The following is a 71,676-nucleotide window of genomic DNA, read 5'->3' as shown; positions in this document are numbered from 1 at the left end:
GGTCAGGACGGCGTTGGCTATGCACTGGGGGGAGGGGGGGGGGGGGAGCAGGAAAATGGTCCCATGGCTATGGTAACGTCCCGCATTAAACTTCGACATCGCATGTTAACATGAAGTGAGAGCTGCACTCGTTCCAGCCCATATATGAGGCCGTTCCCACTGCACTGGACCAGACAGCAGCCACTAGGTGGGTATGTCCGGCCACCAGGGGGGTATTCCCAGCCGCCAGGCGGGTGTGCCCGGTCACTAGGCGGGTATGTCCGGTCAATAGACGGGTATGTCCGGCCACTAGGCGGATATGTCCGACCACTAGGTATGTCCGGCCACTAGGCCGGTATGTCCGGCCACCGGGCGGGTATTCCCGGCCACAAGGTGGGTGTGCCCGGCCACTAGGCGGGTATGTCCGGTCACTAGGCGGGTATGTCCGGTCACTAGGCGGGTATGTCCGGTCAATAGGCGGAAATGTCCAGCCACTAGGCGGATATGTCCGGTCGATAGGCGGGTATGTCCAGCCACTAGGCGGGTACGTACGGCCACTAGGCGGGTACGTACGGCCACTAGGCGGGTATGTCCGGTCAATAGGCGGGTATGTCCAGCCACTAGGCGGGTACGTACAGCCACTAGACGGGTATGTCCGGGTCAATAGGCAGGTATGTCCGGTCAATAGGTGGGTATGTCCGGCCACTAGGGCGGGTACGTCCGGTCAATAGGCGGGTGTCCGGCCACTACGCGAGCGTGTCCAGTCAATAGGCGGGTATGACCGGCCACTAGGCGGGTATGTCCGGCCACTAGGCGGGTACGTCCGGTCAATAGGCGGGTGTCCGGCCACTACGCGGGCGTGTCCGGTCAATAGGCGGGTATGTCCGGCCACTAGGCGGGTATGTCCGGTAATAGGCGGGTACACCCAGCCGCTGCCGATGGTCATATCACGCGCCTGCCAGCGCAGCGCAGGGTTTTGGAGTTGGGCACAGCTGGTACACGAATACCAATATAAAAATTGCCGCTCATTTGTCAGCTAATGCGTTGTATGGCTGCAGGGACACATCGCTGGATTGCCCTTGAGCCGCAGCAACATGAATGCGCCCTACGTCGTGTTATTTCACCTTAATGGATGCTGCTCTGCAACCCATGCTTTTCGCCACATTTTTAGTTCAAAACAACAAAAAAACTATGTTACCATTACACATGCAAATAAATGTGCATGCAAATGCGTTGCACTCAGAGATACCACAAGCCGCAGAATACATTCCTTTCATTTGATGTCATCGGGAGTAAACTGACACCGGCCCCGCAAGACAGATGGCCAACAGGTGAAAAACGGTGTTTTCTATTTAATATCATATGCCATCCGTCTTACACCGGCATGCATCGTCCATATATGAAACAGCGCTGGTGTGCCGGTGTCAGGGTCTGAACCTGAGCAAATATACTGGGATGAGCTGAAAATACTGAAAGAATATTCCGCGCGATTTTCATCTGGCGTCACGTTGCTTCCTGGGATGAAATACACATTCTTTAGGTTGGTTAGTCACTGCTCTATTCAAACGCAGCATTTTTAGGCACCTGAAACGCATCAGCGTTCAAACGTACGTTGGCTGCCAGAGACGCGCCCGACGGTAATACGTGACGTTCTCTTAGATCCGGCAGAAAGCACGATACAAAGCCGGCGAGATAAGAGGGGAGCCTGACGTTGACTGACGGTGGGAACGGCACACCTGCCCGCTAGTCCCGACGTCCGGCCTTCGGACCGGCGCACTGAGCGCGGCGGCGGCTGAACACGTCTTTGAGCATAAGTTAGGACCGAAGGCGGCAAATACGACCCTTCCCGCGATCTGGCCACTATTATGGCTGATGTATTGCACGCAGTGAGCCCTCCCGCGGTTTCCGAATGTTTAGACTCCGCGCCGCTACCCTCTGACTAACTCCGGAGGAGGCCAGCTGACACCGCCTTCGGCCCGGAGCAGGACACAGGTCCACCGGCGGCGCACGGACCGGCGGGCACCAGCTGACACCGCCTCCAGCCCGGAGCAGGACACAGGTCCACCGGCGGCGCGCGGGCCGGCGGGCACCAGCTGACACCGCCTCCGGCCCGGAGCAGGACACGGGTCCACCGGCGGCGCACGGACCGGCGGGACACCAGTTGACACCGGCACCGGCCCGGAGCAGTGCACAGGTCCACCGGCGGCGCGCGGGCCGGCGGGACACCAGCTGACACCGCCTCCAGCCCGCAGCAGGACACAGGTCCACCGGCGGCGCACGGACCGGCGGGACACCAGTTGACACCGGCACCGGCCCGGAGCAGGACACAGGTCCACCGGCGGCGCACGGACCGGCGGGGCACCAGTGTTCCCCCAGGAATACCGCCGGCGGTCGCGGAGAGACGCCATGGTGGCTTCCACCGGGCAGGGGACAGTACAGACCGCGCGGCGTGATGGTGATATCTAGCTATACAAGGCGTGGTGACAATTCGGCAGCTACCGTGATCCGTGGCGAACAGACACCTACTGGAAATACGGCTTCGTATCTGTGCGATTTGCGAGGCAAGGTTATTGAGCATATCTACGACGAAGCGAGGTTATTGAGCATATATTATACTAGTGCAGCCGTGCAAGGACCATTTGTAGCAGTCAGGGTGGGTAGCAGTCCCATCGTTCTACTCTTTCGGTTAGCGTGGAAAGAACAAAGTGAGCATAGTTATCGATGCGAACTGGACGTGTTGCGCCAGTGCATGAGCATGGGTACATACAGTATAGGTGAAGGCGAAAGAAACAAAGGACAGAAACACGAACAGTTAGATGATAGGTCAAACAGAACAACTCACTTTGAAATTTCTTGCTAGGGATGGGGTCTGTAACACCAATGACGTCCATTACTGAGGCAATCCGCACATGGCACTGTTCCCAGTCCTCCGAGACAGCCGAAAGACATTGAAAACGACATTTTTACGCACAGATGCATGATAATATGCTGTGACTGAGGCAGGCCTTACAGTGTAATTGCATCCGACTATTACGTACGATACTGAATTCCGCGCGCCATGTGCTAAAGTTGTGTTGGCATGAGGTCAACCCTTCTTGTATTATAGCCTGTGATCACTGCTTTCGACTTATCACGGAAAGGACGTTTATGGTGACAGCACGATTTATGGGTCACACGAACCACAAATTAACGGCATGACTCAGAGGATACCTTAACACACACTGGACGATCACAATGCCGTCATGCTTTCAGCGCGTGCGTAGTGTATGCGTCCACCACCTCGAAGTGTCACAGTGTCGGCGTCCAGTTCTATTAGCCGCTGCGACTCGATCGCCTTCTGCGACTCGCTTCCAGCAGGCGACGCACCGAGCCACCGCTCCAGCGTTAACCGGGTGTCTCGCTCCTCAGCCAGGGCGTCTCCGCTCCCCGGCCGGGGCGTCCCCGCTCCCCAGCTGGGGCATCCCCGCTCCCCGCCCCGGGTGTCTTGCTCTCCGGCCGGGGCGTCCCCGCTCCCCGCCCCGAGTGTCTCGCTCCTCGGCCAGGGCGTCCCCGCTCCCCGGTTGGGGCGTCCCCGCTCCCCGCCCTGGGTGTCCCGCTCCCCGGCCGGGGTGTCCCCGCTCCCCGCCCCGACTGCCTCGCTCCCCGGTGGGGGTTCCCCGCTCTCCGCCCAGGACGTCGCCGACTGACCTTCTGCGAGCCCATGGCCTTCTCAGAGACGCGCTTGGCCTCCAGGCCCAGCTGGACGAACAACTCCAGGAGTCTGACCAGCAGGTCGTGCAGCTCAGCCTCACCCTGCAGCTGGGCCGCGATGTTGGCCAGCGCGTTGATCACCGGCTGGGAGACGTGCCTGGGAGCAAGCAGCGCAGTTCAGGACACTGCGCCGGTCAGTGACTAAGAGACGTGTCCGAGGTCGAGTCATCACACCGGCGAGTGGCTTGAAGACGTGTCTAAGGTCAGGCCATTACACGGGTGAGTGGCTGGGAGACGCGTCTGAGGTCATCGCACGGGTGAGTGGCTGAGAGACGTGTCTGAGGTCAGGTCATCACACACGCGAGCGGTTGAGAGACGCGCCAAGGTCAGGTCATCACACGGAAGAGTGGCTGGGAGACGCGTCTGAGATCACCACACGTGTGAGTGGCTGGGATATGTGTCTGAGCTCAGGTCATGTCGCGGGTGAGTGGCTGGGAGATGTATGTGGTCAGGTCATCACACGAAAGAGTGGCTGAGACGCGTCTGAGGTCATTCATCACACGGGCGAACGGTTGGGAGATGCGTCTAACCTAAGAGAGATCTAGGGTCAGGTCATCACACAAAAAGTGGCTCAGGTCATCATACGTGTGAGTGGCTGGAAGACGTGTCTGAGCTCAGGTCATATCGCGGGTGAGTGGCTGGGAGACACGTTGAGGTCAGGTCATCACACGCGCCAACGGCTAAGAGACGGGGCTGATGGTACCAGGGCAGATCGGTGTCTGCGGCGTCCGTATCATGGTTCCAGCGGTTGGAGAACACAGATGCACACATCACGGCCAATGACGACCATGGAGCAAATCTGGGAGGTCAGGACATTGGCGGGCAACGCGTGGCCAGCTGATAACGATACCTCCATCCGGCTCCGTAACTTTACGAGCAGCGAAAAGAGAACCATACGGCACAATATCTCCGCAAGTGACTGAATACCGGGGAGATCATGGAATCTAAACCATGAAGATAAAACGCGCAAAACTGGTCGATAGTCATCCTTCCAGTGTCCGGGCCAATCAACAGCACGGTAGTTGACTAGCCGGCAAACGGGAGTGGAAGGTCGGAGTTACGCATTGATGGGAAGCTTTTTTAAACGCCCTTCGTGGACTTAAACGGACCTCGCCACCGGATGTGGCCGCAGCGCTCGGCCGACACGCCCGTGCGTCAGCGGGTGATGGCCTGCGGCGGCGCGCCGTGACCTCCACCGGCCGCTATCTGGCGGCCGTTCCGAGCCGGCCTCACACCCCACCTGCCGCCTCTCACGCGCGTGCGTGCCGCAGTCTTCAAAAAGGCGGCGGACAGCGCAGCGCGCCAGTGGAGCGCCATGCGTGCCGTTCGTGCGTACGCCGTTCTCCTGCTGGCGGCGGCGTCGGCCCGCGCCACGGCCGACACGTGCGGCACTGCCGCCGACCCGCTCTGCGTGCGCAGCTGCGCCTTCTCGCGCGTCAACGACTGGGACCAGGGCTTCTCTGGCGACTTGCACCTGCACTTCGCCACCACCGCCGACACGTGGGAGGCGGACGTCGCGTTCGACCACCCGCTGCAGAGCTTCCAGACCTGGGCGTGCCCCAGCACGAGTACCGACCAGATGACGTTCACACTGTCCAACAACCCGTGGGACGGCCACCACAACGCCAACTACACGCTCACGATCAGCTTCAACGCCCACTATGAGGGCAAGAACGAGCCGCAGGTGCAGAGCATCAAACTGAACGGCCAGGAGCAGTGCGTGATGCCGTGATCCGGCGGCGGAGGCGGCGGCGGCAGCGGCAGCGGCAGCGGCAGCGGCGGCGGCGGCGACGCTCGGAGCGGGCGAGCACGGCGCCGCGAGCGTTCGCCGGACAGCGGCGCTCGCGGCAGGCGGACGGTGGGCCGAAGGAGCAGCACGCTGTATCGCAGCGAATGTGGAAGCAGACTTACGGCTGATGCACACTGGACCCGGATACCGCTGCATATTAGATAAAACTCGATGGCCGCGCTGGGCACGGTCCGCCAGCGATGCTCTTCGCGGGGGAAACGTGGAGCACAGTACGCGTGTTTAAATGAACAGGAGTGTAAATAAACCATACAAGGAGACGAACACATTGATGTGGCATAAATTGGTGCAAATGCGCCACATGTGTGTAAAACGCTGCGATCGAGAGGCGATACCAGAGTTTTTGACCGAGTTTCTCTATTGATCAAAGAAACGTCTGCCGAAAACGCTCTTAACCGTCTGAGAAAAGAGCATGACGGGAGGCTGCTCACTGCACAGAATGCACAGTAATCCAAATACACCGTTTCAACAGTAAAGTTAACTGTGAAGCACTCCCAGAGCTCACCAGCCGACCACTAGAACTAGTGACGTCATCGCGAGACAGCGGCGAGCGAAGTGTGCCGCTTGAAGACACGTTAGAAGCTGAGTTGGCACAGAGCCAGCTTCAATGGCTTTACTTCCATGCGTATGGGCGATGATGGTATGAGCAAATGATGACGTTCGGTGCCGAAAGTGTGCGAAGGCACAGGAAACGAAACTTCCGTACCCCTCTCGCCGTCGATGAAAAGGCACCAGATGCTAACCCTGGGTTTGAACCCACGCCATGTACAAATACAACACCGACGCCCAGAACACACAGTGGACGGCCGGTCCGAGAACCCTCGTAGTAAGCGCCGTAACACGCCCGAGTATACGCCGTCACAGCACCGGCACAAACACCGCAGACCGTGACGCCAGATCCGACGTCACACCGCGACTCCTCACCATCGGGCCGGAGCCCAATTAGTGCCGTGATTCACCACCGCGTCATGAGACCGACCAGAAAGGTGCGGCGTGGGGCGAGCGAGACCATAACACGTGAGAAAGGCGCCAGCTGTTATGGATAGATGGCGCCGAAGCCGAGACGGTGACACCTTTGATAACCGACACCAACAGCCTTCGTTAATCCATTGTTAAGTCTATCAGTCATTGCAATTTTCGTGACCGATACCATTTCATCAATCCGTTGTAATTCGGTTTTTGCCATCTCTCAATTTCCTCACTGATGCCATGCCATGATTGCAGCAATTGCCAATGTGGCACACGTATTGCAAAAATACAACGCAAATATGTTGGGCGGCTATTGTCTATAACAAACAAGGCTGTACGTCGGTTAAGTTTGCACCACCAAACCTCTCAATGTTCTGACCATAGCGTCTTGTATTCCAGCTCTGTTTCGGAAAAGGTAGCATTGGCCACTTTCCGGTCAATGATTGCCCACCCCACGGACCTGACAGTTTTGAGCTGCAACCCCTTGTCTGCCTACGCTGCGAGGCTGGTTTCACGTTTTTCCTTATTCTTATCGCTGCGCTCTGAAACAAATCCCTTAAAAAATCCTAGAACGGGTGGATTCACGGCACCCGTACGAGAGCGCGAAACAGTCTACACTTTTTGGACGTTTGGACGACTTCCACGCGCAATTAAAAAATTTGGTCTTTTCTAGGTCAGTGTAACGGCGGCGATGAAAACGTAGTGATACTGCAAGGTTGCAAAAAAGCTGCCCGCCCAGACAGTGCGCATCCAAGCATCAACCATTCGCAGAAAACAGCTGTCAAGATTGGGGCTCTTTGTCCCTGGAAACTGAATGCACCTGTCACAAATGGCTCCAGATACATCATTTTCTACACAGCGTGGCGACTGGCGCGGGTCGGGATGCTCATGTTACAACCTTAAGTAAAAACATCGTACCAAAGTACAGTGCAACTAAACCTCATGCGGCTCGCGGCCTCGCGTGTGATCACGCAGAGCTTGCAACTGGGACTCAATGCGATTCATTTCCAAACGTGTCCACTATCTGTGTGTCCGCTGCCATGTGTCCACAGCCAGACGCGCCAGCCGGCGCCGTCTCAGGCAGTCGCGGCGCGTCGCGTGGAACGGCCGCCGCCGCCGCTCCCAGCGCCAGCCGCGTACATAAGCGGGTGATGGGGGGGCGCCGCCCCACACCCCTGTCCCGCGCCACCGTCCGCCATGCTCCGCTGCCTGTCGCTGCTGGCGCTGCTCGCCGCCGTCGGAGGCGCCAAACAGTGCGGCGGACCCAGCGACCCGGACTGCATCCGCAGCTGCACAGAGGTGATCATCGAACACTGGGACCTGGGCTTCAGCATGGACGTGCACCTGACGTTCCCCAAGACGGTGGAATCGTTCCAGGCGACGCTCAAGTTCGACGAGCCTCTGGCCAACTTGGAGACGTGGGCGTCCGTGACGACGACTTCCGACAACCAGACGTACGTCATCAGCAACAATCCGTGGGACGGCCACCACGAGCAAGGCAGCACCGACTACGCTCTTCTTCCTCATCACGTTCGTCGACGTCACCCGGAAGGCCACGTTAAAGAGCGTCGAACTTCTGGGCGACGAGCTGTGCACTATCTGAGCACCGGGTGTCCCGCGCCACTCCAGCGCCGGCGGGGGGGGGGGGGGGCAAATTAGCTAAGTCCATGCATGGACGCGTGAGCCTTGAAAAGACGAAGCACCTGGTGGATTGGAAACAGAACTGGATATTTCGGTTAGAACAGCATGCATAGTGTAAAGGATGCATTCGCCGAGTATCTGAACGTTACGACCTTTTCGCCCAGGGCTCGGAAGGTAAAACTTCATACGATGAAAAGTTGTTTTGCAATGGTCAGTGTTTCCAAGAACTTTAACTTGATGCTGGAAACAACACGACATAATTTTTCAGTTACGCTTGCAACAAACCCGAAGCATGATTTTCGTCCCTCCTCGAAACTTTCGCTAAAATCTGGGTTGGTGTCAGCGTCTGATGGCAGTCGTGAACTGGAGTCAGGGCCTGACCTCGGTGGGTGTCAGTGTCTAACCTCGGCAGGTATCAGTCCCTGACTTCGGCGGGTGTCAGCGCCTGACCTCGGCGGGTGTCAGTGCTTGACCTCGGAGGGTGTCAGCGTCTGACCTCTGGGGGCCTCAGTATCTGACCTAGGCGGGGTCAGTGCCCGACCTCGGCGGTGTCAGTGTCTGACCTGGGCGGGTGTCAGTGCCCGGCCTCGGCGGCTGTCAGTGCCTGACCTCGGCGGGTGTCAGTGTCTGACCTCGGCGGGCGCCAGCGTCTGACCTCTGGGGCGTCAGTATCTGACCTGGGCGGGTGCCAGCGTCTGACCTGGGCGGGTGTCAGTATCTGACCTCGGCGGATGTCAGTGCCTGACCTGGGCGGGTGTCAGTGCTTGACCCCGGCGGGTGTCAGCATCCGATCTCGGCGGTGTCAGTGTTTGACCTTGGTGGGTGTCAGCGTCTGACCTCGGCGGGTGTCAGTCCCTGACTTCGGCGGGTGTCAGCGCCTGACCTCGGCGGGTGTCAGTGCCTGACTTCGGCGGGCGTCAGTGCCAGACCTCCGGGGGTGTCAGTATCTGACCTCGGCGGTGTCAGTGTCCTGACCTGGGCGGGTGTCAGTGCCTGACCTCGGCGGGTGCCAGCATCCGATCTCGGCGGTGTCAGTGTTTGACCATGGTGGGTGTCAGCGTCTGACCTTGGCGGGTGTCAGCGTCTAACCTGTAGTCTTTGCCGCGGTCATCGCCGGTTGACTGATCTGAATACGCTGTGCTGCTCGACTCCACCGTGATCAAGGTGAACACCTTCATCACCTCTTCGTACACACGCGGCTGAAAATACGACCCACAGCCGTCAAAAGCCAGAAGCGGCACCGGGTCGTTTGACAGATGTCATGTGGTGGCGAACCAGACATCTTCGCCATTCCTCCATAGACGCGCGGCTGAGAACACAGGCATTCTTCAGATAATTGATCGCAACACGCGGTCACGTGATAGGACAACAAATCCCCTGCTATCGATCGTCAATTTCAAATTGCAATACAACTATGACCAACAAAATCGCTATGGATTCTGAAGAAGCGACGACAGTGTCCCAATTGTGTGGTATTGGGACAAACGACGGAGCTATGATACACCACGGAAAGACGAGACGAGTGCGTACTATTCACAGACTGGTCAGTTGCGACCCAGCCTGTGGGCTTGGTGCACCCCCTCCCCTCCCCTCCCCCACGCCTCCACCGAGGCCAGCACGTCTCACCTCGCTCCGAGCGAGCACCATGCAGCCCATCTGGTCGACGATCAGCACGTCCACCTCACTGGGTCGGCGGCAGAAGATCTGCATGAAGAACTGCAGGATCGAGTAGGTGGTGTCAGGCGTGTCCTTGAGCGCCACAGCCACATGGCCCAGCGCCATGATCAGGTTGTACGTGATCAGGTTGTAGTCGCTGAAACGGTACGCGGCCGGTGAACCGGGTCAGTGATCGGAAACGGCAGACAGCAACGATGGGATGCAGACGGGAACAAAAAGGCAACGAAGAACGGATAAAGTTAAAGAAAGGTGATGTGAAAGATGACGAAAAGGGAATCCAGAACTCGGAGGCAGGATTCTAAAGCTGGCATGAAGGAAATGGCGGAGTGTGTCCGGGGGGGGGGGGGGGGTCGAACGTTAGGAATCATCCCCTACCAACGCTGAGTGAAAGACGGATACAGAGGCAGAGGACCAGATGGCAGTAAAACCAACTGAAACACAACGCGGCCGATGACCCGCACGCGTAGCCGAAACGAGCAGGGCATCATGACAACAATTAAAACGAGCCAATGCACGATTAAACCACAACGCCGACGTACAGTGTCCGTGATATACCGCAACACCAGTGAGACCTGGGCCGCCGAGCCTCTGGCTCACGTGTCCACACCGGGCCAGCACGCCCCCCCCCCCCCCCCCTCCCGGCTCCGGGCGCCACCCAACCTACTTCGTGCGGTGCGTGGCGGTGAAGAGCCGGTTAGAGACGGACGCCACGAACGCCTTGATGGTGACCTCGTCGTACGTGTGGCCCGCCTTCAGCGCCACGCAGAGGTTCTCGATGGCGGCGTCTCGCAGCTGCCCCAGGGCAGAGTCGGAGCTGCGGCCGGCCCGTGCCGCCGCCGTCGTGTCCGTCACTGACGGCACCGGGCAGGGGGTGGTCAGAGGCCGGCCCAGGACAGGCCTGAAATCGGCTTTTAGCTAGATGGAAAGTGATGCCAGTATTCAGAAAGCGAGGGCGCAAATAACCAAGGCAGCTGAAGCGTCCTTTAACCTTAACAACTAAGTAACTAATTCAGAAAGAGCTAAAAAAACTCAGTTCGTTCTGGCTTATAATGCACGGAACCACACTTACCACTGCTGCATCCACTGTTTGTAGTGCAGCTTTAGCCTTCTTTATCTTATAAAAAGGTGGCGCGGAAAAAAGGGATACCAAAATGATACCTGACACTTGAAGATGCCTGATGGCTGATACCTCATCTATTGAGCAATAGGCCTAATCTTCCTAGCAAAACCATACGCGTGTCAAGAGTGTGGATTTTCACCGCTGATAAGTATTGTTCGCTGCAAGCACCCTACAACTTTAAGTGGATATCGGCACCAGCAAGGATGCTGCAATTGCTTCGGCGCCGATTTCCATCCCGGCCCGGGGTCCCGACTTGCCGCGTGGTGTTCAGACTCCACACGGTGCAAAGTCCCGCTTGCCAGCACGAGGCTCTGGTTCTGTGGGGTGGCGAGCATCGCACGCCGGTATGCTGGTCTGGCTGCACGCAGCGTCTCATGCCGGGCGAGTGGCGCCCCCGGCTCCGGCATCCCAAACGTTAGGGGCGAGTGACGCCCCCGGCTCTGGGGTTTCACTCGCCGGGCCAGTGACGCTCCCGGCTTTGGGGCCCGACCCGAGGGGCCAGTGACGCCCTCAGCTCCGGGGTCCCACCCGCCGGGCCAGCGATACTCCCGGGTCTGGGGTCCCACCCGCCGGGCCAGTGACGCCCCCAGTCCTGAGGTCCCACCTGTCAGCGTGATGCTCTGGCCCGATGGCGTGATGACGTCACTCTGCTGCCGATGCAGCCGGGTCAGGATCGGCGACGGCAGCACCAGGAAGTCTCGCAGGCAGCGGATACAGCTGGAGGCGATCGCTGGGAACCGCTGCGCCAGCTCGCCGAGGCCCTGGGCGGAGTGACGGGCTCAACGTTAGCGGAGACGCAGCCGACACCAACGACAAGGTACCAGCGAGAGCCTAAACGCGACAAACAGAAGGCAAATCTGGGCTCCTGCTACCCGCCCGCTCCCCCTCCCCCGACTGGTGTCCCCCACCATTCACTCATCTGTTCTAAGCCTGGGACTTGATCTCTGTTTATGAGATCAAATAAATCTAGGCCTTGTCGCTGGCAGGACAGCGAGAATGCCCCGATTTAGGGGTACAGGGGTGCCGGAGACTGCGAGCCCGTTAGTCGAGTGCCGAGACCCACCTGCAGACAGACCAGCAGCAGCGGCATGTGGGCCAGCACCATCCGGTGGCCGTGACCCGAGGTCAGCTTCTCCGTCAGCCGGCTGCACAAGCTGTCCGCCCCTGGCAGGGCCAGAGCCGTATATTAATACCGGCACTGCAGGTGTATCCCCCCATCTGGCAAGAAGCTCACCTTCATAAGGGCTGGAAGGGGGATCTCATCACCCACGGGGATTCTCCAACGCTGTACGCAAGCACAAAAATGATCCAAGGACAATGCTTATGATACTATTTACATTTCTGACTGATGTTCACTAGCACCACTGAATTGAAGGGGGGAAGAGCACAAATGCCTTAGAAATGACCCTGGGTGTCATCCTGACAGCAATCCTGTTGTCTTACGGTAGCTAAATCCTAACATCGTTGCTGGATTGCAACCATCGAAACACCTCGCGTGGACAATATCTTAACACATTAATGATGCATATAAGACATTTCTAACCCAGCATGACCACCCAACCCCCGCAAATTAAACCTAGAAAGTACGCATGCATCATTAATTCAATAAGCCCTATCGCTAGGTACTCTCCCCGAGCGTTGTCACCTGGTCATTTTCCCTGGGCCCTATCTTAAGCAGGTGTAGGTGCGGCCGGATCCGTTCCGAGATTGCGCGAAATACACTGCAGACTGTGTCCACCAGCAGACGAGTTCGCACGGCCATGAGGCACATCGGCACACCATGGCACGCGGCCGGGTCTCGGCCCGCGAGCAATGCAGGGGGCGCCTTGAGAGAGGGCGACCTGGGGAGGGACCTACCGGAAGAGGAGTGGCCCTGGGAGAGGGGTGTCAGGGGCGTCCTGGTAGTGGCGTCCTGGGAGATGGGCGTCATGGGAGAGTAACATCCTGGGAGAGGGGCGTTGTGGGAGAGGAGCATCATGGAAGAAAGACGCCATGGGAGAGTGGCATCCTGAGAGAAGGCCTTCTTTGGAGAGGGGAGTCTTGGAAGAGCGACGTCCAGGGAGAGGGCCATCCTGGGAGACGGGCGCCCCGCAGAGGAGTGCCAGGGGCGTCTTGGGGGAGACGTCATGGGAGAGGCACGCACTGGGAGAAGGAGCGCTCCGAGACCGGTACCCACGGACTGGGTACCCTGAGAAGGCCCTATCCCCAGAGAGCTACTCTGGAGCAGATCTACCCGTGAAAGGTCCACCTGCACAGCGATGCCCTGAAAGAGGGGTGCTCAAGCACAGCGCCCTACTGAGAAAACCAACTAGCAAAGTGATCCCTGGGGAGACAGCTTCTTGATGAATGGAGCCTTGTGGGGTGGAGGGTCATGGAGAAAAGCGTCACAGAGGCCGCGGATCGGCGCTTTGAAAAAGGGAACGCCCCGGGGAGTGTGCAACTCTAGGGGGGGGGGGGGTCGCCTGACGAAGGTCACTCTGGACGCAGAGTCGGGGCGGCGTACCAGCCTCGTCCTTGACGGCCCAGACCAGCAGCTCGACGCAGGCGGCGTTCGCCTGGACGTTGAGCTTGTACTTGTTGACGGCCTGGAAGTTGTGTCGACGGTCGGCGGCCTCGGCCTCGTCCTGCTGCCGGCTCTGCAGCTCCGTCTGGCCCGACAGGAACAGGCCCTTGATGAACTCCTGCACGTCGCGGGTGAACGGCGCCGGCAGGTCTGAAACACAGGTACACCGACGCGCGCGTGTGACACAAGGCGGTCAGACAGATGTAACTGTGTCGACGAACGGCCTCACTTTTCTGAAGCAGCTACTTCGCTCGTCTGAGGTATGGCAATTTGCGTGGAGCATGCCACCTTTCAGAAACAAATGTCAGCTCAAATTACGACAGAAAAAAACCGTTAGAACACGAACCATCAACAGAGCATCGTTTGAAACCAGGCCAGTTCTATATCTCATAATTAAACGGCGGATCGTGAACGAAAAACAAAATCACAAGAACTAATCAGAGTTAGCAACAATGAAACGTGGCAGACATAAGCTCGAAGTGAGTATCATTTTACCGCCACGCAGGCAGATTACAGGTTAAAATCGAAACGGTGAAATCACAATGTAACAAGCACAAGCAGCCGAGCACGTCTTCAAACCTATCGCATGACCTGACTAATTGTCTGTACGGACACAGGAGCCGCAGAGTCCGGCGACAGGCCCCCCCCCCCCTCGACCTTGACAATTACATGCTTTAGGACCCGGCTGTGAACCACCCCTATTGAACTTCTCACAGGCAGTCCAACTTAACATCCGAAGCCGATGACAAAGGAACAAGTAAGTCGACTTGCCGGTAAGTATGGCTTTTCTAACCATACCGCTAAACGAGACCTCCCTCTTCTCACCGCCACGACCACTCTCGAAACAAAGCATTATGGAAAGAAGTAAAAAAGTACGCCCTTTGTTTTTGTCTTGCATACATTCAGTTGCAGGACACGTTCGCTCGAGTGATGATGAGTTCAGGGCTTCCGCTTAACACAGCTTTTGACGTGCACGCGGACAGTGCCACGTTCGTCAGCGAACCTTCGGGACGATTGTGCTCGGCGTGCCTGCAAAATACCGCTGAGGCATCTTATCTTTACAAAACCATGCATAATCCTGAAAAAGCTGCCGTAGCAAAGGTTCATTGCTTGTTCCTCCCCTCTTCGGAGGGCTAACCATTGCATGGGGCAAGCAAATCTGTTAAACAAACCTGTACATCCAAATTGTCTTCCATCTGGCTTTATAATAGAGATGTGAACACAAAACATGACCCAACGCCTCTTTGCCGGTCGGAGTGAGGACAGACCGGGGTCGGTCCGGACGGGCTGGGGCCGGGGTTGGGGCCGGGGCCGGGGCCGGGGCCGGGGCCGGGGCCGGGGCCGGGGCCGGGGCCGGGGCCGGGGCCGGGGCCGGGGCCGGGGCCGGGGCCGGGGCCGGGGCCGGGGCCGGGGCCGGGGCCGGGGCCGGGGCCGGGGCCGGGGCCGGGGCCGGTCGGCCGGCCGGGACGAAGCGGGGCCGGTCAGCCGGTCGGCCGGTCGGCACGGGGCGGGAGCGGCTGCCGGCGACGCCTCACCCGTCTGATGCTGCAGCAGCTCCCTCAACAGGGCGGCGATCGTCAGGTTCAGGATCTCGTTGAACGTCTGGTAGGGGAAAATGGCGTTCGGCTCCGACGAGAAGACGTCGGTCGCTTGGTCATCTAGGAAGGTCAGCACGTCCTTCACCAGCAGGTACTTGGCCAGGCTGAGCACTTCCTGTGGAGGGAACATATCCGGCTCTAGCGAGCCCGTAACAAACAAAGAGCGCTTGTCACAAGCCAGTGAGGACAGGAGGAAGACAACGAGCTCCAGCGAGCCATGTCACCACCTCAAGACAATCAATCACCCTGGTCATGGCGGCTCTTCGGTGTCTCACAGTCAGTGCTAAACGTAACTGCCATCTTTAGGGTCCGGAATTCCGCTTGCACTACCGCTGTCACAACCTGCGTCGTGCTACTATACTGACATTGCGGGCTTAACCATTTAAGTGGGTCACTAGAGACACGCTTTCCACTTATGCCAAATGCCACTTATAGCAAGGACCATGCATATAATAGTCTCAAGTACACTAACGACTTTTCCGGGCTGCCTGTAATCACGGTTGGTTACCCTTGTCTAATGGTTTGGAACACACAATTTGCGGGAGCATGAAGCAACCCTCCTCAAAGCCATTTGTTCAAAAAAGCGCAGCAGAAAACCGCGCACTGCGGTCGCATGCGTTTTGGGCAACCGCAAGCCAGATGGGCCACAGACCGCAGACCACAGACCACAAGACCACAACCAGGTCCTCGACAGCCACAGCCGTGAGTGAGGCTTTGCGTACGGATTAAGAGGGTTTAGCAGCGACCGACAGAGCTCAATTAGCAGCGACCGACAGAGCTCAATGAAGCTATGTCGGACAAGGTCCGGCGCAGTGTATGTCCGGCCCCGCTGACAGGAGGGGCGGCCCGTGCGATAGCTTAATAAAGCGATGTCGGACGAGGTCCGACGCAGCGTCTGTCCCGCCCCGCTGACAGGAGGGACGAGGCCGACCGCACCTCCAGCTGCTGCACGGAGAACACGAGCGGGTTCTTGCACTCGCGCTGCCCGGCCACGGCCGGCTGGCTCGGCTGAAAGCTGGAGCCGAACTTGCAGAAGTATTGGTACTGCGGGTCCAGCGGCACCGACGGTTGTGTGGCCAGCATCGGCGGCCGGGAACTGCGGCGGAGGCGCAGCACTCAGCCCAGCTCTCACGCACATCTTCACAGACACAGAGCAGCATCAGCCGTCAGCGGAGGCTGTCGTCCCCTGACAGGACATGCTGGCAGTCAAACGTCGTGGCCAGGCGGGTCAGTGATCTGACGTACTGGACGAGCCAGGAAGTGCGCCTCACAAGGTGACATCAGCGTAGGCCAAGTGGTCACAAAAGCACCGTCATGTCGACGACTGCAACATCTATAGCGGCCGCTGCCCTGAGCGACAGCCAAGCCAGCCCGCTCTCGGACATCACGCCCGCAGCCGGCTCGACGCGCAGCGTCGCCGCCAGACCGCCGAGCGGCCTCCCTGAGCCGAGCCCCGCCCTCACCGGGGGTCGCGTCCCGACGGGCGCGACGTGTCCACCACGCTGAGGTCGGTGCCCGACGGGAAGTTGCTGCTCATGGAACGTGGGATGATGGAGCGGAAGTTGCTGAAGGAGCGCTTGGCCGGCCGGCTGTCGACGGGCGGCGGCGCCGGCGCTGCCGGCGGCGGCACCGGGCGCGGGAAGATACGCAAGAAGAGCGGCGGCTCCTGCACCGACGAGCGGCCGATGGCGCGCGCCAGGCCGATCAGCAGCGGCACCGTCGTCGCGCACAGCTGCACTGAGGACACACGCAGTTGGCGCCGTAACAGACGGCAATGGGACGTTGTGGCGGCGACGCGCAAGCAGTCCAGACGTGCTACACTCGCTACTAGTTCAGCGGTACAACTGTAGCACTTGGGGGGGGGGGGGGGGAGGGGACGGGAGTCGTGGAGAGCCGGTGGAAATAGGTCACCGTTAAAACACCCCGTGGGCGTGGGCGAGATCAAATGGTATTCTCGCCAGCCCCCTAGCGTTTCGGTTATAGTTTTCTTGCGTAGACCGTGGAGGCGAAAGGTCCTCTTTGGCTCGATTTGGTTTGATGCTAATGCCATCCCACATTACTCACACCACATGCTAGGTTAGGGCAGGTTAGGTTAGGTTAGCTTAAGTTAAGTTAAGTTAAGTTAAGTTAAGTTAAGTTAAGTTAAGTTAAGTTAGGCTAGGCTAGGCTAGGCTAGGCTGGGCTAGGCTGGGCTAAGTTAGTTTAGGGCGTAAGGTTACGTAAGGTTGGCTTGGGATGGGTAAGGTTAGGTTAGGTTCCCTCGCGTGTTCCGTACTACCGCAGGCGACATCTGCTCACCTCTGGCGGACATGGGGCCGATGTCGGGGCTGTCGCGGCGCGCGCGCACCGCGCCCACCAAGTCGGCGAACACGCGCACCTGGGCGGCCAGGATGGCCGAGCGCTTGTCGGGCCGCTGCGCCGCCACGTCCGACAGCGCCGTGGCCAGGCAGAACGCGAACCGCTCGCTGGAAGGGTGCCCTGGCGGTGCACGCGACGCCGGCCGTCAGCCACGACGCAACGACGGCATTCGGTGGGACCACTGATCCATGGAATGATACCAATTTCAAGACTAGCATCCGAGATGAGCACACAGTTTGTGAATGGTTCAGAGCCACTGTGCCTTATATTCTTGAGTTGCACTCACAAGACAAGGCAGCATAACTTCTGCTCAGAGACAGCTTATTTCAGTCATATGGAGCAGCAAAGGAGAAATACACAGTGTCTGCTATAAACCCACGCGAGCCGTTGTAATATGACCTTTATAAACCTCACACACAGCCGTGACGGTGACCTTGTGTAATGGCAGTGACGCGGTGAACCCGGTGCTCACGGTCAGAGAGGTGGATGCGGAAGTCCTCGAAGCGCGTGGCACGCGGCAGGGCGCTGAGCAGCTCGAGCAGGCGCGGCAAGATGACGTCCAGGTGCTGCAGGCGCGACTCAAGCAGGAAGATGGCCAGCGCCCAGACGGCCTCCTGGCCGCGTCGGCCCACTTGGAACGGGCCCTCGGCCGGCACCGTCGGCAGCAGGCTGATGAGGCGCGCCACCTGACCAGCAAGGTACACCGACATGTCACAGAGTGCAGAGGATGGCCCTGGCTGTGTCGCTGCTAAGTTCGTCGCCGCAGCACGACATAGTGGACACGAGCAGACTTGGTCTTTGCCACTGTCTGGTCAGTCATTACCGCAGGGCACAGCACAGCATGCACAAGCATGCCTGGGCTGTGCCACTGTCTGGTCAGCAACTATAACAAGGAAGAGCATACACATGCCACCTTTAAATGCCTGGCCAATCACTACTGCAAGGCACAGAGCATACAAGGCCCAGGTGTTTCACTCTTTGCTTAATCTCTACAAAGGAGCTTTGCACTGACAGACATGGCCATCGTATGGCTACTCAATCCCCACGTGCAGAGCAATTATGCGCCAACGTGTCATGTCTGGAGCATGCCAATATGGCTGTGTACATGGCATGACAGTGCATGACATTTGAATAACAATTGTTGAGAAGAAATGGACAAAAAGCATCAGTTATGAGCTGGTAAGCACACAAACTACAGCAATCATACCAGCGCTACTCCGCTCACGCATTCGTTTGACTGAGCCACTGAGAAGCACCTGGAACGAGCGGAAGGGAAAGCAACAAGCCGAGCGGGCGCGTGCTGAACGGTGGAACCGGGGGCAGCTCTGCCCGGTCACCTGCCCAGGCCGGCCGCCTCCCCGTCCAGCTGCCCGGGGATCATAAGCTCGGGAGAAGAAGGCGGTAGGGCGCGGACCGTGACACGGGCGTTCGGCTTCACGGAATTCCGGAGTATCAGCACTATGTGCTTCATGAATGCGGTGTTGCAATGCCTAAGCAACACCCGCGCCCTGCGTGACTACATTCTACGAAGCGAGTGCTCGAGACATCAACACGACCAGCTTCACCATGAAGGATGCTCTCATAAGGGTATTTGCCATGCTAATGTGGGGCCTATGGAAGACCTCAGATGATAGCGGCCAGGTGCTGACCACCTCTTTGTTGAAGATACAGTTACAGTAGTTCACGGCCCGATTCTAAGCCATCAGCGACAGGACGCACGAGAGTTCCCCAGATACCTGCTGGAGGGTTTGTACGAAGACGTAAATCGAGTCAACAACCAACCCAAGCCACAACCGCCCTCATCGATGACAGCCTCAGCGCTAGCCAGAAACTGCTTGAGGCCTGGAAACGCTTCCGGTCCATGAAAAACTCAAAAACAAAAGTTAGTTGGCCTGCTTATCGGACAGCTCAAGTCCGCGTTGCGAAACATGGTGTGCGGCCATGCATCCGTGACATTTGACCTGGTCTGAGACCTGAGCCTGCCAATCCCGTGCATAACGGGCCAGGTACAATTGCAGGACTGCTTGAACCTTTTTACCAAGGAAAATGTGCTTGACAGAGAAAAAAAGCCATCATGCTCCATGTGCCAGAGGCATCAAGCACCAGTGCTCCAAGAACTCCATGATTTACAGGTTCCCGTACATCCTCGTAGTGCACCTGAAAGGGTTCTTGCTGCAGCAGGATCCATACAGAGACAAGCTCCATGCCACTGTGGACTTCTCTGCCAGTAGTCTGGACCTGTCATCATACTCTGCTGTACTGGGAGACTAGAAGTAAAACCTGAATGGCATGACACACCGTTCTGGTGTCATAGTGCACTAGGCCACTACATGGCCCACTATAAACACCACTATTTGGGAGTCTGGTAAATATAATGTATGCATCCATGCTAAAAGCTGTGAAGCATGCATGTTGTTCTTTGAGCTGGACATTGAAGCATGCATGCTGTTCTTTCAGATGGCATGCAGCCAACTCCATAACTTCCTGCATGACCTCTCCCAGTCTACACATCCTACAAATCAAATCATTCACTCCATACCTTATCCATCTTAGCATTCTTCTGCCCTGCTAGTGCCCTGGCCAAGTGTTGTGTGGCCTTCGCAAAGAAGTTCCGCTCTCCATCTACGGTGTTTGCCATTGCAGCTGGACCTGTAATACAATGACAAACTAATTGCACAAAACTTATTTAACAAACAAGATTGACAACACCAGAATGCAGTCATATTTCCCTTGTGCTACCTCATAGGATGTAAAAGCCAGGTGTGAAAGCACAGCACTGGTGTAAGCCTAAGTGATAACTGAAGCTTGGCAAGAAATGTGATTGACATTAAGCACAAGCCTTATCAATTTTGTTTGGAAAAAAGCTGCAAACTAGCTTGATCAATGATGGAGTTAATATTAGAAGTTGAAAGGCAAGAAAATCAATACATTGCAAGGTTTGGGTTTGTACACAGTTTGTAAGTGGCCATGTATGGTAGCACAATAATTCTAAAATCATAGTGACGAAAAATATGACCCACAAATACATTTTTGCTACTCAAACTATGCATGCCATTATTTCCAGCATTTTAGAAGCATCTAAATTAGTACAACTCGTCTGTGGTCGGAAGCAATGCAAAAGAAATTAGAGTTTCACTCCAGCATAATCCCGCCTGAAATGACGACTTGATGCGTATGACTGAGCTAGTTTACTTCAAAACTCAATGCTTCACAGTACCGTAGTTCATGGTTGGCGATATTATGCTCGCAGCATTTTGTAACACTTTTAATTAGCACTACTTCCACTGTTCACGATAACTCCAACTATGGACATATGCCGCCTCTCGGTCGATCATGTACGGATTACGTAGAACGCCCCAAACAAAACACGAATAGAATTCACCACTTTTGTCGCTGCCGCGGCGTTTTGAAGTTATCTGGATATCCGGGGCGGGGAGGATAAATAAAGTGTTAACAAGCTCTGCTAATAGTTCTGCTAAAATAAGCTCCTGAGATTTGTTGACGTGACGAGAGGAAACCTCACATTATGTACTTTAAGTGGTGCAGGCAGGGGGAGGGGCACAACAGGCGCGTGCTCCCCTTAGTTCACGAGGGGCTCAAAAGGCCCCATAGGACCGACGATTACGGTCTTTGAGGGCCCGAAGGACCCGAAGAGATGGCCGAAGGTAGTAATAGAGGTCGCGGTCCGGCAGGCCAGACCCCCCCCCCCCCTTCCCCCAATGACAGCCAGAGGTCCTTTGCGCTGACTGGGGCATCCTGAGCCGATGACGGCCTCTATGTCGGTAAGACACCACTAGTACCGGACAGTCCGCTCCGTATCGGTCTGGACGTGGGGGCCCATTTCCCAAGCAGGGACAAGGCCGGGCCGGCAATTTGCATCGATCGGGGCTCCCCGGGTTAATGAGGGGCCCCTGTGTCAGTCGAGAGACCCACAGTGCCTACAAGAGGGTTCCGTGTTGGTAAGGTGTCACGAGTCGGCCAGAGACAGTGTTCGGGTGGGCCCGAAGAGGCCCCCTCGAACACTGACGAGCGAGGGTCAGATTGGAAGGCTTAAGGGGCTGAGGGTCCCGAACGACTGACTGCAGGTCACATTAAGACTCCCGGTGCGTAGACCGGGACCTTATATGTCAGTCAGGAGCCTCCTCCAGCGACTGAGAACCACCTGGGATAATGCAGTCCCCTATTTCGGCCAGAGGGTACCGACGCCGAGCAGTTGGCTCCGCGTTGTTTTGGGTTCCGCGGACCACTTCCCGAGCAGCAGGAAGACCGGAACCCGCGAGTGGCATTGGTCTGGGTTCTTAAAGCAATGAGGGGCCCCTGGTCGGTCGGGTCTAAAGTGCCTGACAGGTGTTCCTGTGTCGATTAGGGGTCCCGCATGAGCCAGGGGAACATTTGCTGAACGCGGGCAGCGACTGGACCCCGAATGTCAGAGGACCTCTTACGTTGTTTGAGCCCTCTGGAAATGTAATGAAATGTGAGAGCTTATGATGGCTGCGCGGTGAGACAATGGAGGGCCCTGCGGCAGTGAAAGCTTCCAGTACGGAACAGGGCACTTGATCCCATTTTAATTGAGGGCCCGTTGAGCCGAACTGGAGTCTATGTGCCAATGATTTGACCATCTGCGGGCCAGGGGGTGACTAATGTATAATGCCTCCTCCCAAGGGCCTCCAGATCGATCGGGGACCCATGCCTATGTGTCGCCGGAATGGCAGCCGATAGGTATCCCACGCTGGCGAAATGCCCCTTCACACATCCACCGGGAACGAAGACACGTTCCCTTGTGTTTTACCCACGGGCCTCTTGGCCAGAAAAGGTAAGGCTTTTCATTGGAATATGATAGAATGCATCAAAGGGTAGTCAAAAATCAAGAAAAGCCCACCCTATGCTTGCCTATGAACGTCCATCCCTTGGCAAAATCGGCATGCGAGGCAAACTAACCAAACAATTTTGACTGTGCGCGCAACCGATCTTAGGGGCGAGAGCAGCTGGGCAGCTTGCAGTTCCCATGAAACCGGACGGCGTTGGTCGCTGCAGATAAAACAGGCAGCAGGCGGCGGACTCGCGAGAACAACCGTCGTGAAATGATGCTTTCGAAAGCCTTCAAATTCGAGTCGCATTTCATGCCGTTTAAAAGACTTGATCTGAGCGTGCGTTTCACCTTGATAATTTTCAGGTCGTCCTCTGAACAGATTAACAGTTATAGCGACACAAAAAAATAGAGATACGTCCGTTGCCCTCTCAGATCCAACACCAGATTCCAGCACTATTTCGCAGCGCTGTAGATGCTAACCCGTCCCTGTTATCAATCTAAAAATCGCACGGGTGAATATCCTCAAGGACTGCCTTCTAAACGCATGAACTGATTTCATAGAGCGTTCAGAGGAACTTCCTTCAGTTGCTCAGTTAACTCTATTTTGATCTACAGTCAACGTTCACGAAGTCCTCAATGTCTCAGCAGAACCGAGACAACCTATGATAAAGCCTCTGAGGTCTATCGGTTCAGAAACAGTCCACTTAATCGCTGCAAAACACATCGCACCGGCGATCCACTTATTTTAAGGTCATTAAACGCCCACTTCTTTTAGTCTATGGCCTCAAAAGGCGAACAGACTTATTTCTTGTCGTGTGTTTCATGGCTTCTGCTTCAGCTACAGTTAAAACTAAAAATTAAGCGAAAAAACCATGCCAGTTTGAAATCAAGTGAGCTAAATTTGGGGAATTCATTTCGGGGGACATTCTCACCACCAGGTGGCACTTTCTGAGCGCTGTGCCCTCCACGCCACCCCCAGCCAAGGCTCTGGCTGTGCCCCTGTGTGCCTTTGGTATCAATCAAGCAGGAGGAACACGACCAAGCTAGGAAAGATGGGGCGTGGATTACATCGGTTCAAAGGTTATCTAGTCGTCAAATACCGGACAGAATTGAGGGTTTCGAAACGATCAGCGGTCCAAAAACAGCAAAGATTCTGAAACATTTGCAATGATTAACAATATTTTCGACATATTTCAGAGGCCAGGGTGTTCTGGAGACAGTCCATGTGCCCAAAATGGCCAGGACAACCTTGAGGCGAATGATAGTGATGCCACCTTGGTATGACTAACATGGCCATGGGCTCCAGATGGTTAGGTGTTCCGGAGGAGAGGCGGCAGATCCAAGTCCGAAGTCGCCAAGGATGGGCTAAGACGTCTAGAAAATTTGCAAAGCCTGAGACGCATTGCGAAGAGTGGACCCCTCATTAACAAAATGCTGACTTTAAAATAGTTGGTTAAATAGAAAGCGGTAGTGTCCTACCCGTCATTTCACTCCTGGCCCTTCCAGATGTAAGCCGTAGACATGGTCAGCAATTAGAGGGAGTGTCCCACCTTTGGGACATATTTTTAAAAACGCATACTCTAGTAAAACCTCAGAACCAGTTACGTCTGATAATTGCACTGGGTGGTGTCACTGCAGCGCCGTCAAGACATAATAAGGATCTCAGCTTTGATTATCATCGAGTTCAGTTGCGCTGTCAACGCTTTGCAACAACACCACGCTTCCTTCCTGCAAATGTCGCAACCACCGTTGTATAACAAACACCGTGGAATCTCTGCTGGTGCGAATAAAAGAACGTTTGTGTTTGGCTCAGCGGGTAGCAAGGGCCTTTTGCCGAGAAGCGCATTGGTTGAAGTGCATCACTGTGCGCCACTTTGGACCAGTTTGTCACTTGCGACCATGTGATGCTTCCCAAAGACGAAGCGCACCTCGAAAAGAGGCGCGTGGTAAACACCATGAAGGAGAAACCAAAGCCATAGCATAACTCTTCTTTGAATTCGCAGGATAATAGCCTCATGCTCGCATAAATGTTTGTCCAGTGCGTTTGAAATAAACGAGAAGGACGATAAGATGAAAAATAGGACAAAGGACGCATCCCTGTTGACGCAAAATCTGAATCGTTGTCACGTAATGGTAAGGTCATGGTAAAATGGTAAAATGGTTGATGTCAATAAAATTGACCCCCTTTATAGCATGGGACACCGAAATTCAAATGGAATACATAAAACATTTCCATTTAAAGTGTGATCTGTCTAACACTGATCACGGGGCCGAAGCTTAACCAATCTTTGCTCGGCGTGCTGCAGACGAATGTATCCAGCATGGGTTTAGTAAACTTTTCACATTATGCCGAAACAGGCTAAATGTGGCATATCGTTTCAAATGCAAAAGGGTTACCAATTAGCATGCAAACCGCTGGTAAACAGTCAACTTTATTAATACCTCCATCCCGTGCAGAGATCAACACAAAAGTTAAGGCGTCTAAAAATCTGGCGGATTTAATACCGCGCCGGGCGCGTGGCAAGCAACCATATTATTTCTCCATTTCTCATGCCAAGCATCTATATTCATTATGTCATTAAGGGAAACATTTAGGCACCAGCTTGGCATATGGAGCAAGTTAGTCAATTATGAATATTTCAGGGCGCACCATTTATTCATATTATTTCTGCGGTAAAGCCGGGCGCACAGCGGGAGCTCGTATATGAAGCCATTATGCCTCCATAACAAAGTAGCAGCGGTTCATAACGATAAATCCGCGGATCGTCGCCGAAAGCCCCGCAAAGCGATTGGGTAATGATAATGGCGGGCCGTGAGGCTGGCAGGGCGGCGCCAGCACGGAGGCGCGCGCCGGCGTATACCGACACACAGGCGCGCCACCAGTATGCCGACACGGGAGCGTGCTGTTGCCGAGACGTACCACGGCGAATGTCGACAATGAGACACATGTAAAGAGCAGCAGCACGGAGATACATCGTATGGATGACGGCAACGCAGAAACACGTTGGTGAGCGTCGTGGCGGATGCCGACATGATAAATGGTGGTGAATGGTGCCATTCACCACAGGCGAATGCCGATGGCAAATACGAGCACGGATATAGGCCATGGAAAATGTCAACGCCAAGACATGCCATGGCGACTACTGACACAAAGTCACGCCGCAGTCGACACCAACGCGAGACATTAGTACTAGCACACAGACATACCTTCCTGAATGCCGGCACAGAGGCACACCAATCAGCAGACATCGACGCCAAGACGCGCCATGGTGAATACCGACGCAGAAATTTGTCATGGTGGATGCTTGAGATAGACGCTCTTGTTTCTGATGCAGGCAGGGCATGAATTTATATACTTTCGGCGGGGGGGGGGGGGCTGAGTCCGCAATGCCGACTGCAACCTCCCCCTACCAATGCTCATTTCAGCCCTCAATGCATACAAACAAAAGAGAATGCCGGGCCAAAAAAAATCAGAAAAATATATTGATTGTGAATACGCTAGGAACCTAGACACATCGCTCTGAATATCATGCTCATTTTGTACCAAACAGTATCCTATTGGTAACCAATGTGTGTCATTTCAACTCCCTTTCTTCATTTCATCTCATTTTGGTTTTATCAACTCATCCATATGTTGGGCCGGTATGCAAACGTTTGACAAGTTGTTCACATGATTACGTCCGGATGAAGATAGAGAACAAATACTGCACTGTGCGAAAGCTTTTGTAAGTACAGGGTACACGAGATAGAAGTTAATTCATGTTTCTCTCAATAGCGGCAGGTGTATTTGTTGCACAATCGTGACTGTAGTGCCATACGACTACCTATTGCACGGCAAAACACAATCAACGACAGCGGTAGACCTCAGTGATTCCATATTTTTTAGATCGAAAGGACACTGAAGAAGGCCCTCCTCGTGGTTCAGGAGGCGCAGCAGCTGAACCTGCTGCGCTCGTCTGGTCGATTGTCTGCTGCGATGCGTCCCACCCATCACCGCAGATGATGCGTCTTAAGTATGAAGGTGACCTTGGGCTTCTGATGGTTCGCCGGCTTGTCTACGTGGACACGGGTCTTGAGTTTACCCCACAGCATGAATTCCAGAGGCAATAAGTCGGGCAGGTGATGAGCCATAGTATGTGCATCCCATCGAAATGGTCCGCGAGCCAATACACTGAAGCTCGTGCGGTGTCGCTTCGGCCTGGAGAGCCACTTCTCGTCCCCATCGGTCCTGTGAGGCTGCTCCACGGCCGTCCAGAAGGGCATCAGAGCGGTCGCGATGTAGCGGTCTGAGGTGGTTTTGATGGGATAATTGTTTTCGTCCTTAAAAGGACATCCTCTGTAGAGCCATGATTTGAGGAGTGTGAAATCACTGGTGGTTACGTTAATGTTTTTTGGTCTCGTTTTAACAGTGCAGGGTCATTTAAGCCCCATCGCAGCCTCGCTTGTGCAAGAAATACCCTTGTGACGCTGTTAACTAAAGCGTTGGTTAGCTTTTACCTGGGGTACCTTTATGACCGGTAGTTTCGCACAGGCACAGTCTGTTATTTCTCCTTTCTACGACTTCTTTGCGAATATTATGCATTGTTAAACCGAGAACTTGCAGCACAACCGGGGACCTCACTCAGTGTTCCGTATGTCCGTCCTCACGGAAAAGGGGATACTTTAACGCGTCCACGTCCAAACCGCTGAGGATGAGAAGATTACACGCCGGTCTTCCCATTTGTTGATGTAAGACATGGCGGATCAAGAGGACAAGGACACTAGGGGGCACGTGCATCTCTCCCGCTGATCAAAAGGTAAGACATCCCTAGAGGTATTTGCGCCCTTCTATGGCGTCGCTTCTAAAAGTGTGCCCGCCACGGATCGGAAAAGTGGCAAGGTGTTTAATGATCATGAAGACCTAAAGGGTCCGCTGCGTTGGAGGAGGGGAAAAGGCGTCACTAAGGTTAAGAGGGCGCCCATGTCGTAGGAAAATATGTCCAGAAGTCTAGAAGGATGCCCTAAACGTCATAAGCCCCGGACTGGAGGGGCGCTCTCCAAGGACTTATTCGGGCGTACCCGTCGTCTGTGTCCGGAGGGTGAGAAGGACGCCCTTAAAGGAAGCGTTCCACCTTCGCATGGGGGTTCGAACTGAAATGGCCATTGTAGCATGCGGTGCAGAGCATAGCCCTGCATTTCTTAGGACCTAAGCCCTTCTAGTTTCTAAGCTACACGCCCACAAAGATGTTCAGACTATTTCAGGAGACTATTGCAAGGTCACCCAAGCATCCATGGCGTCATCATAACGTCACTAAGATTCGATTTTTTCATAAGCCATGCGGCGATCAAGGCCAATGAAAATACTACTGCGGAGGCGTTCATATCTGGCGTTCGTAAGCACCATTTCCAGATGTAACGGCTATCATTTGGCTATCAATTAATGTTGTGCAGGGTACGGTGACGTAATTAAACAATGCTGTATTGAGGAGCATAGGTACTAGACAGAGAAATTATTTTGTCTCGGGCAGACTTTTCTACTTAAAAGTATACTTTTAGTTATAACCGAGCTTATTTCATCATATCTCATGCTTGCTTTAATATCTTCCAATGCGCAACATCGCCTTTAGCGGTAGACAGGCGCCCCAACGACTGAAGTGCCGCCCTGATAGCTCAAAGGGCGCCCCGGAGGCTCTAAGATACGTCCCGGGAGCAAGAAGAACGGCCTAAAAAATAAAAGGGCGCCTCAAACCCTGGAAGCAGCTCTGAGAGCTCAAAGCGCGCCGCTGACGCTTACAAGATGTCCCAGCATCAGGTCCAAGACTCTCTAAAAAACAAAATGGCGTCCCGTACCCTGTTGGGGTGGCCCCAAGCGCCAAAAGGGCGTCCCTGTGGTTTGGAGTCATGTCCCTAAGTCTAAAAGAATGCATTGAAGATTAAAAGGGTGACCCAAACCATGGAGAGGCGCCTTGAAGACGTTCCTGCGATTTCTTCGAGATCTAAAAGGATGTGCTAAAAAGTCTGAGTGTCCATAACCTGGAGAGCGCCGCGATGTCCGACAGGGCACCGCTGGCATATGAAAACATGTCCGATGGTGAATAAAACGCCGTTAAGAATAGAACGGCTCCCAAATCCCCGCAGAGTCACCCATTTAGACACCAAAAGCGCCCCGGAGGTCTGAAAACGTGCCCTGATGCCTAGAATGACGCCTTAAAGAACAAAAGAACATCCAAACAAAAGGACTAAATTTTGTGGGGCAGTCCCGAGGGCTCAAAGGGCGCTCTTGGGATCTAAAAAGTATCGCCAGGGTCTGGGAGGACGGGCAAAGCCCGGATGGCGTCCCCTTGAAAATGATCCCTTGGGATAGGACACCCTAAATAATTAAATGGTGCCTCACATCCTTTAAAGGTACTAAAAGGGCGTCCCTGAAGCATGGGCACATTACGAAGGGGATGAGGGGGTCGTAAAGAACAAAAGGGTATATTAACTGCTACGTGGAGGCCTTGGGTAGCTTGGTGTTTTGAATGGGCGCCCATGGTGCTTGAAGAATACATACGCATTACTCCCAGGATATTCAAGTTTCAAGACATGTCACACACGAGACGCACAAGTTTCAAGACAAGACATTACAGTTCTATAGACGCCCGTGCGACATAATGAAACCTGCAGCGCCTAGTATGACAAACTAAATCGAATACGTGGGAGGGCAAAACTCCGGTCTGTGTGCTGCCCGCACCACAGCACCATCGCGAACCAAACTCATACAACGATTCGTTCCCGCGTGACACGCTCAGTCCCGCATTCCGGTGGTTCAGAGGTTGTGATTCCGCCCTACAACCACAGTGCCATGTGCCCTGGGACTAGAAATGGCGCCGCAGGTATAGCGTAATGACAGGAAGCGTCCCGCTGCCTGCCAGCTCAGGCGACACGGGACCATCTCTCCGTGCAAACTTTGAATGTCAATATACAAAACAAAGAAAATTGACAACATGTTTTCAAACTTCACGTGCCGCCCCAGCCATGCGTAAGGACTGGCACCCAGAAGCTGGTGGCGCTCCCGGAAGCATCGCCTGCCACGGGAATGCATCGAATATTCATGAATGATAAGTTGACGCCGTGCAACTGAATTGAACTGCCACAGTACCAGCTCATTTCAAAGTCGTCTCATGAGAGGCGATCGTGGGGGAGGGGGTCTGGGTTGGCCATGTGGCAACGCAGGGCGAACGGTCCCGATGGTCGCGGTCAGTTCTTATTACGTGATAAGCTGACGAACAAGAGCGCCTCGGGCGGTTCCTGCACGCTAGTGCTTGTCGTCAAATGACTGTCGCAGGAGGTGATGGTGCATGACGCGTCGAAGGGGCGCTTGCAACCCTGGATGGTCACTTTACAAGGAGGGATGCCAGGATTTGAATGACGTTATTATAATGTCGTGAATGTCAAGGTGACCTCGAAATATTCTCCCCGATATACCTTCCCCCCCTTCGTGGGCGTCTAGCTCAGAAAGTAGAGGGGCTTAGGCCTTAATAACGGCAGGATTGTTAACAGCACCGAGAGGTCTTCAAGATGGCTGTTTCAGCTAAAAACCATATATAAATGCGGAACACTCCCTTTAGGACACTACCTTCTAGTGAACTGATGTTGATTACTTTTCGCGTGGGAAATCACATTCCATCGCCCCAAAACACCAATATTTAAGGCCTTCCTTGATTAAATCAACTTCCAACACGCGTCGAACTGTTGGTCACACTATCTTTTTAAGATGGCCGCTGTGGAGACCCATTCAGGCACCAGCCCTGACCTATGCTGTTCTTACAATTATCGACATATCTGTTGAGGAGCTCATGCCAGTTCAGCTGCACTTTTGTGTCTATCTATCTATGTATATATATATATATATATATATACATATATATATATATATATATATATATATATATATATATATGCATGTATATATGTTGGAATATTTTGACAGAATCCTTTCTTTAATACATGCTTGATTAAAAATAACTGCTGACTCAGCATTGACAAATTTTTGATGCATCGTTCTAGTTTCCGGGCCTTTGACTATGCGTCATCGCTTAGATTAAAGATGGTTCGCACAAAATTACTCATATATTCATCACTCCTTCCATTCTAACGTTTCGAGATCTTATCTCATCTTCGGAGAAGACTAAATTGCACAAGAAATAAGTTTTGAGTTTTAGAGGATGAAAAATTGTGCACTACTGTTGGAAAACATCTTTTGGTACGGAGAACAAAAATGAAGCATAACTAATTGAAGTAAGACGGATTGCTATTTTCATTTTCATACATGTAAGAAACACTCATAATGGGAACATCGCAAAGACACAATGGGAACACTATTCTCACAATCACATCAGAAGTGCTCACCGCCCACCACCTAGTAGTTCAAGAGTTCTGCAAGAATTTGTCTGTCTGTTTGAGGCCGGAGAGAGTTCGTTAATGAATATGCTTTCCCAAATTTGAAGGCGTCCAAATTTAAAGGCATGTGGTCAGACCGTCAAATTTGACGGTCTGGACCACATGCGACAGGAACACGACATGACATTGACACGACAACAACTGACAGACAGCACCGTCATTTTACGGACGCGCAGTGACAGAAGACGCCTTCAAATTTGGGAAAGCATATTCATTAACGAACTCTCTCCGGCCTTAAACAGACAAATTCTTGCAGAACTCTTGAACTACTAGGTGGTGGGCGGTGAGCACTTCTGATGTGATTGTGACAATAATGTTCCCATTGTGTCTTTGTGATGTTCCCATTATGAGTGTTTCTTACATGCATGAAAATGAAAATAGCAATCCGTCTTACTTCAATTAGTTATGCTTCATTTATGTTCTCCGTACCAAAATATGTTTTCCAACAGTAGTGCACAATTTTTCCTCCTTTAAAACTCAAAACTTATTTCTTGTGCAATTTAGTCTTCTCCGAAGATGTAAGAGTAATTTTGTGCGAACCATCTTTAATCTAAGCGATGACGCAAAGTCAAAGGCCCGGAAACTAGAATGATGCATCAAAAAGCTCGTCAATGCTGAGTCAGCAGATATTTTTAATCAAACATATATATGCTGGGATATCTCTGTATATATGCATATATATATATATATATATATATATATATATATATATATATATATATATATACACACTGTGGCAGTGTCCTGGAAAAATTCACAGGCTCTAGTTCGCACCTGTCAGGACACGCCACTCTACAGAACACCGTCTTCTTACGCCTCGGCCCGCCTTTGCTAAATGATGGACGAAACTTTTTTGTCGATTACAATGGCTCGAATTACTAAAGTGTTTGTTTTCTTTGAGTTATGCCCCATTCTAGACATTTCACAAAATGCAGCTTCACATTGCTTTGGAACTGGAAGTCAGTCCTCTGTAGCAAAACAACTTTGCAGGTCACGAAGTACATTTCTTGTTCAATTTTAGCACCGGAGACGCAAATTAAAGTGGCAAAAATCCGGGGAGAAATCGGGTTTAGGGGGCAAGTTAGATCAACGTTATCAGTTCAGCACTCAACCAGTTTTAAAAGACGTCACCCCTGGGTGTAGGAACGCGCAACGTCGAACACCAAAGCCGAAGACACGCCGATGTACGTAAGCACGGATGGTGTCAGTTGTATGCGGGCACAGGGATAGACCGTGGTCTGTCCACGTACAAATGTAAACTGACTGGCTGCGGGTCATCCCTTTGTCAGACAGGACTGCGGAGGGTTTTACTTGCCGCACGGTGCTGCGGCACAGCAGCCCCACGCCTGGGTTGGCCCTTGTTGGCCAGTTGCCACAGACCTTTCTTTCTCAGTCAGTCTAAACAATACGCCCGACTCTGGAACTCGTAACCAGCGCCGCTGGATTACAATGCGCCCGACTCTGGGACTCGTTTCCAACGCCACTGGATTACGAGTCAAGTACATGTACTTGCCCATGCAAGACACCCACGGATATTAAAGACAATCAAGTGAGAATGATCGCTTTTTGGGACAATTACGCAAGTTGCATGGGGGGGGGGGCGTTCTACGGGATAGTCACATCAAATTGGTGAAGTCAGTACCGCTACATTCTCGTACGCCTATCATTGCAGGGAACCGCAACACAGGCGGTAACGCTTGAGCTCACATTCTTCCAGCTGTCAACCAACCGTCTACCCCAGAGACGCATCCTCATCCCCGACCCGAATCAGGATTACGAATGGAGACAAAGGAGACAAGGGGGAGGAATCCTCCGGTGAATCGGGACTGTTGCAAAGTATTCCCATGAGTGCAACGACTACCAGATGCAGTTATCATTGTAGTATGGTCTCTAGTTCTAGAGATCACGCGCTTCTAAGCGTCACATCCTGGTAAGAAAACTTCGTAATTGGGTACTTTTTCCTCGCGCCATATGTTTGTTGTTTGAACCCTCACAGTTATGTGTTATGTTGATCTATGACCAGCTCCGGAAGACGCAGACAGTAGCTGGTGCCGCCAGATGGCGGGCGCCAGGCGTTGAGGTCAGGAGGACGGTGTCGCGGCGCGCCTCCGGCCGTTCCGGGTCACCTCCTGCCGAGTGCGCTGTGACAAATCGTGTTTGCGCAGTAAGGTGAGACCTCGTCATCCATCAGCGGCTGGGGACGGGCGCCCGGTCCGGGGCCGGCAGCATGCCAGCCACCGCCGCTCCACGTCACCCCCATCGTCCGCGCCGGTGCGCCTGTCGTCGGCGCCGCGCCGCGCCCGCCCGCCGTTTAGCGGCAGAAGCGTCGCCGCCGCGTCTGGTCAGCAGCTCGTGCCGGTAATGGATCCCATCCGCACTCATTGGCCGCCCTCAGCGCCGCTGTTGCACACCCCAGCTGGCGCGCAAAAACGCGCGAGCCAGCCGCGCCGCGTCAACACGGCGCGCGCTTCTGAGGCGCGCCGCGCGCCACGGTTATTCTCACCTGTCGCGAGCGCTGTGATTTCTTCATCAGCCGACCGACATCGACGTCAGCGCGGATCAGCGTGATGAGACGCAGCGCCGCCGGCGACGGTGAGCGGAACCGACAGCGGCGCAGTGGCGCCACCCTTCCGCCGGCGGGCGACGCCGGAAGCTCGGCCGCGCCGCCGCCGCTCGCGGAATTCATTAGTCCGCCAGCTATGCCACGGATTGACACAGAGTTATGAATAGTGCCCGGTAAATTGAGCCTGTCTCATGACGGCTGCAGGAAATGACGGGGAAAATGGCGCGACAAATGGTAACCGACCGATCTCGTCCGCAACGCGGAGCATACAGCTTTGTAGCCCTGGCGAGGTGGAAGATCTGCGGATGTCGGACAGCTTTATTTTCTTTGGACCTGCATTGCAGGTAGGGCCCTTGACACGTTAACTGGAAACGGAGGGATAGCGCTCACGTGCTTCATAAAATAGTTACCGACGTTGATGTTGTGGCTTGTAATTAACACGCTCAGAAGTTGCACTAAAAAGTAACACGTAGAACATCCCTGTTTGCTTGACCCCAAAACAAACTCATGTCTAAGTAAGATACCCTGCATCAGGTGATTATGACTGCAGGTGTGAGTACCTCGCCACCGACAGCAACAGACACCATTCCCGCATCGCCGACGGCTTCATACACCATGCTCAGGTCCGCGGTGACCCTCTGCCGTGTATTCCTCGCATTGTGTCCAGCGGCTCATGGTTTCTCCGCTGCCGCCGCCGTCAGCATGCTTGCTGACGCTTCCTCCGAGCTCCCGACCCCCGTGTGGGGAACCTCCCCCTGTGACCCGTGACTCCTGCGTGCGCCGGTCCCCGGAGGTGGTGTCGGCCAGGCAGCGGCGTCGAGCCGTCGCCGTCGATTACCGTTGACAAGGCGGCGCCGTCAGGGCAGGGGTGGGGGAGGGACAGGTGGGACGTGGGAGCTGAAGCTGCACGCCTCGGCGGCGCCAGACGGGCGAGCAGCGGAGCAGAGACGTCGCCACCGCCGCTGGAAGCAAAATAAACGTCACACCGGGGCTGATGTCACCGTGGGTTGCAGGAAATAAAGTAACAGTTCAAAAATGTTAAAGCTGCAGAGAACAGTCAAACTTTTCGTGCTTAAGCGCGTCTCCCCACGTCCCTAATGCGTAAAAATCTGCTAGTTTCGATAGGTAGCTTTCATTTCTGGAGCCGCATAGCTGATAAGTGAGCATCTAAACGCGAGGTAAGTGGAATGTGAGATTGAAAATAGCACAATATTTCCCCTCGTAGAGGTACAAATGCAATTGACATTTCCTTCAGCACAATCTTGCAGAACCAAACGCGAGGAATGGCACAATTTTGCCGGCGCAGTAAGATATCGAACACTATACCGCCCCATTACACGCTGCAATATCAGGCCACAGTTCATCGTAGGTGCCTGCACCACGCTCTACCACGCTGTTTTCACGAGTGCGTGCGTGTAACGTCAGTAGCATGTCATGGTATGCCTCTCCCCGGTCACAAGCGTCCCGTACCCGGCCCGGAAGCCGGCCGGCTTCCTGTGTTCTCGAGCGCCCCTCGCGGGGGGGCAAGGGTCACCGCTGACCCCTGACCGGCGATGGGCGCCGGCCGGCTTCCTGTGTTCTCGAGCGCCCCTCGCGGGAGGGCAAGGGTCACCGCTGACCCCTGACCGGCGGCGGGCGCCGGCCGGCCAGGGCGACGCCGAAACATGACCGGCGGCCGCGGTCGGCGCCGCCGGACATCGGCGCCACCCCCATTTGTCAGTGCGGCCGGCCGCTGTATACGCAGGGCTGGACGGGTCGGCTCCGGACGCCCGCTCGTTAGTACAGGGACGATGTATCGGCCGTCCGCATGGGTGGCCAATTTGTCTCACATGAAGGGCTCACAGCTTGGAGTCCGGTCGGCGGCCCTTTGCTGAACAAATATGTTTGGTGTGCAATTTCATATTTATTGCTTAAAATGGGTGAGCCGGGAGGCGCCGCGTTTCGGATGCGTCGGCCGCTCGACAGTGCCACCCATTCTTGAAGATATAGGTGAAACGGGCATTTGATTTTTTCTGCACGAGTGTTAATTAAGGTGGGCATAAATACATAAAGAGACCAGGCTAATGAAGAGTCACAAGGGACCATCGAGGTTGGTCTACCCTAGGTTTCGCACCAGTCCTTGACATTTATCTTACCACCTCCTGCCTAAATTTAGTTATGAGATCCTTATGCTGATAGAACTTGTCCAAAAGACCTTGAGACTCAGCTAGAGAGGGACTTCCTATAGCATCGTTCAGCAGTACACTCCAATGATAGACTGCTCTTTGACTAAATGACATCGGCCTCTTCATAGTTCTTCTCCTACCTTTTATTAAACTGAAGCTGGTTTTCTTTAAGTCTCGGCCTAATTTCCTGTGCTCCTTGTAGATCTACCTTGTTTATTCCTTTGGTGATCTGGAATCGCCTATCATATCCCCTTTAAGTCTACGACATTTCAGTGAATACAAATCCAAGGCCTTAAGCCTATCCCTATATTCTTAGTTGTCAGTCCCGTTTACCATCCTAGTTATTTTCGCTGTACTCTCTCCAGCCTATCTATACTATTTTAGAAGCTTGGGGACCAAGCCTGTACACAATACTCCAGGTGTGGTCTGGTCTAGGTGCAAGAAGGCGAAGTATAATTTTGACAACGTTCATACTCTCGTAATGGACATTCCTGTTCCTAGGTCCCAGCATCCGAAGTACCATCTCCTTGCAGTCCCACATTGCTTTTCAGCCTTTAAATCCCTGGAAAGGTAATCGGTTGCCGGTAGGGTTATGCCGTGAGATTATTCACGTTGCACCACAATTACAATTGCGCGAATATTTCAACGATGTACGTGCATTTGCTATTTTACTTTGGTGCATGTTGTTTCATTTACCACTGCTGTTGTTGCTCGTCATTGTCACCATTCCTGTGTACCGACTTGCTCCCGTGGCAAGCGTAAATAAGTGGCTGTACTGTCAGTCATTTTTTGTGGGCTGCTCGTAACAGTCAGTCACATGAAGCATCCACATCTGATTATATCTGCAACATGCAGTGTTGCTTGCCGAAAAGGCTAACACCCGACCGCGGCTCAGCATTCTCCGTTGTAACCAGCTATGTCAAGATAAAGGGCATGGCATGCATGGCTACATGATTCACACCGGTTAAACGTAATGAGTATGAAGCTGCTCGAGTTATTTGCTTCGTTAAATGATTCCAGATTATGATGTGATAAAGTCCACACTGCATCTTCGAAGCACATTGCAGTCTCTGATGTGCTTAAGGTGTGCGGCAAATGATTACATGGAGTTGATTGTCACCGCCACCAGAGTCTGTGAATTCGGGATCATAGCATTCTTAAATTTGCAAGCGTAGCATGTCAGCATTTCAAAACCCTCATTTTGTTTGGGGGAAGGCGTCTGGAAAATGCGTCTGGAAGTGGGAATTAGGCATGCTCAATCCGAGTTTTAGGTTCCATGATCGAAAACTTTATTCCGAGATCCGTATCATGCTAGCAAGTGTGCCCACTTAATGACGAACTCCTGTTAAGCATTGCATTGGCAGCATGCCGCTTAATACCTTCTACTAAGCATATGACGGGAAGCCAGCCATGGTAAGCCACACGCTATCTGACTCCTTCAGGACCGATTTACATGACTGAGCCCGTTTCTCCCTGCTGTCAAAGACAGAGTGAGCCGATGATTCACTGAGAATGCAGCCAGAGATCAACGCGAGCTCAAACAGCACGTCTCTATCGTTGCAAAACACCTGCCACCAGCCGTGGTGATTCGTTGCTGGCGATAGGCTGGAATGCATTGCCACCAGATCGGTCTGTCTGAGGCCTGTTCCTTGAAGGCCGGCGCCGGCCGTGCGCCTCCTGACGGCCGGTCCGGTGTCCGCCCACAACTATGTCCACCCCACGCTCTCGACGATTCCAGGATTGCCCCCAGCCTGCAATAAAAATATAATCGCCCGGCCATTATTAAGTATTTGGAGCTAATTATTCAAATTACAGGCTGCACCTGTTATATGTGAAATGGCCGGGTATTTTTACACTTCTTTTGATGATATGATGGCTTAATCATCGGCTGTCGACGGGCGTTAACGGCCGGGGCTGCGGCGCGGACCCTGGTCGCCCCGACGCCGCACTAACGGCCGCGCTCGCGCACAAAAAACGCGGCACGGACGGGCTACACACGCCCGGTTCGCAGGAGCGGTGGCCAACGCACGGCCGCCGCGCGGCGCTGGACGCTGGACGGCTCCCCAGCGCTGGCCGCTGGGCGTCCGCCTAGCGCTGGGCGCTGGGGACGCTGGTCAGGTGCGAGGATAGAGGGTGGGACGGGGTGCCTCAGGAGGGGAAGGGGCGGTATGTCCTAATACAAAAATGCGTTGGAGTTATAGCACGAAAAGACGTTTTTGATTGGTCGTTAAAAGGCCCGTGCTCTGGGGAGAAACCCGCGTGTTGAGGCCTGACAACCCTGGACGGGGGCTGGCGAGGAGTGGGAGGCTGTGTGCGCAGAATGTTATCGCCATCCACTCGAGCATTAGTAGAAAGGGATCTGGTCCCCCCCTGGGATAATATAAAAAAATGAAGATTAAAAAAAAATGACCATTTTCTTATCAGTGAAATTCCGTGTCATTGCCAAGGAGCTCCAATATAAATCAAAGCCGGACCATCCATCGCTAAGGCCAGGAGAGGCATCACGCGCGCGCGCCCAAGCAGCAAATGAAACCGAATACAACCTCATTAATACTCGCTAACGAGGCTGTTTATTTTCGTGATGTGCTCATGTTGTGTAATGAATGGCCACGGCCGCTCCGATAGTCGGGCGCAGAACTCCTTCCCTCGTGACGTCATCCTGGCATGGAGCTGCGCGACGGATCACATTTCATATCGGCCCCTTTACGGAGGTGTCGGCTGCGTCTGGCCGGCCCCTGGCCGGTCCCAGACCGGTCCCTCTGCACAGCAGAGTGGGGCAGCAAGCGTCAGATGACGTAACCAGCGGATACTGTGGTAAAGGACTACCCCCGGACTGCGCGTGTCTGTTGGTGTGGCAGACGGTAGCGTTATCCTTGTTGAAGGCTATGGTGGTTGGTTGCATGTCGGTTGTTTGGTTTAGAGCCCTTTCGGCACATCATGACCGAGTAAGGAATATGGGATAAAGGAGAATGGATGACGGTGGGACAAGGCTATACGCGCCTGGGGACCCGCGTGCCGGGGCTTTGCTCACACAGGGACCCCTACGTGGGGCACGTGCTAGGCGTTCGGACAGGGGTTCACAAGGGCACTTCGGCCCCCTCATGGCTGGCGCATGCAGCCTGCCCCAAGCAGACCGGGCGTCGCGAGGATGAAGGGTAAAGCGAGAAAAATAATAAATGGGCGGATGAGCTACGGTGAACCCGTATGTGACCTGGTTAACTTATTATCCCGGGATCGGTGCACGTACAGGAACGGGTCTGCCTGCTTGACAGTTAACAATTACTTATCAGAATCGTGCTGTCAATGAATTTGCTTCTAGTTGGTTTCCAACTTCTAGTGCAGGATTTTAGCTTTCCTTCCCAAATAAAAATAGTCCGAATAGTACTAAATGTTGTCGCTTTGTTCTTGCTCTGAGCATGCTCATGCGTCGGACCGTTCTGTGCTGCTACCTGGTGTCGACGGGGCGAAACAGCCGGACGTTCGTGGCGGGCCGACGCCACCGCTCTCTCATTTAGCGAACAAATGGAGCACGGGGCGACCCGGTTGGATGACAGTATTTAGGCAAGAATTTCCAACTAACGAGCGTTTAACGGCAGAGAAGAATCTGTTTCACAGTTAGTGAGATGGGAGGAATACCGAGATATGAAGGAACTCCCAGATCATTTCTGGGATGAAAATAAAACCGACGGTGAACGACAAATGCTTCGGCGCCACTCGCCCGTGAAAATAGCTGGGAACAGCACACGTCTGTCACAGCCAAACCTTGAGCTCTCTGGTAAATGGTGTTTTTGAGGCGTCCTGATTTGGGGGGAAGACGTAAGAAGGTGCTTCATCGTCAACCACAAAATGAGAACGGCTTCATGTTTGTATTTTACGGCCTACCCATTCCCCTTCGAAACATCTTTCTGATTCGGGATTTGGGCATTCAACTCAATTTTTTTACCATACCAACGTCACTTAAGTGCTACTTGACTGAAAAGTACTTCAGAAGGCGCTTGTTCGTAGATGAGAAACGTAAAGAAACATTTGCATCGCAGATGCGAGAACATCGCATTCTCTTGTAAAATTTGATCCAAAGTGGCATTCACCCTCACCTCAACGATCAACTCTGCACGCAGCTGAGTGCCTGCGCCGCCGCTGTTTGTCGTTTGCCTGGTCCACTGCGCGCGTGTCGGCGCTGCGGCGTTGTCATGACTACCAGCGGGGCGCTGCCTGCCCGAACCCCTGACCTCGGGCGGGTCCGTCAGACGCCCCTCACTCCGTCTGGGTCGGGAAGCCGGCGGACGTAATAAGTCAGCTGGGACAGGCTCGGGCTTCCACCTCCGAACCCGAGTCCGAGTTCCCGATGGAGCCGTGGCGCTGCTATGGCATCTGGTATCACCTGACGCTGCTATGATCACCGCGTTCTTTGGCGCCCGATAAGACAGTCATACACGGTGGTTCGGGAGACCATCTCCTAAGCGAGAGTGGCCGTCGCGGGCTGTCAAGTCATCCTGTCCGGTCTGATGAGCCGTCCTGCCGTTCGAGTAAGGGTGTAGGGGCGAGGGAGTGGGGTGGGAGGGGGGCGGGGGGGGGGGAGTATGGCGCCCGGCGGCGGCGGCGCGAGCTGTCCGGTAACCCCGTCGATGATCGTCCGTCGGCACAAGTGTGCCGACGGCAGGGGCCTGATTATTACCTTATCACACCGGAGCCCGCCTGCTATTAGCCCAGGGCCGGCCAATCAGGCATCCTCTCGTTACCAGGCAATAATCGGTGCAGTAATGAGATAATGGAATGTCTGCCATTATCGGCGCCGAATTAATAAGCTGTTTGACGCCACTCGAACGGTGGCAGCGACCGAGCTCAGCTGGCCGGGGCGACCCGAGCGGCCCTACCGGCGGGCTCTCCGTGCACTGACCGAGCCCAGCTGGTCGGGAGGACCCGAGTGGTCCTGCTGGCAGGCCTTCCGTGCACTGACTGGGGTAGGCTGCACGGGAGAGTAGGCGCTTACAGGCCGCTTGGCTGCAAACCAGAACAAATGTTTGATCTTATAACGAAAACATTAAGGCACAAAGCTGCACTCAGATTATGCCCACAGGCACTACATTGTGAAGCTGGGTTCTAGACAGGACAACAAAATCCACAAAATGCATCAGATATTGATGGTGTTGTTCAAATGACCCTGATATTTTTATTGTTGCAAGCTATGCGTCGTACGTGTTTGAGATTGATAATGCGATTATTAAAACTGGCGTAGTGGTTTGCAAACTCTGAGAAGCTCGCTGAAAAGCGTAGATAGCCCAAGGAAACGCAGCGCGAAAACGCAGCGATGCAGAGCAGGTAGAAGCAAAGTGCGGAGAAATTGCTCATATTCGTTTGCTTGCTTCAACAACTAAAATAAAGAACGTGGTTTGCCATTCAGTGCATATTTTTGACCATTTATTTCACTTACGTAATCTATATTTGCGACGAAAAAAATCAAAATTCCATCAAACAGGTTTGACTATAGGTAGAACTATATCCGCAGTCGCTGAAAACAGCTTTGAATTCAAGAACGGGCCACCAATCACGCATTCATGCCCGTAAATCTAGCATACCGACGGCGCTCATGGGCGTTCGCATCTACATTTAAAAGACAGTGTATGGTATTGGGACGAACTCAAGGTTCCGCAGACTACGGCATATGCGAGACGAAACTGTACAGGACACATACTGTAGCCGAGACCGGTCAGAGTGGCACGGAGAGAGCCCGCCCGTGTATACCTTACTCCGGACCATGGACCACCAAAGAGTGACCGTCCGTGTATACCTTGTATACCGTGTATACCTACGGCCACTCTCTGGCGGTCCCCGTACCTGGGGACCGCCAGAGAGTGGCCGTCCGTGTATACCTTACCCCGAACCTGGGGACCACCAGTGTGGCCGTCCGCGTATGCCTTACCCCGAACCTGGGGACCACCAGTGTGGCCGTCCGTGTATACCTTACCCCGGACCTGGGACCACCAGAGAGTGACCGTCCGTGTATACCTTACTCCGGACCCGGGACCACCAAAGAGTCGCCGTCCGTGTATACCCGGACCATGGACCACCAAAGAGTCGCCTTCCGTGCATACCTTACCCCGGACCTGGGACCAACAGGGAGTGGCCGTCCATGTATACCTTACCGCGGATCGGGGATCACCGGAGTGACCGTTCGTGTATACCTTACCCCGGATCGGGCACCCCCAGTGTGGCCGTCCGTGTGTACCTCGGACCATGGACCACCAGAGGGTAGCCGTACCTTGGATCGGAGACCACCAAAGAGCGGCGGTCCGTGTATCTCGGCCCTCCCCGGGCCGGGGACCGCCTGTGGCCGCGCCGGCCGCGTCTCAGCGGTGTGGCCAGCGATCTGACAGCGGCATTCATCAGCGGCGCAGTGTGCAGTCGGCGCCGTGCCATTTGAATACAATACGGTGCAGCGGCCGGCCCGGCCAGGAAGCAATTTTGTCGCTGGCCTGCTGCGAGGAAATCGATCAGAATATTTAGGGTAATCTCGGTCGGGCGCCTGACGGATGGTGCAGCCAATAAGATCACTGTCCCACGTGCCCCGCAGGAGGGGGGGGGGGGGGCGATAGCGGGATCGGGATAGCAGATGATGTGTGGAGCTCCGTCGGTGGAGCTGCCCGGGATTGGGGGGAGGGGGGGGGGGGGGAGGGAGAATACCTGGGCCATGGATGAAGGGTGATAACATTGTCTGCAAAGAGCGGGCTGGGCCACCATCGTGGTAACATTAAACTGTGCATCCCCGCTGTTGTGTACAGTGCTCATCCGACCTACTTTGGTACGTATATTAGGCGTTAAACATTTCTTTAGGAAGGGAATAAATGAAAAGATGCTGGGACATTCTAAGGGATATCTACATGATTGTAGTTTAAGGTCATTGCATAAGCATCCTATCCTGCAGCTGGTGCAGTGAGATGCACAGTTCGCTGGAACTCAGGTGCTGATCATGGCCCTTACCTGTTACGCCAAACACTGAGGTTGTTTGGTGTCACAGATAGGGGCCGTGCTGTTAAGAGTTTGAAAACAATGTAGCGTCGTGTTTTCCAGCTCATTGAATGCGAACTGCTAAGCAATCAGCAGTGCCGTACGAAAGCGCACTAGAACCACATCGCCGGAATCTATGGATCCCGATTATAAACCAACACATTTTTTCCGCCCCGCGGACGCGTTCACAAAAACCGTCAGATCGCCTGGTCTTTTATTTAACCGCCGCGACTGACAGGACGCCATTTAACATGAAACAGAACGTGGCGGCCAATGTCCGTGCCGTCCGCCAGCGTCAGCCGCCCTGTCGTGACGGGCGACGACGCCGGCGGTCACGCGTGTGACCGTCCCGTGTCGTGACGCGGCCGTCGCCGCTCGTGCCACCCACTAATCCGGCCGTCGCCGACAGTCGCCGGCGACGGTAATCGGCCCCGAGCGTCGAAACCGCTGACCCCACAATTAGTCCATCAGCGCGGCGCGGCGCGGCGCGGCCAGCGCACACCCGCGCGGCGCGCTCCAGGCATGCGAGCGTCGCCGAACGCCGCCCGATGAAGTGATTATCCGGTGGGCCCGACGACGCGTCGCCACCGACGGGGCGGCGGGCACGCCATCGGCAGGCGCGAACCCCTCCCCACCAGAGGAGGGGAGGGGCACCTGCCTGCCCGGCTCGGGCCGGGGCCCTGAGGCGCTCCGGCTCAGGGAGACTGATCTGAGGCCGGATCGTACACCCGTGGTGCCTTTGGCACAGACGTCGTCTGAAGACCTGGGAAAAGGTGACATTTTCCTTGCTGCTCGCGAACGTATCGTTTGTTAGGATGGACAGCTGCATCTAAGCGCAGACAGCGTCCGATCATAGAAAACACTGGAGAGTAACCCGGGTTATTTAAATAAAATGGGTACAACTGCAAAAATTACTTGAAACAGGGTTACTTTGCAGGCCCATGGTTTGTCGATGATTATTGAGCCTGCCGTACCTGAACGGACAGATTATGATCGGCCCCGGGAGAGCACGAGCTGGCGCCGAGGTCTTTTGTGTCGGCGGTGCCTTAGGACCCTTCGACAGTCGTGTTTTCCGAGAAAGAACACGTGGCGGTCTGTTGGCGTAGCCTCCCTGACGGCTGCCGGCCCCGTAAGGGCTCATACTGGCCCGTCAGTCTACGGCTATCATGGCCATTGCCGTCGCCTAGGGGCGTCACTAGATTTGTGCAGCCGTAAACACGGCTGAAAATATGGCATCAACGCTGAGTTACGGGCGCTCGAACAACGCGGCCGTTATTGGTCCGGGCCATGCCACCGTATAATTTCCACAAATTTACTGCAACATCAAAACATATCTAATCTAACTGCACCCGTTCACGCGATATCATGTTTCAAACCAGATGTCCAATTGAAAATTAATATTAGTTAATTAAACCGTAACTTGGGCAAACGGCCCGGGGGGCGTTCCTTAATACGGCCTAATTGCACGAAATTAAGTGTTCCCGAGGCACTGGGGGCGAGTTTATTTGTTTTTCATCCCGCCGCGACCGCAGCGGCAGCGCCCGCAGATGGCTCGTGCACCAGATAATGCCATTGCTCACCCCTGCGCTGGCACCCGCTGACCACCGCCGCACTAAAACATGACTGGCGCGGCCGCGGCCTGTCCAATAATTACACGGCCCGCGCCGCGTCGGCCAGCGGCCGCCATTGCCGCCGCCGCGTCCGGCTGCCAATAAAGTCGCGAATTATTCCGTCCGACATGGGCCCTGATTGTGCAGCAGGCGGGAAGCGCGGCCTGGGCGCCGCCATTGGGCTGACGAGTGTGTCCCAGCGAGCCCGGCTGTCACGCAGCGTCGACGCCACGCTTGTAATCAGAGCCCATTGGCGGCGAGCGTAATGTGATCGGATATACGCACACAGATGAGCGCGTCATCGGGGCGGATGGCGCGGTTGGCTGACGCGGGCGTGGATTGCAGGCTGAAGGTCTGCTGCAGTCGTCCTGCAGTACTGGTCGGGGCCCGCTGAACAAACGGCATCGCCCCAGTACAGCTCCGGCTGAACAAACGGCATCGCCCCGGTACAGCTCCGGCTGAACAAACGGCAGCGCCCCAGTACAGCTTTGGCTGAACAAACGGCATCGCCCCAGCACAGCTTCATCTAAACAGACGGCACCGCCCCAGCACAGCTCCGGCTGAACAAACGACATCGCCCCAGCACAGCTCTGGCCGAACGAACAGCATCACCCCAGCACAGCCCCGCCGGTACGATGTGACAAGGAGGGTTCTCATCGCTCGACCGGGCTCGCCTGCTCCCGCTGGAGTGTCTGCCACGTAGTGGAAGGCCCCTGCAGCCTTTGATGAATCTGTGTTGCCTCTGCCTCTGCCGGGCCTCTGCCGCTCCTGACGGACCCCTGCCTACTTTCCCTAGCCGGGCTCCAGCTGCCTCTGACGGTCCTTTGCTGCCGCTGACGGGCCTCCCCTGCCGCTGCTGGGCTTCAGCTGCCTCTGATGGCCCTTTGTCGCCCCTGGTGTGCCTCCTCTGCCTCCACAGGGCCACTGTCCCCTCTGACGGGCCTCCTCTGCCTCTGCCGGGCTCTGGCTGTTTCTATCGGCCCTCTGCCGCCGCTGACGGGCCTCCCCTGCCGCTGCCGGGCCTCAGCTGCCTCTGAGCGTCGGCTGACACACCGGACCCGAACCGCTGTCAGTCAGCAGGCTCCTCCCACGGCTGCCGGGCCTCAGCTGCCTCTGAGCGTCAGCTGACACACCGGACCCGAACCGCCGTCAGTCAGCCGGCTCCTCCCACGGCTGCCGGCTTGGGGCGGCAGCCGACCAGAGCCTGCTAAACAGGGACGTACGGCAATGCTACACAGTCTCGCATGAGCCCTTCAGATGTCGGGAGCACCATCTGGCTGCAAAATATTGGCTGCGTGTTCAGAGTTGTCTCATTTCATTGGTGATGAAAGCTGGCGGCCGTTCAAGTGTTGAATCTAATTTCTTGTGATGCTTCAGAAGATATTTCTAAATCTTTAACATGGCTGAAGCACCACACGATGTAACGCGTCCTATTTCCCCACGAACGCACTCTCAGTCCAGTCTGCGTTCGACTGTGCGTCGGCAGCGCTGACAACAGTGCTCGGCTGCCGTCCCGCCGTGACACCGTGACCTGTTGGAGGTCACCGACTGCCGGGGAAAACGCCGCGCCGGCTTTCACATTTGACCGATTTATTAAATAATCGGGTATTCATTAGCGTCATTTTCATGTTTTGGTATCGGTAATTTGGCGGCTCTATATCCGGCCCCGAGGGGACGGAGGCCGTCTGGCCATAATAGCCCAGATGGCACGCCCCGCCGGCGCTCTGATTGATCTGAAACGAATGAAGTCCGGCTCTTTATAACTAATAATTGAATGATAGCCGTGAAAAATATTCTGAATCGCTAAGGATTTAATGATAGGCTAGCCTTACCGACTTCACGGTAGTTACCGACGGAATGAGAAATGAAATTCTAAGGCGTGTGAGCTGGAGAGGTATAAGGCCACCAAGTCGTTATTATTGCTGTATGCGCCGTTCCGGTGAGGGTTTGTCGCTTGTTAATGACTAACGGCTTCATCCGTTATTACCGCCGCCCCGGTCAATAAGAAATGCCATGTTTGATTAACACTTGCGGCACGCTCGTGTAAGCGCCCTGTGGATAGATAAACATCATCCATTTCCTGGCGTCACAATAGGCTGATGGTGTAATGCGTTTGAGAGCCGCTGGCCGGCGTCAGAGGTCAGAGGATGATCCTCCGCCGCAGGGACGTGGAGGAGGACGGTCCCCGTCTCTCGGCCGTGTCCACCTATGGGGGTGGTCCTCCGCCGCAAGGATGTGGAGGAGGACGGTCCCCGTCCCTCGGCCGTGTCCACCTGTGGGGGGTGGTCCTCTGCCGCAGGGATGTGAAGAAAGACGGTTCCCGTCCCTCGGCCGTGTCCACCTGTGGGGGTGGTCCTCCGCCGCAGGGATGTGGAAGAGGACCGCCCCCGTCCCTCAGCCGTGTCCACCTGTGGAGGTAATCCTCCACTGCATGGATGTGGAGAAGGACTGCCCCCGTCTCTCAGCCGTGTCCATCCGCGCAGAATGGTGGCAGCGCAGCGCTGGACTCCCGCGTACCGCTGTCACCAGCGTGGGAAAGATATCGGTCACCGGGTGATGCGCCTCAGCAGCTCAATGAACCGGGTTCCGTAAAGGACGGACACGGCAAAAAAGGTTCTGGATAGATCTTTCAACGCAGTTCAATGTCCCCTGCAGGTGTTATATGGCATCCATCTGTGAATGTTGCCACAAGCATGGTTGCCTTACCGTACACTCACGTTTAAACTTCAGTTTTAGGGAACGTCGACCAGAATAGCTGTGATATGAAAATGCTTGGATACGTGCCACTGCATTGATCATTGCTAAAAAGTGTCCCGAATGACCGGATATCAGCAAGAGAGACCTTGATTTCCTGCATTTTGCGTTGGTAGTTCTTGTCCTGACAATGATCCATGGACGCAGTTGTCAAAATGAGGGGGCCAAGTCGTGAAAAATGACAAAAGATGTCCCTAAAATACGTCAACAAACGGAGCTCTCTCAGAATTTGGCCCACTTCCTTCTCAAAGCTGGGGGCGGGGCTGGAGCCATCTTAGCTGGCAAGAAAACTACCTACGCATTAATCGGCCTACACTAGACCGGGGGAATGACGTTCTTGAGAAAGCTAGAGCTACATTGACAAAGGTCGATGCTTCAAGTTGTGCTCGTGGCCAGTCGTGGCCATGTACCATTGTCTCGTCGCCACAGCTGGAAACATTGACTGCAGCTGATATAGCCATTGTTTGCTTGATAGCGTCACTTAACCAGTACGTATTTCGATTTTGAACGTCGATTATTGCCAGCATAAGAATTCCCAACCTACTATATCTGAGACTTAAACATCTTTGAGTCGAACACATTTTGTGTATGGATGTATCACCATTTCCTGATGCATGCTTGTGAAAAGCACTGCAAGCGTTTCGCAACATAGTTGCGACACTGAGTGGGCGGTTAATTACATATTTCTGGTGTATGGACAGACTCACGGTCCATTAGCGTCAAAAGTATGCAATGCATCAAACAGGAAAAGAGGTAACACGTTTTGTTATTTTGAAAACTCGTCTGAACCCGTGGCCCAAGTTTAGACTTGAGCGAAAAGAAATATTTCCAGCTCTTTCCACGAAGCATACGGCTGCTTGTTGTGCGGCTCACCATATTTGAGTGGTCTCAGAGGGCCTCAATTCAATCGTGTCTTCGTGGGTACCGTAAATCGCGTCCCGTTTCTGCTGCAGTCCTCCGTGGTGGGCTGCACGCCGCCAAACAGTGGGATTAGAGCGGTTGTTCCGGGCGACAGTAAGCCTGCATGTGTGATACTGCCCCGCACTCAGTTCACGCCACATAGCTGATGCATAATTGGCCTTCTTCGAATGTTTTACAATGAGGACTGGTGTTGTGCATGCACGGTGCTGTGCATATGCAATGATGCATGTGTGTTGAAACGCGAGTGCTTGGTGTTAAGCTACGCTATTCGAGCCCATTGAAGGGGGGGGGGGGGGGTGTTACCCGTTGAGCTTTCTAACACTTATGCCAGAAGTCAAGCCAGCTGTAATGAATGTCATTGTTACGATGCATCACTTGATCAGATCTGATTTTTTATGACCATTTTCGGCCAGAAGGTGGAGCAATTTGCTTGCTTATGCTGGTGTCTTCGGGGTGGCCCATTGGCCAACATCGCCGCGGCTGGAGATCAAGGGGGTGGGGGGTCAGGACCCCTGGATCTTTTGGAATTGGCTTAACTTGGAAGGGTCAGGGGTTCAAAGATGGATAGCTCATGAGGGGTTTATGAGATTCATAGCTCAACTTTTCAGATGGGTGGAGTGAGTGAGCGCTAACGAGCACTCAAACGCAGTGTTACAACAGGCGCCCGCTCTCCCGCCTGCTTTAGCGTTCGAATGCTGTTTTAATTGGCTTGTTATGATCGTTGTAGCCCCTCAATTCCGAGTCATCGTTCAACATATATTTTTAATGGGACTTTGACACCGCTGCACAAGTGGCACAAACGCTAGAATGATTTTACTTTACCCTACAAGAAAAATAGCGTCTAAATGTCTGCATCGGTCCTTCATTGCCGCGGCCTAGTCGTCATTGATTAAAAACCTCGCCACTTTTCTGGAAACACGATCGCGTTTCACTAGGTTTGCACTCACAGTAAACATGCTTGTCGCTTGCAGAACCGGAGATGCGTCACTGCGAAACAACACCGTTGTACAATAGCAGCGTATACAATCTCCGGTGATGGCGTCATCTATTGAAAGTCGTTGGCATTGAGGACACACAACCAGGAACCAAGCGTTTGGCTATTTCTTTAACTTTCCTGCACCACGACAGTCGGTTGAAAGCATGCAAGATGTGTCAATAGCAAATTATTATTCAAAATATTTGTGCTGGTGCATCTTTTTGCACGGCGCACTTTCTACCCTCGTAAAATAGCCATGCTGTCGGCGTACCATAGAACACCAATAAACAACAGAGCGTGGAAGCGTTTTTCCAGTTTTCATATTTTCTTATCTAATGGTGCTAGGTGAGGTTAAGTGGGTTGGTGTTTGGCCTGATGCGTATCATTTGATCAGTTTCTCTTGGATGACGTAGTTGGCTTCTAGATATTGATACTGGTCCTGCATGTGACGCATTCAAAAGCCAGTCTTAATTTTTGTTTAGCTGAGTTTCGACGCATGCATACACGCACTCCCAGACTCCAGTGGAACTGCAAACATCGCCAGACATCGTGCACAGTCGGAGACCGGTGACCGCTGCGCGCCCTGAGCCAGGGGAGGCGCTGCCGTCTGCTGGATGCCACTGTGGGCCGGCCAGTCCGTCACTTAATGATGCATACCATCAGTGGAAGGCAGGTGGACGCACTGGTCCTGGCGCGTGCTGCCGTGTACAGTAAATTCCGCGACAAGTTCCTTTCAATACCAAGCGTTTAAAAATGACCTTTTTACAAAAATAATCGCGCTCTGAGGTTCTTGCGAGCTGTAGTCAACATCTTGTGCGTCAGATGCTGCTTTCCTTGAACTGATGGGCAGCAAGAAATATGGCTGAAGACAACGTCAATCCGAATTTATTTCGCTGCGGATCTGGATGTGTGCCAATAGTCGAGCACTCCCTCAATGCATAAGGTGAAGTATGCCTACCTAAATGCCTACGTAAATGTGTTGTAGTGTAAGTGTGTAGTGTAATATTGTAGTTAGATGTAAAACCGCAGTGCAAATGGTTCGGTTGAAATCGGCTTGCTGTGGGTAGAAATGCAACTTTTAATGAATGTTTTACCACAGCACCTCAGGATGAAATGAGCTTGGGTGTATTCCGTCAATGCGGACCAACACCGCCTCGGTGGTGCTGGTTGGTTGGTTGTTTGGATTAGAGCCCTTTCGACCGTAGATGACCATGTCAGGGCTATGGTGGTGGTCGTGTTGATTTGGTGTTTAAGGGCGCGTCGGCATCGGGGCCATTTTGCGCCCAATTTCAGGGCTATGAAATGAAGGTAAGTGGTTATCGGTGGGGCAGGCTTGCATGCGCCTGGGGGGCCAACCGCCGAGCCTTAGCCTAGGCATGTGCGCCGGGTACCCGGTCGGGAGCCCCCTTCCCACGGGGCCTCTCGGCCCACTCGTGGCTGACGCGTGCAGCCTGCTCCAGAGAAGCGGGGTGTCGCAAGGATGCAGGATGGAGCAGGGATGGAGGATAAGTGGGTCGTGGTGGTGCTGATCCACCTGCCGCTCTTTTATCCGCGCGCACCGTCATCCGAGGTTCGGCAGGTACGCGACGTTGATCAGCGTCTGATCATCACAAACGCACACACCAGATAATAAATTAACTGTTTATTGATGTATAAATTACATAACATTAACTCTCAGTTCCGTTGTATTTACAGCGTGACAGTAACAAGACAATCGGTCAGGATCGGTTAGCACTGCCAGCGCCTTTGAGAGGCAGGCGGGCAGCAGCGCGCGGTGGCGAGGCCCACCGGCCCTGCCCGCTCGCACACCGCGCCACCTGGCCTCAGGCACCCAACCTACGGCTGACGGCAAATAGGAAAACCACGGCAACGCGGCGTCCCGACTCTGGGCCCCACTGCGCTCTGCTCCTCACGGCGCGTGGAGGGGCGGGCTGACAACAGCGACGGCGCCGCGGGCCGCCGGAGCGAGCCGCACTGGCGGCTTACTGACATCCAGACGGCGGCGGCGGTGGGGCTGACTAGAAGCTAGCGTGGCGACGACGGGCCGGGGCGTCGCAGGGCGCAGCACCACCTGACCCCGGGTCAGGTCAGGTCGGAAGTCAGCCGAACAGGTCTCCTGGGCCAACGAGCAGCGCGGCAGCAAATGGCCTGCAACAAAACAGCGCCCGGTCAGGAGAAAAACAAGGTGGCAATCCGTTGACGACAGGACAGACAGCGACGCTCCGGGAAATTAATGAGAACGAGAAGTCACGTCGGTTTTTTCTTCATGCCATGATGTTATCAAACCACGGAATGGACCGTCGCTACTGACAAGGAATCGGGAGATAACAAGGACAAGCAAAAATGAAGCGTGACGCAGGCCCGGCCGGCCACTGACGGTGTTCCGTGCCGGGCTGCAAGTCGGGCCCGTCGCTTGCCGTGAGGCTCACACCTCCGCCGCCAACAATTGATAAAATGCCGTAGAAATTAACAACGAATTACCTTCCGGTACTTAGGTGCCTGACATGGGCGTGCATCATGGAAGGTGTCTGGTATGGGCGCCGCGCAGTACGACGGTAATTAGCCGGCGATGGGCGCCGGACACGCTACCGCAGGCAGCGGCAGCGGCGAGTGCTGCAGGCGAGGGCCAGCGCCCAGCGCCGCACACCGCCCACCGCACACCGCACACCGCACACGAAAGGCACACCACCACAGGTGGCGGCGGCGGCAGGTGCTGCAGGCGAAGGCCAGCGCCCAACGCCGCACACCGCACACCTCACACCGCACACGAAAGGCACACCACCACAGGCAGCGGCGGCGACGGGACTGCAGGCGAGGGCCAGCGCCCAGCGCCGCACACCGCACACCGCACACGAGAGGCACACCATCACAGGCGGCGGCAGCGACGGGGCTGCAGCCGAGGGCCAGCACCGCACACCGCACACCGCACACCACACACGCTGGGCGCACCACCACAGGCGCCGCGCGGCCGGGTGTCCGCGGACAGTCACACTGCGTTGGAGCGTGTCGCGATCTCTTGTTAAATTTGTAAGAAGTGTCGTGAAGCTTCGCAGACTCTTGTACTGTGCTTGATAATGGGCACGTACTGGATGCTTTCCGCTCGTTAGTTGAGTACCCGAAGCCCTCCGAACATTTTATGGGCGTATATCAAGCCAGGGAAAGTAACAATCGATCAGATATGTTGCGCGGTGCAGAGTCCAGTCTTCAGAGCAATTTCGACCGTAAACGATTAGCAGCAACACAAGACAAGCCATGACGGCCTCACTAGCTACATTATGATGGTGGTTGTGCACATTAATGCGTGTGTCGACGACGCCTAGCAACCGCTTTGATGCCGGGAAAATCATTGCATGGCTAAATGACGATGCACGTAATAGCTATAAGTCAACAAACTTGCATTTAATCTAACCAAAGGCGAAGGGATCAATGCAATTTTACTCAATATTTAAATGAATCACATGGATAAGCACATAGATCTGCACATGCTGAATGATGTAAGATGCCAACAAAATCTTACATCTCAAGCTGCACGCATCAGTGACTGCAAACGGCGTCGGTGGGTACAGATTTATCGCCACAGGCCCGTCGTATCTCGGCCGGGTGGGCCCGAGCAGTGACATGCCGACAGCACCATCGAACCGTCCTAGCTCGGCCGTGGGGAGGGAGGAGGGGGCGAGCAGTGACACGCCAACAGCACCATCGAACCGTCCTAGCTTAACCGGGGGAGGGGAAGGGGGGTGGGGGGTGGGAGGGGGCAGCAGTGACGACCGGCAGCACCGCCGGGCCGCCCTAGCTCGGCCGAGCCGGCCCCCGAGCAGTGACGGGCCGACAGTACCGCCGGGCCGTGTTTTCCGATCGCCGTTCTGTGCCCCAGGTATGGGGGCCGGCCCGATTCGACGGCCGGCTTCAGTCACGCAAACACGTGAATGTTCGCTAAACGGACATTGCGCCTTGGTAATGACTTATTCACAGAGTGCTAAATAACGTTTATAGCACGCTAATGTGAAGAGGTTGAGCACCAATTCATTGGTGTCAAGATTGGGTGCTCAGCCTCAGGTGAGGCCAAAGCACGCCAAGGCATGACGTGCGCGATATCGATTGATCCACAAAGGCCCCGTGGAATGCAAGCAGCGGCCCGCCGCCTGCAGCCCAGCAGCTCTAGTCGGCTGTGACTCCGTCTGGCGAACCCTGGTGATTTGGTGGGCGATGACGAGAAGGAATTCGACACCTGGCACAGGTTGATATCGCAAATTTTCTACACTTCGTCACGCCCGAAAACCAGCTAAATCCTGCAGCAATCCTGCCCGCTCCGCCCCGCCCTCCAGCCCGCTGGGAAGTTGTCCTGAAAAACTGTCATAGACCCGTCTCAGTTCCCGCATCAGTTCGGGAGCTAGAAACAAATGCATGTGCATTGGAATGCAGTTCAGTGCTTGCTATGCCTTTATACTGAGGCACTTCTGTTGGCAGTGCGACGGCCGCCACGTAGACATCTGAACCAGGCTGTTAAGCATGGCGTACGGTACAATGATGCGAAGAGCAAGTTGGCTTTATCGGTGATGATCTTATGCTTCTCAGTTCATAATTTTAATTACGTCTGTGATTTCTGTGATATGCGAGGAATGCACAATAATACCTGAACCCAACTGAACTCATCCAAATTTGCTGGCGTAACTAATAACTGTGTGTCAACCGGAGTCGGACAAGTCAGACGAAAAAGGAGACCAGGAGATAAGGAGAGAAAGAGAGAGCTGAGAGAGAGAGAGAGAGAAAGAGATGGATGGGAGAGAGGCGGATAGAAGAACAGCCAGCCAGACAAACAGACAAACAATCGGAGACTGAGCTTCCGAGAGGCAGATGGACGGGGAGCGAGAGAGCCCATGCTATCGGTGATCTGTCACACACCCGGCCGGACAGCTGACGAGGCATCGGCAATCCATCGAGACACGCGGTAAATTACCGGCCCGTATTGTCCGACTGTGGGCGAGCCGTCAATCATACCGCGGGCCGCCGGCCGGCGCAAGCCTTTTTGTGGAGACGCCCGCTGACCGCCCGGCCGCCAGCCGTTCGTTAAAAAGCTGATTTATAGATAATTCCGATATTAATTAGTACATAACGCTATGTGAATTGGGATTTAGTTACACGCCAGCATCCTATCTGACAGGAATGCGGTAAATTATTTGTTTCTCCTGGCTCAACTATTCGAGTCATTTATATTTGGACATTTGTCTAAATTGATACCCCTCGGCTTTGAAGTGAAGTGATCTGTAACAAACAAACCTGGCCACCGCCGCCGATGAGTTTTTCGTTATGGAAGATGGCCTTCTCCGGCCGCTGCTGCCGTAGTTTGGCCATTGACAAGCCTCTATACAGCCATAGCCATACAGTTCATTTAGCTAGCAGCTAGCTTTACAGCGCAGTACATAAACCTTTTAGAAGCGAATTACCGGGGTGGCAGCGCCTGGGTCAAAATGGCAACGGTCGGACCCGTATTTTTCCGCTCAGCTGCGCCCCGTGATGACAAATGCTCCCTTTCCGTGACAGCCAATAGCACGCCGAACAAAACGCGGGGTACTGGCGGTCATTTGTAGAGCAGACTATCTGTTGACCGCGCGGTGTGAAGGCGGCCACCGAAGCGCCTTCACACCGCGCTGCCTCTGTCCCGGCCGGAGCGGTCCGCGCGGCGAACGGGCCGGCACGGTCACAAGGCGGCACTCTGGCCCCGGGGCGGCACTCTACGCGACATGATTCAGCGGCGTTCAGACTGCTTCAGGACCGAGATGCCGCGGTGGTCACGGTTAAAACGGCACACGTGTGCGATATGTGTGTGATATGCGTGTGATATGTGTGTGATATGTGTGTGTGCTGGAACCTGGGAATGCTCTGGGCACATGTGGGTGCGTATGAGCGAGAGTCCAAACGGCCGGCAAGGGTTAAACTTTTAGTCACGAAGGAAGTACTGCCAAGAGTGCATTCACCGAACGGAGAATGATAAAAAACAATCGGCCTAGACGGAGAGCAGCATGCTGATCAGTGCTCCTTAGTGACATTTTGGCTGGCAGGCGATGGGCAGATGGTACGCCACATGTGCCCGTCAACAGCTGAGCGATACCAAACCGTCTGAGTTCGATTCCCCGCGACGCCCGCCTTTCCTGCCAGGGTGAGAGGCAGGCGACGCCATATAGGCACAGCAGTTGAGTGCGTCGTAAAAGCGGCTATGACACACCAGACCGTCTGATGTCGCACCGGAGGTGAACCGACGTCTCGGTCCCGCCGAAAACGGGCCGGGCCACAACGGCCATGCTTCGGTCGGAGGACCCGCCCACACAGGAGCTCACGGGCGCTACACCATGCCGAGGGAGCGGCACGGACCGCCAGCCTGAGCCGAGCCTGAGCCTGTGCCAGCCACAGCAGGAGCCGGAGCCGGAGTACTGACTCCCGGCACCCGTGGCCGCCTGCTACCGGCGTCGCTGCCGACCGTCAGCGTCAGGCCGCTGGCCGGTCTCCGCGGCCGCCGGCGTCGCTGCCGGCCGTCAGCGTCAGGCCGGTGGCTGGTCTCCGCGGCCGCCAGCGTCGCTGCCGACCGTCAGCGTCAGGCCGGTGGCTGGTCTCCGCGGCCTCCAGCGTCGCTGCCGGCCGTCAGCGTCAGGCCGCTGGCCGGTCTCCGCGGCCGCCGGCGTCGCTGCCGGCCGTCAGCGTCAGGCCGCTGGCCGGTCTCCGCGGCCGCCGGCGTCGCTGCCGGCCGTCAGCGTCAGGCCGCTGGCCGGTCTCCGCGGCCGCCGGCCGGCCCGGCTAGGTGGGCCGGCCGCGGCCCGCCGACACGGAGATCACCCGATACGACCGTGTCAAACAAATTGTGCCCCTCATGTCATCTGGCCGAGCCGATATCGCAGATAGCCGGCGGAGGCGGACGCGACGGCCGACTCCTGAATAACAGCGCGCGTTTACGAGCGGAGCGCACTCCCGCCTTAATTGGCGCCGCCGGTCACCGCGGTGCAGATAGGAAAACCGCCACCGAACTTGGCGCCACCAATAGGCATAATGAATTAGGCGAAAATAATGAAGAAAAATGAGACGGAAACGCGACGAGCATAAGTGATTATGTTAACGAGGGTTTGCTTTTGTGCATACTCGGGTCGCATCGAGAGCGCTCTCGTTAATTGGTTCGTTACCTAGTTAGCGTGTCTCTGCCGGCAGGAAAGCCGTATCTATTAATAACATGTGCGCGACGATGACGGAACGGACCCTCCGCGGGGGCTCGTACCCCAGGGCGTCACCGGTACCGGCCAACGGTGAAGCCGCCCTCGTCGGGCTTCATCGGCAGCGGTCCCCGCCCCTAGGCTCATACCACGGCCCACAGCGCACGGTTCCCTGCCCAGAAGCCTCACCAATAAACAACCATATCAACTCGCAAACGGTCAAATCAACGTCATCGATCACGACCAATGGATGGTGGAGAACGCAAACAAAAGCATTCGTGACACAGCTATGTAACCTAAGTGGCTCCAGTTGGTGCAATAACCGGTCGCCTCAACCACGCACGCGGAGTCACGGGCGCGCGAACTGATGCTGGGCACGGCGCGACTACTGGCCGGAGTCACGTGACGGACCGGGGCCGACCACTGCCGTCCGCCCAGCACTGGTCCGAGCCGGGCTGGCCGGGAGCCGTCCGCCCAGCAATGATCCGGGTTGGGCCGGTCGGGAGCTGTCCGCCCAGCACTGGTCCGGGCCGGGCCGGCCGGGAGCCGTCCGTCCAGCACTGGTCCGGGCCAAACCCAGTCGGGCCGGCCGGGAGCCGTCCGCCCGCCCGCCACCGGTCACAGCCATCCCAGCTATGATGTCTTGATAATGAGCTCCTAATAGATACCCGCGCCGCTTAATTGTTTTACAGCGCCGGCCGGTCGGCATGACAAGCGTGCAACGGAGCGCGTGTTTTTGTTAATTAGCTGGCGGGACGGGCCGACCGGGGAGGGCGGCGCCACGCTCCGACGAGCAGGCCGGCCGCGCCGACCGCCGGCCGCGGCCGTGGCTCCGGCTCTGGCCCCGGCTCCAGCCCCAGCTCTGGCACGGCTCCGGCCGCGGCTTCGGCTCCAGCCGGGGCGCCAGCACGACTTGCCGGCCGCCGGCGCCGCTGGAGAGGCGGGCCAGGCGCATGGAGAACGCCATGTGACCGGGAAGTGCGCGTGAGAGTGCGGTGGTCCAAGTATTGTTCGGTAGCGTTGTAAATTAATCATACAAATTTGTGGTTGTCATGCTGCAGCGCCCACAAGCCGCACTGAAGCAATGTGCTCGCTCTTACGTCACTAACTGTTTCTGGCGTTCATTCTCTGGGTCATAAAAAGCGCGCAGGAATACTATTCCGCGCTGATGTTAGCCGATTTGGTCGAGCCTGAAATGTTTTATTTCTGAGAAGGCCTTGGAATTACTTGAATCAAATTATATCGTTCCATCTTGGCCTTGCGCGGCCGGTGCGACATCTTATTGGAGAATCTCTCCCGCCGCGCACGGACAGACGCATCAGCGAGGGTAGCTTCCAGAGCGCTCTCCGGTCCAGATACCGACTTCTGGACAAGTATGTACAGCTTTCAAGCTTATATTTGATATAAACATATATATATATATATATATATATATATATATATATGTCTGAAGCAATGCATGCCCATGCGAAAATTTCTGGACACAAAGTGGGCTGGTTGATTTAACTGGACGCCTGATTGTCCGACATAATGATAAGCTTTTAGAAATACCTAAAATTAATGGCGTGGTAGCTTTAAACAAGCACCGCTGTAAATGAACACAAAGCGTTAATAACTGCATACTTTTCCGAAAATTCATTCCAACCCCTCGCCACCTCGCCACCTCGCCTCAAAGTCATGTCAGGTACACTCTTATGGCATGGACGTCATACCAGCTGAAGCTCGGGGCGTATGGCGCTGCCTTTACACCTGAGTGGGCGCCTGTGAATGTGGCTCTCCCAGGCCAGCTTTCTTCGGCCACACACAGCCGATCGATCTTATTTCCCGACGACGCAGCTGATAAATCGGGCAGCAAAGCTACTTGATTGCGTTCAATTGGTTTCGTTACCGTAATCACCTTTCTGTGGCTGCGAGTCGGCATCCGATGACCGCGACGCGCCCTGGCTGACCTCCGGCGACCTCCGGCGACCCCGGCTGACCTCCGGTGACCCGGGCGGCGCCGGCGGCGGTATCACAGTGGCAGGACGGCGGCCGCGGCGCGTCGGCTAGCTGGAGTGCGGCGGCTGCGCCTGCGAGTAGGCCGGCGACAGCAGGAACGGCATCGGTCGCTGGAAGCCGGGCAGGCCGAGCCCGGCCGAGAACACGGAGCCGGCGCCCGGCAGCATGCCGAAGGTGGGCAGAAGCGGCCGCGACGCCATGCGCAGCTTCTCCAGCTCCGCCTCCTGCAGCCGCTTGGACTTGGCGCGCCGGTTCTGGAACCAGATCTTCACCTGGGTCTCGGTGAGGCTGAGCTGGGCGGAGAACTCGGCCCGCTCGGCGATCGAGAGGTACTGCTTCTGACGGAACTTCTTCTCCAGCGACAGCAGCTGCTGGGTGGTGAAGGGCGTGCGCGGCTTGCGGTTAGGCTTGTGCTTCCGCAGGTGCATAGTGCCCGTGATCTTGGGCGGCTCCGGTGGCTCTGAAACAGCGGCACACTCTGTGTCAGGACGATCAGCAGGAGGTCAGAGGATGATCAGCATAACTATGCATTCCAAACCAGAGGCGCCAGCCACCCATCGCTCTCAAGCATGTATCTCGACAAATACGTGGTACGATGCGCAAGGCGCGAGCTGCCTTTGTGACCTCTCATTTTAAAAAGCCAGGACTAAGGTTCGTAAGGCTTACAGAAAGGAACGGGGCCTTCATAAATTTATAAAAAAGGAACTTTCTATGCATACAGCTCCTTTTAAATGCACCAGGCACCTAACACAAAAACGTATATAGTAATTGATATTCACGGTATCTTTTCAGTCGGGGATTCAGTTTTCGAGGTTCAGGGTACTTTGAGCGCTGCATTCAAAGCGAGGGAAAAATGCCTACAAATGGATTTAAAGCCTTGTCTGTGGTTTTACATTGGCATCAGCTGTAACTAGGGGTTACTGTATTAACATGGCAGAATGGTCAATTTCAAAAACATGGTCGGATTCCAAATGCCAACGAAATTAGAAAATGACGCCACTGCGACCAAACACTGAGACTATGTGTGAATAATGCTTCATGGTGTTGCCATTGAGCCGAGAAATCTGACCCGGGACATTAAACAGCATTCGATAGCTCTTGTCAGTTGATCACTGGATCATTACCCTGAGATTTGTCAGTGGGTGATACTATCGTGGGAGATCTGCCCACGAATGATGTCATGGGGCCTAGGCTGGATCATTGCCCTAAGATCTGTCGACGAGGGATGCTAGGGAGCCTATGTTGGATCATTGCCCTGAGATCTGTCGACTAGGGATGCTTGGGGTCTAGCATCCCCGTCTGGAGTCGAGGAACATGTCTACCAACGACCATGTATAAAATCCATTGGTGCCACATTACGCCATCCCCTTCCGCAGGACTCCCAGTTGGGGTACAGGTCCCTTGGTCGGGGTGCAGGTCCCTTGGTCGGGGTACAGGTCCTTTGGTCGGGGTGCAGGTCCCTTGGTCGGGTGCAGGTCCTTTGGTCGGGGTGCAGGTCCCCTGGTCGGGGTGCAGCGGTGAGAAGTTTGTCCGCCGGGACCGCTCCTTGTGAATGCCAACGCATTCCGCAAGAAGTACTTCACAATGGACTCCGGCATTCATTGCTCGAGGTCATGACACATTTTTCCCTCCGGCAGCCAAGCAAATTACGGTTGCAGGAAGGTGCGAAGAGGCTATAGACCATTTATCCACGAAACTGTACTTTTCCGTTGGCCTCTGTTTGGCGCCAGGACTATTGCCACGCTTGAGCACTGACCTACTCCCCTCCGTTTATAATAACCTGACTCAGTGCCGGCCGCGAGAAACAGCATAACGTCACGCAACACGCGATCCATTTAAAGGAAAAACTACACGGAGAGCCTTTGTGGTTACTGAGGTGTCTGGGCAATTAGAAGCAATCGATCCGTGATTTGATGGAGGATATCTCTAAAAGGGCACATTTGAGCTGCTTGGATTTTTAGCACGACCGACTCGCTTGATGGGGGAACTTTGATAAGCAAGAACGATTATTTTCCCCACCAGTGGTGCAGATTTTTGCATACTTGCAACTGGATATCTTGACGCCACTGAATCTCGATTCAGGTCAAGGTACGCCATATTAAATATATTTCAGAAGTAAAACGGCAAGCCTGTCATTGCCCCCTCAGGATGCTTACGCGACTTGGCGTGACCATGGTCCGAGCCAAAAGGGCACTCACTGCTCATGAATGCGTTTTCCGTTTGTGCGTCATAAGGAACTGTGCTTGGCTAAGGCACGTTATCCTGCTTTTTAGGAGTGGTTCCACAGTTGCCTACACACTTTTAATGCGTGCAGCCCACAAACATATCGGTTGCTTCGATATTTTTATTTTCAAACCTGGGAAGTTTCCCCTGCGGTCGAATACCTCCGCACCGAAGTTCGCTGGCATGAATGCTTGGTCTGCTACGCTCTCCCAAGTTCACAGACATGACCCACACCCGCTGACCAGTGCTTATTCGGGTTTGTTTTCACTTATTGCTTCGCAGGACTAGGCCAAGATGCTGCCAGTGCACCACCTCCCCCTCATCTCCGGAGCGTTAATGCACTGCAGTGAGACCCCGGTTGTGCCCATTGTGGTTGTGGAGACGACAGCTTGGCCAATAACCACCTGCTGTTTCATTAAACTACCTTCGTGCTAAATTTATATGAAGCAAGGAACAAAACATACCAATGATACCAGATAACCTAACCTACGTCAAAAACACCATTTAGCCTATTACATCATAAGCCCAAATGCTACCACACGTCTTTCTTCTCCGCATTCAGCGCCGCAGATTTCGGCCGGCACAAACTCCCGCGCCAAGCCCTGCCCCGCGCGGAGCCCTGGCCCCCAGCAGAGCCCTGCCCCTCCTCGCCGAGCCCCGCCCCTACTCACCGAACCCTGCCCCTCCTCGCCGAGCCCTGCCCCTCCTCGCCGAGCCCCGCCCCTGCGCCAAACCCTGGTGTTGTGCCGAGCCCTGTCCATCCTCCCGAGCCTTATCCTTCCTCGCCGAGCCCTGCCCCGCTCAGAGTCCTGTCCCTCCTCGCCGAGCCCTGCCCCTCCTCGCCGAGCCCTGGCCTTCCTCATCGGGCCCTGTCCCTCGTCGCCGAGCCCTGTCCCTTCTCGCCGAGCCCTGACCCTCCTCGTCGAGCCCTGTCCTCCTCGCCGAGCCCTGCCCCTCCTCGCCGAGCCCTGACCCTCCTCGCCGAGCCCTGCCACTGCGCCGAGCCTTGTCCCGCGATGACAGCGTATGACACCTGCGCCTGTGACAGCGTTGCCGCACGCGGGGCTGTTGACTGTGACGGCGCCATACATCGCCTGCGGACGGCCGTCGTGACGTGTGTGCTCGGCACACACGGCTGCAGCGGCCGTGCCCCGTGTGGGCGCCGATCGCGCCGGGATTGGTGCGTCGCCGCTGCCACTCGGCGCTGACGGCCGGCCGGCGGACCCGGCCAGTTGGCACACACTCGCCAGGGCAAATACATCCGCCAGTCGGAGAGACTGATTTGCCAGTAATGCTAATTGGATGTTCCTGTGAGACGCTGACTAGTTTTCCTTGGCCGGCAGAGACAAAACAGTGCTATCGTTCGGGGCTGGTAAACACAGTTCTCCATTGCGTCACAGAAAGGCACAAGCAATTTGCTGGGACCAGGTTAGACAACGACTGGAGCAACGTTCAGTAACATATAAGGTTGGTAGGGATCGCAGTTCTGTACAAGGCAGCAGCCATGATGTACGAAAACGTCACATTGGCTCAAAGTCCAAGGCATTTGATCAACGATCTCCATGTACAAAAGCTGCCCTAATAGGTGTATATTCGCAGCACGCCAATAATTTTCTTTCCTACCTAACGCCACATGCAATCTTTGTCGGATTATTTGTAGCACAACAAACACATTTTGGATTGACATTTATGCTACCTTAATGACAATAATTGTGCACGTGAAATAGTGGCATTTTCGTCCACACGAGCTACGCGTGCACCTAACAATGGTAGGTGAAAATCATCTGTCTGTAATGTATGACACACCTGGTCTTCACCCACCGTCAGCTGTGGGCACGTAAACCGACTTGTTTCTAAATGACTCTGCTGCGCCACTTTGGTTTCACTTGGACCAAGGAACGGAAATGATTCTGCGCGTCCTGAAAAGATTTCACGTGACACACGTAAATATTTTTCGTCCGATTAGCTGCGAACATCAAAAGGCACAGAAACTATGAGGTCTCACAAATTCGATCAGTGCAGTTGTCACGAAAATAACCAAATTGTAAGCAGAAAGCGTGTCACGCTACGAATACGTCACAATCGCAATCTACGTCATGCATGACGTCGACGGCGTAGATTCCTTGCCATCCACGTCGCCTTAGAACTTTTGGTATGGCTAATGAAACACAACGAAATATTCCATTCGTGCTGCATAAATATAAGTGTCCTTCAAGTTGTGTCATTGAAACTGTCTGAAACATGATTTTATATACCCGGAAAATGTAACACGGCGAATACCATCCTGCACACTTCTGAGGAGCGGAAACGATCACAGCGATCGTATTAATGCCAAAGGCTGCGGTCTAACCGCGATTCGAACCTGTCCCCCCCCCTCTCCTCCCCTCTCCAGGTGAGTACCGAGTGTCCCAACCACTCGGTCACATCCTAACCACTTGTATCTGCTCACAGCACAACTCAAGGGCCTCCTGGAGTCAAGGCATTGCAAAAGTTAACGCAGCCTTTTTCGCTCAAATTATCCAGTTCTTGTAATGCACTGTTTGACAAATTTGGTGAAAAAGCTCTTGCTCACAGTCAAGCATGAGCAGAAGATCACCATTAAAATGCCTTGTGATGCACCGCGGAGGAGGTTTGTGATTACTATGATCCCATCCTTTATGAACAACACGAACCCAACCACAAAACGATGCTCTTATCACCATACACGTTAGAGATCATCATCCTATTCCAGTTCGGAGTCCGACATTAATAACGATATTCGTAGCCCCAAAGTGAAGTACAATAAGGAAAAACAAACAGCATATGTGAGACCTGTGCTTCGCCGGATGATCCTAGCCACAGAGGCGGGTAGAAGAGGGCAGTGGAAGGTTAAGGCGCTCCATGGACGTAAGCAGTCAGCTATGGATCATTTCAGGCCTGGTTTAAGTAAATTGGCGGGACACCCGGAGCATGGCGGCACCCTCCCAGATTAAATGTTTGATACACAGAGCTGTTGTTGGCCCTTCGGGACAGATAAACGGCGACAGCGATGACGGTCTTTGTTGAAGCCTAACAATGCTGGCGTCGCCCCTGCCGTGATAACAGAATATGCATGGCTGATCCCTCATCATCCACCGTTATCAGCGTGTACGCACGGATCAGGCCCGTCTGCCTATGGGCGATTAAAATCTGTTTTGAGACTGAATTAATCGGCTACAATGGACGTTCTTTTTGTTAGTTTCGGGACTATCACCATCACGCTCAGAGCCAGAGCGTGGCGTACTTCTCGGGAATGGCAATCACTGCATTAAGCAGCGTTTGAAGAAGCATGAAATACAAAGTCCAATACATTGCAAAAGATAGGGTACATCTTTGGCCATGACTCACGTCAGCACTCGTAAAAGAAGACGATGTCTTCCGACATGCCATTCTTAAGCGACTACTTTGCCGGAATACTTTCAATCAGAATTCCACACAAATATGCGCTCAGAGAAACAGGATATGTTTCAGATATACCCAGGCTGCGATGGCGTCACCATGATATGTGCTCTTGCCACACGCCAATGGGTACCAAAAGAAAACACACATTTCGCCGCGCTTGAAATTTCATGAGATCCTAACATTCCGATAGGCTGCCCCAGTGACCGGTACAGGAGAAGACCCCATTGAATCAAAAGGAGAGCGCTTAAGACGTACAGGAGATCATTTCCGCTCCGTATGAGGCCCAATATAGCAAACACTGGGCCTTATTAGTTGACAGGAGGTCCTAATTGACCTCAAGGAGGCCCCACCAAGTTCATAGCAAGCCCCGTCAACCCAAGAAAAACATGCTCCCTTTCAAACATGTTTCGGCTAGAAATAACATGCCCTCCCCCCACCAGGCTAAGAGGATGTTTAAACTAATTGTATGTACATAGCCGAGAAATAACAAGAAAGCTAAAGAGGCCCCTACACGAGAGATCTTTTTATATTGACATGGAACAGCAGGCCCCCGGATCTGCTTAGGAGGCCTCCAGATCTGCTTGTCCCCCTGGAAAAGTCGGTCGTTCCATCCCTGCGTCCAGGTGCGAAATCCCCAACCCTCAGGTTTCATGACTACGTCCTGATTATCTGACTACCATGTCGAGCCCAAGCTGAAAAGGGAGTGCTGCACCCAGGCTTTCCATTGCCAAACACGCTACACGACGACTTTTTTAGTGGCTAAAAGAAAGCGCCAAAATGGCCTTTTCAGCGCTAAAGGAGTCGTGCGCTATCTCTCCAACCACTGAATCCTGCATACACTCCTATTGCACGATACATGCACCAACTACGACATTATCAAATCACGGCTGCGTAGCTCCTAAGTTGCATGTCACCATCGCAATGAAGGAGTCAGACATCCGTTCTCGTAGCATTGCTGCCATAGACGTAGAACCACTCGCGCCAGCGTCATTAACTTTTGCTATCTCGTGCTACATCCATTTACAGCATATCATAAAGTATCTAGGTCAAGGACACATGAGGTCATTAGTTTAGATGACTTTGTCAAGGTGAGTTTGCCAGGTCCAAACGTGGCTCAAAGTGGCATTTGCTATCTGTAATGCATCCTACCGCTGTTATTCCTTCTTCGTTTTGGTTTTCTATCGCCGAATTGTTACTTCTCCCTGACACGCAGGCGACGCCTTGAGGTCCCCGGTCTCTGACCTACTTTGGCCTTCATTTCTAACTGTTGGTGATAGGAAATCCGGAAGCGTGCGTAGGTAGCTCTGGCTGGCTGTATTCACTTCAAGACCTGGTAGTGTTGCTTCATAACCTGCGGATAATAATTGTGCCTGGAAGGGTCATCAAAAATGGTGACTCACGTTGCCACGTACTCTTTGCATGTCGTAGCACATGCTATGGAGCTTTATTTGTCGGTTTTATATGCTCTTATACCGCCCGAACTTTCACACACTTCTGGCTGTTCTTTTGCCCGTATTTGCCATTTTTAGCGTTACTCTCTTACTCGAAAGTGCCACTTTGCGTCAGAAAATCCTTACGCGTCAACAAACTGGTAATGCAACTTAAAGGCAGCATTTTTGATAAAAAAGCTCCGAATGTTTGCCTCGTTCAGCGCAATAATAATTCGGCTTTGATGACAAGTTCGAGGCAAACGAAGACAATGTTAATAACCTAAAAATACTGATGGTGACCTCAGACGCGAAATTGCTTTACCAATACCATCAAAATATTGTTACGGGGTTTATTGTTACCTAGCTGTGCCCCATTTATCCGCTGGTTCCGTCCAGGCCCAAACACAGCAGACAGAGGCATAACAATAGGTACAGAGGCCTGCCCCTGATCAGTCTTGAGTGGCCACGAAACCTTGTCTTTGCGAGGATAAGACGCGACGTCCACTTATGCAAGCAGCGATGCAATGTACATATTGCCATTGGCGCTTTACAGCATGCTCAGCTGCTGGGGCTTTATGACATTGCCTGCCTGTCACCTTAACATGAAGGCACCACGCGGGACCGAGCCCCGTACCTCTGACTTCCCAGACGCGCAGCTTGACCACTACCCTTCCGGTACCCTGATGACGTCATGTACGTCCAGTATGGCATGATGGTACACAGCCTTTTTGTTGAATAGTCTTTCCACTCCCCGTGCTGCTTGGCGGAAACAAGGAGCAGCCCGGAGGCGGGGCGTGCTGCAGTTTTGTGACAGATTAACAAGATAAGATCTCCAAATTGTTCACGGATTTGTCATCTCATCGCGATTTAAGGATACTGCTGCTGATTCAGCTCTACGTTGAATACCAAAGGGATACAACGCTCTACCCAAGGACTGGTACCAGCGTGCCTGGTTAAATTGTATTTGCTGAATTGCTGAATGAGTACCAAGGTGCAGCATTCCTTTAAACCCTGTGCTGACACTTGAGAGGCATTGGTTTAAACCGAGTTTGATTCTTCACTTTTTGGGATGTTCCCACCACCTGTAGCTGCACGTATAACCGAAGTCCACTGGTCGTGCCTGTCCCTAGCTCAGCAGTGAGGTGGCATCGCCCCCACGTCACGTGCAATCTCGACGTTGTATCTTGAGTTGAAGCCCGTACTGACAAGGGCTCGCCGACTTTTAAAAAGAGTTTGCCCCTAAAGGAATTATGCTTGCTTGCTTTTTCAGCGAGGCGAAAACTTGGATTAAAAAGCCGTCTTTTTTCCCCCAGTTAATGCAGGACAACGGAAATACTCCTCCGCCTACACTCATTTATCGAACTGGGCTGGTCAACTCCCTTTGAGCTGTCATATACTTGAACCCCATCAATATCCTCGTACCTTGCAACATACCGCCACTGCACCTTCTTCATTTTGAGCTGGCTTTTAAGTTGAAAATCATCGTGACTACCAAATAAACTTACGACGCAATGCGTTTACAGAGGGGTGACAATTTTAATTAAAAACAGTTTTCCAGCGCCCAAAGATGCAAAACGGCAGACATATTGCCACTTTTGCGATTTCTGTCAGGTTGATGGCACTGCAACACCCCGACCTGAAATCCTGCTATATGGCGTGGGAGATGATGTCGCGACGTCCACGTATCAACTATGTCTTTTCGGCGGACCCAGTTCTTCCACATTCCGGCCTTCATGTCCAGGAACAGGTGTTACGTTACAGTTACTCTGAGTCACATGACTGCTTCTTGACACCGGTGGACACCCCCAAGACAAATACGTTATGTTGGGCCATGGCATGGTCGCTGCTGCAACACCATTGTGACCTTGAGACGATGCCTTGCACTGGCGGATTACAGCGATAGCCTTGCGCGGCTGCACGACAGCGTTTGAGAGCTCGTTAACACTCGTTCTCTCACCTGACCGGCATAATGCGATTAACATTAACATGTTAACAAGCTTCCGACCGAGCAAGGTCATCCTGCCTGGCGACTCGCACCGAACGCGAAGCGCGTCGGCGGTTACCTGAAGCGCTACCGGTGGCGTCAACACGGCGGGAGCTGACGCCACCCATGCCAGCGCAGGGTGTCGAGCTTAGGCGGCTACCTGAAGCGCTACCGGTGGCGTCAACACGGCAGGAGCTGACGCCACCCACGTCAGCGCAGGGTATCGAGCTTAGGCGGCTACCTGAAGCGCTACCGGTGGCGTCAACACGGCAGGAGCTGACGCCACCCACGCCAGCGCAGGGTATCGAGCTTAGGCGGCTACCTGAAGCGCTACCGGCGGCGTCAACACGGCAGGGGCTGCAGCGGAGGGCGTCGGGCGTAGGTGGCATCTGAGCCGCAGTGGGACATTTGTCGAATCGGAAGGCGGAATCAGCCAGGTGTGGGCGTGAAGGTCACGGACACGTTTTGAATGGATACGAGGGGACAGATGCTGGATTTTGAAGCATGCAAAGTTCACTTCACTCATCCATCTTCTGAGTTTGCTTTGCGTTGCCGTCGGAACCAGATAAGACTTTTGGAGCCCCTGAGGTAAGTTTCATCTCCAGCAGGCATCCCCACTTGTTGCATGTCTGGGCCCTGGGAAAGGACGGGGTACCAGAAGCATCACATGACAATGCTATTTTCATGAAACATATGCAAGGTAATGCAGGGATGCTGCCATTCCCCTTTGCCCACTGAGGTCCCAAATCCCACTGTCTGGGACCGAATGCTTCTCAACATTAGTCTTCACCTTAATAAATCTGCTTAAATGGTTAGTGGGGCTCGGACAACGCCGGCCCAGAGTGCTTGTATCTATTCCCTGACGGCCCGGCCTGTACATACATCAATGCATAATTGCTTATGGTTGCTCGTCATGCAGGGGCTCCATTGACCCAGCGACGTCATGGTGATCCTGGGCGAACGCTCTAGTTTTCCATGTACTGCTTCCAGAAGCGTGATAGGCAGTTGTTAGGTGTTGCGGCCATTTATTGGCTCTTCAATGTAGTTGCATGCCTCTTGCTCCCAGCGTAGTATAATTCATACCTGGCATTGGCCTGTAATCTGAAGCCAAAAACATCGCTTGTTGCCAGTTTAAACCTTGAGGTTTCCGCGGCGTAATGACAGCTTACTTTTAATGCTTCGTTTTAGTCTAGACTTTCGCCTCGTGAAAAGAGAACGGCTAACAATGTTCATGCTAGCTCAGAGTAAACATGGTTTTCATGCGATAAAAAGGTGTGAGATGGAAGACCATACCTGGTTGATCAAATCGTGTGTAGGCACCGTTTGTGACCATTCGATGCTCCTTGTAGGTTGAATGGGACAACAATTACCAAAGACGGGAATTCTCATTTAGACGAATTCTTTTTTTGTAGTTCTTTTGAGAGAAGCCTAGCCATGAAAGCGCAATAAAAATATTTTTCAGTGATGGGTGCATGCGCCTCATGCATATCGTATCATATCACAAATGCGTATCATGTAAATCACATAGACGCGTAGCTTGTGATCAACAACATTTTTTTATTCCTTTGTACTTCTCACAAATTTAGTCTGGCTTAGCCGTAATGGTAATGTATCTACACGTATGAAAAGAGAAACGAAACATTCACCGACTTCAAACCATTTTGCAGTGGAACTGATTTGAGAAGATGAATAATGAATATGATTATCGATCTGGGTCTTACTTAGAAGCGAACTGTGGCGTGACTTAATTGGAAGCTTTATACGAAGGTCTAGTCTAGACGAAGGAATGACGGAGAGGGACAACTGTGTCCATGAAAAATGGAGAAAGGCTGATAAGCTTAGCTAGCGTGAGTGTCACCACCATCCCACCTGCTGAGATACTTCTAGCAAAAGACCACCGAGTGACTGACTTCCTTCTCACCGGACACATCTCACTTTTCACTTCTCACATCTAACCTTCTCACAATGAATAAGGCAGTTTCAGAGCTCGTGGATCATTGAAACGGACATGACCTCCTAAAAATATAGTGTTCCTTGCGTTGTGCACTCCGAACGCCGTGAGAGGTCGGTCAAAGGCAAGCTGGCTCGCAGCACCACACAAATACTTCCGCTCAGTGATCGTGTGGCGTTAGTACGCCCGACAAAGGACAACCTGACGAACACATTAGGCTACTGCTAGTCGTAACATGCGTCTGGCTCGTTCAGGACCGCTTCGAACGGATTTATGGTCGAAACAGAGACAAATGGCGAGTCTCCCGAAATGCGTACGGTTGAAATAACGACGCATAGGACACATTCATCTGGAATGACTGTAAACTTAGCAAGGCCACAAATTCGCTGGAGGACCATGGCTTTGATAGGGTCGCTCATGACCGGATAATATGGAACCATCATACTCATAGTGAGGACCCATGCAACCAGCTCTGTTGGAGCGGCGTGCGGAGAGAGCGCGGTCCTTTTAGAGGAGCGGTCACGCATGACAGACTGCTTTGGACTGTGGCGGACACGCACACAAGCTGGACAGACACCACCCGGGGGTGAGCCGGCCCCAGTCGCCTCGTGCGGCTGGGGGCGCAGCTGGCAGCCCGAGGACCGGTCACACACGGGCACACACACGGACGCACACGCAGACCACGCGGCGACGCACGTGGCGGCACGGGCACGCGGCAAGCCGGGGCCGGGCTTACTTTGCAGGCTGGGCGGCAGCGCGTTGCCGCCGAAGAACGGGTAGCCCTGCAGGGCGGGCGGCCACATGCCGGCGTGCAGGCCCGGGTACAGGCCGAATGGCGCCCGCTGGCCGAGCAGGCCGTTCGGCACGGCCAGCGGCGGCGGTTTGGCCGGCGGGCCCGGACTGAAGCGCTGCTGCGCCAGCCGCTCCGACAGCGGGCTGGCGGCGCGCGGCGCGTGGCCACACGCCGCTACCGCCGCCGGATCCTCCTCCTCGGCGTCCGACAACCGCTCGACGTTGAGCGGCGACTCTGCCGACCGCTCGCTGGCCGCCTCGTCCTCGTCCGGCTCGTCGCGCGGCGCCGGCTCGTCAGGCCGCAGCAGAGCGTCCATGCTGAACGAGAGCGGCGGCCGGGCGCGCGGCTCGCCGGCCGGCACGCGCGTGAACGCGGACGGCACGCTCGAGGGCAGCGCCGCGGTCACGTTCGGCGCCGACATGGCGGCGGCGGCGGGCCGCGCCGGCCGGCCCGGCTCCTGCGGTCCGTTCAGCTCGGCGGCCGTCACGGCGCCGTTGACACTGAAGGTGCCGCGCTCCGGCGCTGGTGTCGCTGGTGCCGCTGGTGCCGGGCCCAGGCGGCCGCGCTCGGCTGTCGGCTCGGCCGGGCGGCGGCGGCACGCGGCGACTGAGCGCCGCCGCCGCGCTCATCGCTGGGGGCGGGAGCCGTGTGATCGGGGGGCGGGGCGATCGGACGGGGCCGGCCAATCGGCGGCCCCGGCACAATACCGCCCGCTCCACGGCAATGATTGGTGATAGCGATGAGTTCGGATGAGATTTTACGCGGTGATCATTGAATTCGAGGGAAAAACTTGAGTAAATACGACATAATGGCATGAAAAACGGGATTTATTGGGCGGGCGGCGTGCCGAGGTGGCGCAGATGCTGTCGGGGAAGATATGGGAGGGTCGGTTGACTCGGACACGACAAACAGGCCGTCGGTCAGGTCGAGCACAGCATATCGTGGGGTGGCGCTGGAGCGTGCGTAGACGTCGCGCAACAGCCAACTGTACCGCCTCAGCGCCGAATCCTTCGGTGCGCTGCAACCGATCGGTGCGAGCCGGTCCAGCAAAAACGGCCCCGGCACGGTGGACGCGGCTCTCGGCGGCCCGCGACCACCGCCGCCCGCCCGGCCAAAGAACCGGATCCAACACCTCACGCGATTCCCGGGCTGGTAGCCAGCCGAGCACGGCCATTACGCAGGAATGTCGGTTGTTGATAATTCTCGCGCATTTACGAGGCGAAAGGGACGGTCGAGTGCCAATCGTCTCAACGGCACCGGTCGTTACAAACATTTCCTGATGTTGGGAATTAAGGCGGACATTATAAATCCATTCTGATTTTTATTGACTCCGAAGGTTAAACAGCGCAGGGATTTTGTCATAACGGTCATTGATTGGATCGCATGGCCTCGTCGGACACTGTGGAGCCATTTGGTGCGGAGGGGACAGTGAATGGCGCTAACACGCTAAGACGCACAGCATATATGGATGCGTATGAAGGTAAAGTTTCACGACGCGGATTTCGGTTGCATCTTTGAAAGCATGTCTTACGGAGGACATGAGATAAACATGCCAACATAGTCGGTATTTCGTCCTACTTAACCTCATTTTCTAGTGCTCACTTGGTGTCAGCTTACTTGTCATCATGTTATGAATTGGCGCAGTTCACAAAAGCATACACAGACATAAAACTGTTTGAAGAGGATATCAAGTATGAACATGGTATCGACATTGCGTTAAAGTGAAACGTTCATAAAGGGAGGGGTGGGGAAAATAACCCCTTGCTTTCCTGTCCCCATACCCACGTGTAGAGCTCCGAAATGACATCAATAATGTTTGACAAGCATTTCAAAAATCTTTCATGTTCACCATCCGTAAAATTTCGAAGGCTTAAGACAAGTGAGTATCTTATTTTGGATCCTTTAAGCTGTGACGCTCATGATGTAACGCGTTGCGCAATGTCTTATACGCCATTTGGTCATTATCTGTTTTTGTTTCCATTGAGTAGGTATCC

General features: G+C 54.4%; 2 protein-coding genes across 2 annotated transcripts in view; both read right to left on the bottom strand.

Moving 5' to 3' along the window:
- Positions 1-20,802, bottom strand: part of LOC119111129 (phosphatidylinositol 4-kinase alpha-like) — a 48,203-nt gene extending 27,401 nt beyond the window's left edge. Inside the window, 14 exon segments of the mRNA XM_037234958.1 lie at positions 3,667-3,826; positions 9,236-9,345; positions 9,773-9,959; positions 10,488-10,674; positions 11,548-11,704; positions 12,007-12,107; positions 13,447-13,656; positions 15,042-15,219; positions 16,041-16,200; positions 16,568-16,841; positions 17,403-17,582; positions 17,935-18,148; positions 20,002-20,111; positions 20,680-20,802. Coding sequence (XP_037090853.1) covers positions 3,667-3,826; positions 9,236-9,345; positions 9,773-9,959; positions 10,488-10,674; positions 11,548-11,704; positions 12,007-12,107; positions 13,447-13,656; positions 15,042-15,219; positions 16,041-16,200; positions 16,568-16,841; positions 17,403-17,582; positions 17,935-18,148; positions 20,002-20,111; positions 20,680-20,689 — 2,238 coding nt within the window. The 5' untranslated portion in view covers positions 20,690-20,802.
- A 29,512-nt stretch (positions 20,803-50,314) lies between these two features.
- Dr (muscle segmentation homeobox protein Drop) lies at positions 50,315-70,022 on the bottom strand. Its single transcript, XM_037236442.1, has 3 exons — positions 69,626-70,022; positions 57,781-58,341; positions 50,315-50,835 (listed from the first exon to the last, which is right to left on the bottom strand). Exons 1-2 carry the CDS (start codon positions 69,996-69,998, stop codon positions 57,929-57,931), a joined length of 786 nt encoding a protein of 261 aa, XP_037092337.1. The 5' UTR covers positions 69,999-70,022; the 3' UTR covers positions 50,315-50,835; positions 57,781-57,928.
- Between the last annotated feature and the right edge of the window lie 1,654 nt (positions 70,023-71,676).

This window comes from Pollicipes pollicipes, unplaced genomic scaffold (assembly GCF_011947565.3).
Source record: "Pollicipes pollicipes isolate AB1234 unplaced genomic scaffold, Ppol_2.1 Scaffold_7261;HRSCAF=8764_pilon_pilon_pilon, whole genome shotgun sequence".
NCBI classification, from domain to species: domain Eukaryota; kingdom Metazoa; phylum Arthropoda; class Thecostraca; order Pollicipedomorpha; family Pollicipedidae; genus Pollicipes; species Pollicipes pollicipes.
Note: the sequence above shows the minus strand (reverse complement) of the source record. Positions and strands in the feature narration are given on the sequence as shown.

What these genes read in the sequence shown, in the direction of transcription:
- Dr (XM_037236442.1), bottom strand. Translation starts at nt 69,998, where the DNA reads ATGGACGCTCTGCTGCGGCCTGACGAGCCGGCGCCGCGCGACGAGCCG. An exon ending in GCTGCCGCCCAGCCTGCAAA is followed by an intron (nt 58,342 to 69,625) that starts GTAAGCCCGGCC and finishes CCGCTGTTTCAG; the next exon opens with AGCCACCGGAGCCGCCCAAG.